Below are 51499 nucleotides of genomic sequence, written 5' to 3'. Positions count from 1 at the left end.
TAAAGTTTTACAAAAATGCAGGTAAAGCATACTTTTCCAGTGTTGCCAATTAAAGTCTTGGCCTTCTCGTAACATCTCAAACCAGCTAAACTCGATGACCTTGAGCTTCATGTCCAGGTTGTTGTGGAAGGGAACACGGAAGAAAAATAGCATCACTTTTCAGGTGTAACTTTCATGACCAGGGGAGAAGTTATACTTCAATATCACCTTCACTGGCTCTGCACGCCCACGGGGGTGTAAAGTTAGGGAGGTTACTGTACTCGAGTGCTACACTGGGAGATCGAGTCTCTTCTCAAATATTTATAGGCCGTCACTGCCACACAGCTGTTACTGCTGCTACTGCTCAAACACACACTAACTGGCCCGTGGTCAATGTGAGCCTGCCTGTCAATCACCACACTGATGCTATCGCATAATACAGCAATAAAAATACACATTACGTTCGTCACTTCAGCGAGTTTTTGTGGGACTAAGTCTGTATGAATGATGTTGGTTAGGTTAGCTGAAATTATAAGGGCTCGAACTCAGTTTGAAAGGAAGTGAATACAATGAGAATACTGTGACTTCTACAGTATGATTCGACTGTCAGAAGACTTGATGTAAGACTGCAATGAACCATATTTTCTTACACAATACAGCCTCTCATGTTAGATGACTGAAGCAGAAGTAATGAGACACTCTGTCCCTGCGCGAACTCATTTTCCTCAGGCCGCACATATCTTGGCCAAATGCTTTTCATCACTTGTATCACTTGATATCCGACACTCACGGATTAAAGCTTTAGCGTTTGAGCTGACCAACTGGTGGGTTTGTAAGAGATGACGTAAAAACAGTGGGTCTCATCCACTAACTGTGAGCACAAACATAGTCATGCATAAAACCTGTGTGCAAATAATTCAATGCAGAAATTGAGTCATCACATAAGTTTTTCTGAATTTACGAATTTTAGAACAAATTCAAGCCAGTCTTAGAGGCCTCCTGAAACATTGATAATAATGTAATACACAACATTTTTCTATATATTATATTTTTAATAATACATATATATATATATATATATATATATAATTTTTATTTTATTTATTTATTTATTTTTACAGGTGTGTATGCAGGACTTTCTGGTTTCATATTTATATATACACCTATTTTTCACCTGTAAAATTTTGCATCAAAAACTTTCTGTACAACTAAGGACACTTGTCAACATTATTAAAGAATGAGATCCCATATCTTGGTGACAATTTCAACTGTAATTGTGATTTACGACATGATGTGTCGAGGTGTACAAGCCATGCAAATCTACAAGTCAATGCTATTGATTTAAAAATAAATATTTCCTGCATTGTGTGTCTCCCTGTATATTTTGAGCTGTCAACATGTGTTTGCTGTCCCAGTGACAGATGTCATGTTTTTACAGAGCAAAGATCATGATTATGTAATGTGCGTACACGAGTATGCGAGATTACAGAGCAGAATTGAAGACATGCATATCCACACGGCGGGTTATTACTCTCAGATTAAACACATTCCAGCCTGACAGCAGTTTGGTTAAGCTTCTCCTATTGTACAGAGAGTAACAGAACAGGGGTCATGTGGAAAAACGAGGCATACAATGTGATATTCTAGAGGACTCCACTTAATCCTGCAAGGGCAAAATTGCTTGTCCTTCTGTTGAAGACCACTGGTTTTGTCCCATCATTTTAAGATCTATATTTTAGCCCATTATTTCATAATTTAATTTTTGAGCCCTCTAATTTCAGAAATAACCTCCAAATCTTCTTCAACCCTTTCAAATTAAAGGCCTGAAATGCCCTGGACTCATCACTTGATGTCTCTCACCAATCTAATGGCATCTGGGTTGCCAGATCTCCAGGACAAAGATCTTAAAATCAAATCAAAACTAATCTAAAACCAAAACTCAAAACATAAAACTTCCAAACCAAATACAAAAGATCCTAGATTATGCATTTTCATATTTCCTTTCATTTGTAGGCATCCTAAGTAAGGTAGCAGTCTCAGAAATGATGAAAGTAGAAGGCATCAATTAAAAGCTGAGCTGAAAAACCAACATCATCATTGCCAAATGTCAAATGCTCAAGCTTTGAGAAGAAAAATTAGGCCACATAATAGTCTAAAAGTAGCCTAATTCTGCAGGAAAACCGCAGACTTGGCAACATTGCCCTGCATGACCCACTAATCACATTGCATTACTCTTTCTTCAAGGATGTCCCACAAGACTCTGTATTCGGCCCTTTAATATTCTCCTTTTCCACCAAATTACTCAGTTCTCACAGCTGCATGGCTTCATTTTTATTTTATACATGGACAGCATGCAACACTACTCAAATCCAGTTTTTTTCTCTGTGATCTCTGTGATGTCAGTCTGTTTCTCAAAACATCTTGACCTGAATGACAAAAATCCACGTCACCCCTAGTCACAACCTCCTCAGATTAAACTCTCTTCACCTCACCTGAAGGTCACACAGGTCCCCCTGGATATAGAAAAACCATTGCATGATCACATTACAACCCTGTCGTTTCATGCTTCACAACTTAAAGAAAATGAGTCCCAACTCCTCGGTCAGGCTTGAGGTATTTCATGACCACATAACTTGTTGGCTTACCTAAAATTGCAACCACCATCCATGTTAAAACTACAGAACACATTATACCTTTTCTCAGGTTCTCTCACTGACTAAATGAAGTGTCTTAAAACGAAATTTAAGGGACTTCCTCTATTATTCTAAAGCGCAGTCAACAATGTAGCTACATGCTTTCTGTAATCTTAAACCATACTGCAGACCCCACAGTACTGCTGCAATCAGTTACATCTAGTTATCGAAAATAAAAAAGCCAATTTTATGTATAATATATTTTTCTGACATCTTTCTTGGCTATATATATATATATATATATATATATATATATATATATTGTAAATGTATAAATATTTGCATTTATTATTGCATTTAAATAATTTTTTGGTAAGTTCTAAGTGCATTGAAGGTCTGACAAATGAAGGTCTGAAACAAAAACACACAAACATGCAGGTAAATATATTTTGTAATATAAATTTAAAAATATTGGTTTAAATTCACAAAGTATATGTAACTGTTTAAAGTAACTGTGATTTTACAACATATATTTTGCGGCACTTCTATTGTTGTGCAATTACATTAGCATTCTTTTTGAGGTTTGGTGGTACTGTACATGATTTGTGTCCATAATAAATGCTCTTGTCAATTTATATTCCTCTCTTTTCTTCTCTGCTGATGAATTCTCTATTGGTCTTCTGCTTTTCTTTTCCATCTCTTCCGTCTCGTTCGCTGCCAATAGCTCTCCTCTCTATTTCTCTGAGTCAGTGTCTGCGTGCTCACGCTGAGTTGTAGTGGGTGAAGTGTCACACAGGCTGATGAATTGTGGGTATTACTTCCACTCCCTCGCTGTCCTCCTCCATAACTGTGCTCTAGGCAGTGTGAGTAAAGCGAAGCCTTGAGTGTGTGAGCGTGGAGTGTGTTTGCGTGCCTGTGCGTGATGTATTGTGCTCTGCAGAGCAGGGACTGATGGCTATCCTAAGTGACCTCTGTTCTTAGCGATGAGTCGACAACAGCAGCCACATTCTTAAAAATAAGGGTTGCAAAGGGGGATTTTCGCATTCATAAAAGAACCATTTTAATATTCTGAAGAAACTTTTTTTCACTATAAAGAACCTTTTGTGCAATGAAAAGGTTCTATGGATGTTAAAGGTTGCTCATGGAACCATAGATGGCAATAAATAACCTTATTTACAGTCTTTAGTTAAAGGGTGAACCTCAAGTTTATGTCTTGCTCATACAGTAATTCACACACCAAAAACAAGGTCCCATTTACTTTTTTTGACAATTATACATGTTTTCCATTTAAAATATAAATGCACAATCCTAACACAAATGTTGACAGTGGCCTCATTTACAGTTACATTACAAGTAATTCCTGCTGCGAAATCCTCTCAAGACTCATGATAGACTGATTTGGGATTTATCCTGAACTGAATTGCAGTATTTGGAAAAACTGCTTCTTAACGGACGCTGGGAAAATCAGGCTGGGGTTTTTGATAACACGTTTGCTCAGCCTCCTCTGGCGTCATTCTGAAGTCAGAGACAAGTGTTTATGTGAGAGCTGATGAACTCTGATAAAGAACAGTGGGACTAAGCCTGCTCTGTGATGATATCTGCAGCGCAGCATCACATGAACGCCTTTCAAAGGATTTAATGTCTGAGAGCGCCAGGAATGCTGAAAGTGAATGTCAGCAAAGATTACAAATAATTATTGGTACTTACATTGTGTTTGATGGATTATTAAAATGGTAGACTAACTCACCAGGTATGATAATTGGATTTTGTTAAACTGCAGTCTACCACCTTTATGATTGATGCATATAATAATATTTACTATAAGGAATTCCTTTCTTGATTAGTTCATCCAAAAATTAAATCATTATTTACTGACTTTTAAAATATGTGTGACAACTATTTGTATGAGTAACTAAATATATTGTGGTTCATATGGCCTCAAAAGGCTAAGAAGCCTGTATACGCCATGGAATTAAAAAGTAATTTTAATTGCAACTTTTTATCTCAGAATTATGACTTTTTTCCTCGCAATTCTAGGAAGAAAAATGTGAAATATAAACTTAGGTTCATGAGATATAAACTTGCAATTCTGAGAAAGAAAGTCCAAAATTTATATAAAGTTGCATATTAGACGAATAAAAAACTTAAATGAAAATTAACTTAGAATTTTAAGCTGAAGTACACTGTAAAAAGTGATAAGTTGACTTAACTTAATAATCTTAAGGCAACGGGTTTTCTAAATGTTTTTAAGAAAATGATAATTTAAAAAAATAATTTAAGAGAATTGTAAAGTTCACTTAACTTTTATTATTATTATTATTATTTACTTAATAATTTTAAGGCAACTGGTTTCCTCAATTTTTTTAAGTTAAGTCAACTTATCACTTTTTACAGTGAACTAACCCTAACTAAATAAAATGGAAATTTAAACCTATATAATAAAATGCAATAGAAAAAAAAATCAAAACTATTAAAAATTCATTACTTTTATGATGCCCTTTTTCATCTGTTCAAAAACACATTCATGGAAAACAACAACGTGAACAATCTGCTAAACATCTCCATTGAATGAACAAAATCATGTTTAGAACAGCTTGATGTTGAGTAAATGATGACAGAGTTTTCATTTTTCAGTGTGAGTTATTCCTTTAACTTCATCACTTTCTTAATGCATGTTGCTGCAGATTCATCTAGGCTAAATGGCTATTTAGGCATTGCTTTAGCAAACTCACACTCTATTAAAGTAGACCAGGCCCATCAATTCCTGATGTATAAAAATCAAGTTTCACTATCATGAACATTCTAAAAAATTGCAGAAGCAAAATGGATTGAAAACTTTAAAAGGCTTCATCACTCTTTACAATCACAGGTGAAGAGTAAAAGGTCACAAGCTGAAATGAAAGGCATTTGGTGACGATGCTGAATATTAGGAGGATAGCTGTGTTAAGACGAGATAAGACACCTCCACAAAATGCTGTTGCACTGTCAACGGAAGCCTTTCATCCGCAAGCATACCACGATCACACACTTTTTCAGGAATCCTTTATAAAAAGAAATCTGTGGGCGAGGTGAGTAAAGCTAAAGACAGGAAGCCGGCTGTGAGAGGTGTTCTTCTCATGAGAGGAATGAGTTCAATAAAACTAGCTCTCAATGAAACCGAGCAAACAGCCCTGCTTATGAGAGTGTGACTCGTTTTCCTTTCAAGATGCTAAAATTAGCCTAAATCTACACCAACAGAATGAAAAGAATTGCTCAGCAAGAAAAGAAGAACTATGTATCTTCAGGAAATGATTCATAGATAACTTTCAGCTTCAGTGCCTCCTTTATGTTTCCAATTTTCCGTGCTGTTTAAAGACTCAAAGACAAACTGACCATCAGTTTGCCAATTCGCTAGGAACATTTTAAATGTAAAATAACTCATTTCAACAATAAAAACAATAGTTTGACCACTGATGTTTTTTTTTTCCTTCTACAGAACATGAACAAATCATTTTGACTGGTTTTGTAAATGTTTTATGCCAGCTTCTGTAGCTACTTTTAATAGCAAAATTTATTCATTTTTTAAACAATTTATCTTTTGCTAAAAACTCTAAAACTATATTTGGTTTTAACTAAACATTCCTTCAAAAGTGCTAACTATGTAAAAAAGGTTTTAGATTTAAAATTGAATCATTCAAATTCACTAGAAATTCACTAGAAAACGAATCTCTCAGCTTCAGGAGAGTTCATGACAGAGTTCATATTCAGTTTGTGCAAGAATCATTGAGTTGAATATTGAGTTGAATCTATTTAATTATTTTACCCAGTTTACAAAATCAGTATTTCAGGATGACACACGTTTATATATATATATATATATATATATATATATATATATATATATGTGTGTGTGTGTGTGTGTGTGTGTGTGTGTATATCAGAAGTGTTCCCTTGGCAACTAATTTTTATTATTATTATTATTATTAAATACTAAAATTACTAAAACTACAATAAAATTAAAACTATGTAAAACTAATTAAAATGACAAAAGCACAAATGACTAAAACTTAAACTAAAATATAAAAATAAAAGTTAACAAATAAATGAATAAATATAAGAGCATAAAAACAATACTAATACATCACTGCTTGTATCCTCCAACTCTAAATGCAAAAGGCTAAGAAAGTGCTATTTGAGAGGGTCAAGAACGATATGAGGGCAAGAAAAATGATGAGAGAAATTTCATGTTGGGTAAACTACTGCTTTAAATGGATGGTACTTTTTCTCCATTCATTTCTGACAAATATTTTGGATCCTGGCTAGAAGAAGTTTAACACAGACTGATACTCACCAATCTCAGTCATTTCAATGCAATAAAACATTAAGTACAGAATTTGAACTCGAGCAAATGGTTCTCGAACTCAGTGCTATGTTGAAATGTTTTAAATATGAGAAAAATAAAGGACTGTGAAAGCAATCTCCATTCTAATGAATCATCAGCATGGGGTCTGCCGCATGTTTATGGTGAGGCGTTATCAGCGACACACTCGGGCGACTGTCTCGCTCATAAATGAAATACATTATTTCCATTGCAGACATATTGCTAATTAAGAGGCCCATCTGCAATAAGCAGGGAGAAGAAGAAAGAGCAAGAAAACGGCTGTGGTGGAAAGTCACAAGGCTGAAGACAGACAGCAAGGACTGGCGGACCAGACTCTGAATATTAATACGGCATATTACGAACCTCCATGAATACAAACTGCTTCCATCCATCATGTCAAAAACAATATGGTTCTTCCCTTCATGCTCACCCTGAGCTCCAAAGCTGGGTTTCAGCAAGACATAAGATATATTTCATATCAAACAAAAACAATATAAAACACGATTTAGAAGTTTGGGGTCAATAAGATTTTTTTTTGTTTTGTTTTGGAAAGGAACAAAAGGAAGGATGGAAAAGTGATGGTAAAATGATCAGAAGTGACAATAAAGGCATTAATAATGGAACACAAGATTTCTATTTCGAATAAATGCTGTTCTTTTGAATTTTCTAGTAATCAAAGATTCTGAGTCACAGTTTCCACAAAAATATTAAGCAGCACAACTGTTTTCAATAATAAGAAATGTTTCTTGATCAGCAAATCAGCATATTAAAATGATTTCTGAAGGATCAAATGAAACTTAAGGCATGAATAACAGTTGCTAAAAATTCAGCTTTACCATCATAAGAATAAATTACTTTTTAAAATGTATTCAAACAGAAAACACTTTTAAATTGTAATAATATTTTACAATATTACTGCTTTATTGTATATTTGATCAAATAAAGGCAGCTTTGGACTTCTTTCAACATTAAAGAAAAAAAAAATCTTACCGATCCCAAACTTCTAAACAGTAGTGTATATTTTAAGGAAGAGAAAAGTTGAGAAGAGAAAGTTGTTACTCTGTTAGCATTCCCATTCATCTCGACAGCAGCTGGTCAATGTAGTTACAGCATCTACCAGCAGAGGTTAACAGGGCCACGTTAACCAGCTAAATTTGTGTGGATTTATGGCATTTATTATACAACACATAGCAATTAAAAGGTTTAACACATTTTTACACACCATGATACAGGGCAAAACTGTTGAGCTCACTGAAATATCATGATAATTTGGTTCTAATTTAGTAGTTCACAGCAAAAAAGAAAGAAAAAAAATGTCTTAAACACTAATCAAGGAAGATGATGTTTTTTTAAATACTGATAGAAACGCATTGCAATCAACCTGAAATGCATTATTACATGTCCGGTTAAAATTACGAGAACACCTAAAACTACCACAAAAACAACTAACAAATCTTACACCAACTAGAATAATTTATAAAATAATGGAAATGCAGATAAATATACTCAGCATGTGCGTAAGTTCTGTCAGGAGGGTTTTTGATGCCAAGTAACCGTTCACAGAAATGTTTTCTTCAGTTGAATGGAACTCTTGAAGAATTGTCAGCAGTGGAAAAGTCATTCTGCGAGATCTTCATAGGAAATCTCACATCGTTGACAAGAAGACAGCTGGCCTCCGCCATGTGTCATTGTTCAGAGCAGTCCAAGAGAAAACGTTGCCTTTCGCATCCTGAGAGGGTCTTTGAACCCCTTGTCTTTTAATGGCCCAGTCAGTCAGTTAGCACTGCATGTTTCCATAGAAGAACTTTAGTAGTTTCTTTCTAGCACAAATGTTACACAAGAGCCCTGTACAAATATTCAAATTGATTACACATTTTCTTCCTTTTTGTCTGTTTTTAAAGGTACACCAAGAAATTCCATGCATTTGTGATATGCATGCTCTATGTATTTTCTTCTTATTTCCCATATGAATAGAATAGCTGAATGACCTGTTATATTTTCTAAAATGTGCTATATATGCTACTTTAAATATGTAAAGACTTATAGTTCCCATTCTGCGATATTCAACCCAAAACTCTATTTCCAGTGCTACAAATGAAGCTGTTTTTTTATAATTTTTTACAATTATTTTAATAAATTAAATTAATAAATTATTTTTTTCTTATTAATTATTTGACCAAATTACTAACAGTTAAAGTGTCCAAATTTTTTAAAAAAGTGAAATGTTTTTATTTCTAATAACAGGATGTGACTCGCTGAATTTAAACAGAAATACACCGCCATTCAAAATTTTAGGATTTGGATGATGTAATGCTGGATGCAAGGCTGGATTTACTAGATCAGAAAAATCTGTAATATTGTGAACAGTAAAACTGTAATATTGTGAATTATTACAATTTAAAATAAATGTTTTCTATTTGAATACATTTTAAAATGTAATTTATTCCTGTGATGCAAAGCTGGATTTTCAGCATCATTACTCCAGTCTTCAGTGTCGCATGATCCTTCATAAATCATTCTAATATGCTGATTTGGTGCTCAAGAAAGAGTTTTCTTATTATCAATGCTCAATATTTTTGTGGAAACTGTGATACGTTTTTTTTCTGAATTACTGGATGCATAAAAAGTTCAAACGAACAGCATTTATTTGAATTATATATTTTTTTGTAACAACAAAAAAATATTTACTGTCAATTTTTAATACATTGAATGTGTCCCTGCTGAATAAAACAAAACAAAAACATCTTAATGACCCCAAATCTTTGAATGGTAGTGTAAATCATCAGAAAAAATTTAGCAATGTAGTATATTTGTGTCATTGCATAATGTAAACGGTTTCATTTTGCTTTCACACATCTATGACGTCTATGAAAAATGACTTAGTGTACCTTTAAACATCTGGCATATTGACTACAGATTAATAGTTTCAGGTCAAATGATGCAACTCTAAAAGAAATGCTTTAATGACTTTACCAATCATTCCTTTTCTTAAATAATAACAATTATAAAACTGTCTATATGTAATCATCTGCACTGAGCATGAGTTTGAATGTTCTAACAGTCTTTACTGTCCCTGTGTGTGTCGAGGTGCCCGTGCTCTCGCCCGCTGCTCTGCCCCGGGTGTGTACCGCCATTTGGGTGCCATTCCTTTGAGTTTCTTCCTCTTCCTGTCAGACACACACCACACCTTCTCACAGTACTGCTCCACCCGTTGGAAGTTGCTGTAGCCGATCAGCTGCATAAAATCCTTGTACCAGAGCTTTGAGGAGGATGGAGCGGAGGGCAGGCTGGGGAAGGGGCAGGGCGGAGGTCTGTGCGGAGAATCGCCTTCCTCTTCCTCGCCTTTATGCAACAAACCCTCCACTTTCCCCTCATCCAACACCTCCAAAGTGACACGCACCACCGTCTGGACAAAGCCGTGCTCTGTGGACTGGCACACGTAGACCCCTGCGTCTCCCTTCGCTATTTTAAGAAGCAAGAGGCCATGGGGGGTTTGAATCACATGATCATCGCCTTTCACCTGAAGGAGAGAAACAGCATGCAAAGGACACTATCAAAATTTGTGTACTTCGCTTGATAGGCTATTCTGGCTGGTTTCTAGTCGAACGAGTCCACTTCCAAGTCTTAGTTACATAATCAGATTACTTTTTTTCAAGTAACTAATAAAGTAACGCATTACTTTTAAATTTACAACAAAATATCTGAGTTGCTTTTTCAAATAAGGTCAAAAATATAACCTTTGGGTTTTTTTGTTACCAAAAATAAATAAGCAAGCCCAGCCCAGGTGACAAAAATTAACGCAAAAGTGATGTAATGGATTACTTACCATAAAAAATTAACTAATTAATGCAAATAGTTACTTTTTATGGAGTAACCCAATATTGTAATGCATTACTTTTAAAAGTAACTTTCCACGACATTGTTAACCCACATGATTTTCGGTATAATTATGCATTATATACAGTGGGGCAAAAAAGTATTTAGTCAGCCACCAATTGTGCAAGTTCTCCCACTTAAAAAGATGAGAGAGGCCTGTAATTTTCATCATAGGTATACCTCAACTATGAGAGACAAAATGAGAAAGAAAAAAAATCCAGAAAATCACATTGTAGGATTTTTAAAGTATTTATTTGCAAATTATGGTGGAAAATAAGTATTTGGTCAATAACAAAATTTCATCTCAATACTTTGTTATATACCCTTTGTTGGCAATGACAGAGGTCAAACGTTTTCTGTAAGTCTTCACAAGGTTTTCACACACTGTTGCTGGTATTTTGGCCCATTCCTCCATGCAGATCTCCTCTAGAGCAGTAATGTTTTGGGGCTGTCGCTGGGCAACACAGACTTTCAACTTCCTCCAAAGATTTTCGATGGGGTTGAGATCTGGAGACTGGCTAGGCCACTCCAGGACCTTGAAATGCTTCTTACGAAGCCACTCCTTCGTTGCCCGGGCGGTGTGTTTGGGATCATTGTCATGCTGAAAGACCCAGCCACGCTTTCATCTTCAATGCCCTTGCTGATGGAAGGAGGTTTTCACCAAAATCTCACGATACATGGCCCCATTCATTCTTTCATTTACACGGATCAGTCGTCCTGGTCCCTTTGCAGAAAAACAGCCCCAAAGCATGATGTTTCCACCCCATGCTTCACAGTAGGTATGGTGTTCTTTGGATGCAACTCAGCATTCTTTCTCCTCTAAACACGACAAGTTGAGTTTTTACCAAAAGTTCTATTTTTGTTTCATCTGACCATATGACATTCTCCCAATCCTCTTCTGGATCATCCAAATGCTCTCTAGCAAACTTCAGACGGGCCCGGACATGTACTGGCTTAAGCAGGGGACACGCCTGGCACTGCAGGATTTGAGGCCTTTGTTACTTTGGTCCCAGCTCTCTGCAGGTCATTCACTAGGTCCCCCCGTGTGGTTCTGGGATTTTTGCTCACAGTTCTTGTGATCATTTTGACCCCACGGGGTGAGATTTTGCGTGGAGCCCCAGATCGAGGGAGATTATCAGTGGTCTTGTATGTCTTCCATTTTCTAATAATTGCTCCCACAGTTGATTTCTTCACACCAAGCTGCTTACCTATTGCAGATTCAGTCTTCCCAGCCTGGTGCAGGTCTACAATTTTGTTTCTGGTGTCCTTTGACAGCTCTTTGGTCTTGGCCATGGTGGAGTTTGGAGTTGGACTGTTTGGGGTTGTGGACAGGTGTCTTTTATACTGATAACGAGTTCAAACAGATGCCATTAATACAGGTAACGAGTGGAGGACAGAGGAGCCTCTTAAAGAAGAAGTTACAGGTCTGTGAGAGCCAGAAATCTTGCTTGTTTGTAGGTGACCAAATACTTATTTTACCGAGGAATTTACCAATTAATTCTTTTTTCTCTCATTTTGTCTCTCATAGTTGAGGTATACCTATGATGAAAATTACAGGCCTCTCTCATCTTTTTAAGTGGGAGAACTTGCACAATTGGTGGCTGACTAAATACTTTTTTGCCCCACTGTATATATGAAAATAAAATACTTTTGGGGAATCTGTTCTAATCCCTAAACACAAGTAAAATCTATTGTAATGATGCTCGGCTTAACTAATATTACTGATATGTGTGCCATTATTAAAAGTCTAATTTACCATGATGCTGCAGAGAGATGTCTTGGAGCACAGAGATGGTCAGAGTGACATAATTCTTTTCTATTTAAGATTAATTGAATCACTAGGGGTTATATTACCCATCCTCCCTGTGGTCAGAATAGTAAAATGAAGCTTTAATCTATATTTAAAAGCCATCTCTCAGCAGGGGTTCAGACCATAACTCGTGATGAAATCATTTCTGAGCCTGACCATATGAGGAGAGCTCTATATTACACACACACACACACACACACACACACACACACACACTTGTTGGTATTTGTGGTTTACGAGGACGTAATGGTTTTTGTACCGTACAAATTGTATATGCTATTGCCCTACACTAACCCTACACCTAAACCTACCCCTAATTACAATTATTTATTATTATGGAGGGGAAATTATTATTTTTTTATCAATTATCTATCATTTTTTCCTTCTATAATTATATATATTAAAAATGATAAAAGTCTGTATATTCTAGATGCATGCGTTTGTACCTCCTCCATATCCATGCCATGTTGAATGTACCATGTTACAGACGCCTGCAGTGATCGTGGTCTGCACTCCAGCAGGGTACTATTGTTCTCCACACCATATACCAGCTTTTCTGAGATGATCTGTTCTTCTGTAACACAAACATACCCACATACTGAACAGCCTAGTCTAATATATTCCTTTTAAGGTGATATTTTCAACACCGAACACAATCAACATCTTGCAACAGAATTCAAACTTGTGTCAACTGTTGACATTGTGTTTTAATTTTTATGTTCTCAAGTAAACACAGTCTTACATTCAAGAAATCCATACATTGAGTCTCATGGTGTCTAAGCACACAATCTGAATGCATCTTGTGAACAGATACTATCAGTATTCAAGGGATAGAGATTCTTTTATATTGCATTCAAAGGAGCTCAGGGGTACAGTTCTTCTACAGTTTTTTTTTCTTTCCCTTATGTGCTGTAAAAAAAAAAAAAAAAAAAAAAAGATTGACTGATTGATAGACTGAAAAAGCGCACTGACCCAAAACATTTGAATATTTTGTCACTAAATATATAAAACATTAAATATACAATATATATATATATATATATATATATATATATATAAAATTAAAATTATTTTAAAAGATTCAATCATTTAAAGTTTTGAATTTTTACTTTTTTCACATTATTAATACCTTTTAGCTTCAAATTGAACGTTTTAATGATATCAGAGCTTATATTTGAAGTAGGCTTGATTCAAGATGAAATGGAGAATAAGGAAATATTTCTGAAATAAGAAAACTGGGCCGTCACCGTCACAGGATGTCTTTCTGCTAAAGTAAAAGCACCATCTGCGCATAGAGCTTCAGAAACTCTCATTAACTGTACTTCGACCTCTTCAACTTTCACAGATCTCCTCTAATATCCACTGATCAATCTCCGGCCAGAACATACCGCTAAGCTGAAGCCCGTTGCACTGCTGAACCGCATTGCCATGGCGGACGTCTTGCCGTCTGAAGCGCCTAAAGAATAAAAGAGAAAAATGAGACATTGATATAACCCAGACACAGCCCGCAATGTCTGCCTGCAATTGTCATAATATCATCCTGACGCCCAAGGTGTGTAACAGCACAAGGAGGTGACAGAATTACAGTCAGACTCGCTCTGGTTTTTTTCCGTACTCTTTGAGTAATGACTATGACAGGCATTTGGTGCCTATTGTGCACGACTTGTCTGGCTTTGCATACAAAGTGAGCATGTGATGGGTATTAATATGGGCGAGAGGTGTTAGCATCAATCGCTAACAAGCTCAGACTGATGACCACACTGAGACAGCTGACAGGCCTTTGAGTCGGGATTAGGGAAACACTCCCACTCGGCCTTCGCTCCGATACGCTCGGCACACAAGCACACACGCGCTACCCTGCGGCTAAGTGAAACATCAAAAGAGCTCTCACAAAATTCACTCTCCAAGTTCACTGAGTGCACTAATGGAAACACTGGGTTGGAAAGCAAACAAGATTATGGTGCACATACACATTCTGACAAGCTAGAGACTGTAGACTAAAAAAAAAAAAGTTGCTTAATCAAGAAATGCATTAATAACATAATTTTGCAATGCAAGGCATGGAAATAAAACACATAATCTTTTCCAAATGTCAAGACGCCTACATTTTTTTATTATAAAAGCAATCTACAGTCTCAGTACTGTCAGTATATGCACTACCAGTCCAATACTTATATTTACAGAGCATTTGTATGCGTAGACCTGCCAAAAGTTATTTTAGTGTGTTTAAGATTAAAAGTTAAGAGGCATATGATGTAATGACTTCTACTAAAAGAGCTTTAAAAGGAAAAGATTGCCACCCTTGGAGAACATTAAAATCTACATTAACCTAAACAATTAAGAACAAATTATTTATTTGCTGTAAGCAATAAATCTATAAAATAACATTGGAATATTATTATAAATATTTATAAATAGTAGCTAATAAATGTACCTATTATTATTAACAATAACAACAATAATAATAATACTTTTAAATTCAATGGCGCTAAAAAGTATTTAAACCTTATAAATAAATAAATAAATTAATAAACAAACAAATAAATAAATACGAATATTATTGCATTACATGACAAAATCTCAAACCAGCAAATCTGCATTTATTTCATAAAAAAATGACAAAATAGTTGCATTAGGTTTCAAATAAAAGATATATTGTTCAAAATTAGCTATTTGGACACTTTCTAGTTGTGCAATTTCTACTTTTCATATTTTATGTAATGTGGGGGGAAGTCGTGGCCTAATGGTTAGAGAGTCGGACTCGTAATCCAAAGGTTGCGAGTTCGAGTCTCGGGCTGGCAGGGATTGTAGGTGGGGGGAGTGACTGTCCAGCGCTCTCTTCACCTCAATACCACGACTGAGGTGCCCTTGAGCAAGGCACCGAACCCCCAACTGCTCCCCGGGCGCCGCAGCATAAATGGCTGCCCACTGCTCCGGGTGTGTGTTCATGGTGTGTGTGTTCACTGCTGTACAGCACAAATTCCGAGTATGGGTCACCATACTTGGCTGTATGTCACTTCACTTTCACTTTCACAATTTTAAGTATAACTTAATCTGAATAATTCTAAAATAATTTTGTTATATGTATATATGTTTTATTATATATTATATATTATATTTCCTGTAAATTTGCTTTGGAACAATAGAGTGAAAAGCACCACCCAAAAAATATGACTTGACTAAATATAAGCTATACATTTACTATATATCTTTATGAAAGTGCTGGTACCTTTTTGTATACAGCCCAGCAGGGTAGTACCGAGAACATGTGAATCCGTCCCATGCACAGTAGGGGTCTCTGGCCAGGCAGCAGTCGGCGCAGGCTGAACCGTACAGCCCACACTGGTGCACACGGATCTGTGTTACACCCAGCTCAGAGCCCACGTACAGCTGTTGCTATGGAGATACAAACACTGCTGTCAACTGCTTTGTTACATGTGATGAATGCCATTATGTACAAATCACCACGTTAGCATAATGATGCAGATAAAATCATTCTACAACTATCTGTGTGCATTGTAAATAATACAATATATTACACTAATAACACAGAACAAAAGATGCTCATATTTGATTCATAATATTTACTAATGACTGCAAGAATGAATAATTAACTATGAAGCATCTGACTTGGTATAAATGCTGAATTTGCCATAGGTATCGAGATGATCACTCATGCATGAAAAGTTTACTCAATACCACCATCTCCAGGTGGGAAAACTACAGTCCTACAAGTCTTACTCGCTTGGTAGAAATGAGGATCTCTGTAATAGGAACAGGGACCTAGAATGAGAAGAAAAAAAGTGTTTAGTGTGAAGATTGTTTCCAACGGAAATGAAATGGTTTCAATATAAAGATAAAAAGTTACTCAAAGGACTTTTGATGACCTTGAAAACTTGCAATTCCTCCAGAAGAACTTCTTCAACTGTGTCGGCTTCTTTGTTGTAGATTGTGATAATTTTTAATACTACAGAATTATCTGGGTTAAAGAGAGAGATGATTATTATTTACTTATAAAATAAAATTTACTTATAAAATACATTTTATGTATTATTATTATTATTATTTTATCATTTATCATTTATTTTATATTTATCTTTTTTTTTTTTTTTTTTTGCAGAGTCTCTTATGCTCACCAAGGCTGCAATTATTTGATCAACAACAGAGTAAAGAGTGTAATATTGTGAAACATTTGTTCAATTTAAAATGTTTTCTGATTATTTAATATATTTTAAAATGTAATTCTTATAATGGCAAAGCTGAATTTTCAGCATCATTACTTCTCCATGTTTCAGTGTCACATGATCCTTCAGAAATCATTCTAATATGTGACCCTGGACCACAAAACCAGTTATAAGTAGCACAGGTATATTTGTAGCAATAGCCAACAATACATTGCATGGGTCAAAATTTTAAATTTTTCTTTTATGCCAAAAATCATTAGGATATTAAGTAAAGATCATGTTCCATGAATGTATTTTGTAAATTTCCTACTGTAAATATATTAAAACTTAATTTTTGATTAGTAATATGCATTGCTAAGAACTTCATTTGGACAACTATAAAGGCGATTTTCTCAATATTTAGATTTTTTTTGGACCCCCAGCTTCCAGATTTCCAAATAGTTGTATCTCGGCCACATATTGTCCTATCCAAACAAACCAGACATCAACGGAAAGCTTATTTATTATCAAATCTCAATTTCATCCCTTATGACTGGTTTTGTGGACCAGGGTCACATTAATGATTTCATGCTGAAGTAATATTTCTTATTATTATCTGTTCAGTATAATAATTATGTTGAACAGTTGAGCTGTTATTTTTTAATTTTTTTTTTTTTTTTGTAAAATTAAAACGCCTTTTCCTGTCACCTTTGAGAAATTGAATGCATCCTTGCTGAACAAAAGTATTATCTTCTTTCCAAAAAAAAAATAAAAAAATTATAATCTTACAAACTCCAAACGGTAGTGTATATCTTCTAAAATAATTGTCAACTTTTTAGAAATACATTAACTTATAGTTGGCCTTAAAGCTACAAAACTCCAATTTTGATTTTAGGGATTTTGTAGACTAGAAATCAAATAAAAAAATAATAATAGTTGACTTATGTTCCTTTAAAAGGCTAGGCATAAAAAATAAGCTACTGCAAATATTTAGTATGACACAAGCCACAATTGCATAAAGTCTATGACTGTGCAAATCAGGTGTAAAAGAAAATATAGGCACTAAAATTGAATACCAGTCCCTATGAAGAGAACATTGTAGTGTCCGTCCTCAGCCTCCACCCGGTCCACCGCCAGCTGTGTGAGTTTACGTCCTCCTTCAGTGTCCAGCAGAATGGGCCGCCTGTGAGCGGGCTGCACCGCCTGGAACATGAGGGGATGGGAACGCACAAAACGCAGGACCTCATCCGGATACTCCTTTGAACTGGAAAACTGGCCTCCGTTTATCTTACTGGCACACTGTGAGAGACCAAAATCGGCAAATATGAGTACAACATGAACAGAGTTCTCCAAGTCACGAAAGCCTTTCAGGTCGTTCATTTTGTTGCTCCTGATCTGCGAATAGCTCGCCCGCTTCTCGCTGCTATAACCTTTTAGAACAAGAGACTAATCAGAAATCCTGCGGTGCACGACTAAAGCTACCAAATTGCCTTTTAAAAGGTCAGCTGTCAGAGACATACTTTTTTTCATATGCTTTTCCAAAAGAATAACCGCACATGGAAACTGAAGAATTTCTGAAATGTGAACAATGGATGTACCCCGATTCTTCAATATGAGACAAGACACGACACACCAGAGAAAATGGCTGTGAATTACATGTCATTACTAACTATTGGAAACAAAGCTTACTCTTTTATCGGCTGGAGATAAATAGCCAGAGAAGGACATTAATCAGCACATATCAGATATAATTATAACTCAGACCACGGCAATTTAAACGCCTAGATTTCATAGTACCTCCGTAAGTGCTCGGTGTCAGGCATTAATGTTAAAGAATTGGCATGACACTCTCGAGGAGAATAGTGATGTGCACAGTCATGCTGAAAATAGACTCATCTGCCATGAGAGATTTTGTGCGGCTGAAGAAATAAGATCCAAAATTCAACATTCACTCAAAATTACGCCGTGTGTCAGAGGTGTAAACACAACACGCCGTGACATTTTGTACACTGGGATTTCTGATACAACAAAAAGATGACACAGAGAAAATATTACTCACCGATCCAGGTCGCGGGTAGGGGACCCTGCCATCGTACACCTTCCAGTGGTGGTCAGTTCGTTCTCGGTATGCAAAAGGCCCGTTAAACGCCGCACGGATGTCTTCCATGTTATACATGCACACTGCATATCCTTTAAAGACAGCACTGAGCGAAAAAAGAAAAAAGACAAAAAACAGATGAAGATATAAACTGAGAATATAAAAGTATGCATTGCTCTGTTCAGTTACACATGTGACCTCACTCACCTGGTGGTGCTAAACAGACCAAAGATCTCTGGATTTTTCTCATCTTTCTTCCGTAGCACGAACACATCCTCTAAAATAACACATAGATACACACAAAAAGTGTCATCATCAAATAAACCTGAATTTGTGCTACAGCATGTTGCTGGATCAATATCCTTTTTGGATACATTATTAATCAGTCAGTGCCTTCTGATTTAGAGTAAGGTTTAGGGATTGTTTAATAGGAAAGGATGTTAATCCAGGTGAATGAGAGTTTGAAATTCATTTCCTGGAGAAGATATTTCTCAACTTTTTTGGCAGCCGTGTGATTGTGAGAAGATTAATAAGACAAAACACCAAGAGGGTTCAAGTCTTAGGGAGAGCAAGAACTGATAAAAATGTGTATCTTGAATGCAATGCATGTCGCTTCATAAAATCATCTGCCAATTGCTTTAAAAAAAAAGTTTCTTTACACATCAAAGCCAAACAATACACCTGTAGTAACAAAATGATTGTATATTTGTAATTGTAAAATATAAATTTTGTAAAATATAACTGAATAACAAAAATGACAATGCCAAATAAATATATAATAGTCTCATCTTGCACTTTATATCTTTGGGGCAGATGAGGTGTTTAATAGGATGTCAGTGGAGAAACAAATGAGCTTTCATCTGAAAGTCAAAGGGCCCATCAGAGAGATCCTTCAAGATTACAAAGTTTGGTGAAGGTTAAACAGCACAGCTGATGAAATAGATTTAGATTTTCAATTCATACAGCTGGCTTATGCTGTGAGATCTATTGCAAATTCATCTAGATGGACAGATGGTTGGATGGATGGATACCTGATGAAATCTCTTTAGCAAAAGGCAAAATGTGAAGAGCAAAAACTGATTTATCAGCAGTTTTGCTCTAAGGCATATGATGAATAAAATCACTGAGCTGGAAGAAACGGCTCATCTGAGGCTAAAACTGCAGTTTTTCTTCTTTTTTGTGTGCTATTGTGACCATTTCAGTCAAGTGGCCCTACGTTGATGGATTCCAGATACTGCTCAGGACAGTGACTTCCTCTGTATATTTCCAACACAAGAGCTATAGCAAAAGTTGCATACTATCTTCTCTATAGACAGTAGTAAGCAATATTAGGGTATTGCATCACAAATATGTCAGAGCTAACCAGATGACATACTGTTTATGGTTCATTTTACAGCAGCTCAAACAGCAGAGCAAGGCACTAGCAATGCCAAGAACTGAAAACCTTCAATGCAATGTATGTCGCTTTGGATAAAAGTGTCTGCCAAATGCAAAAATGCAATTTTATTTGTATGTGTAAGTGCAAGCACATTTCATGTACAGTATGTATATGTGCAAGCTTTATGGGCTGATATCACACACAATCCCTTGCACTACAGAATAAGATGAGCCTGAGATGTTCAAAATGCTTCCAGTACACAACAAAAACACAATTTTAGACCTAGTACTGGTTATTTTCCATATCATAAGAAAGTAGAATGTCCCCTACCGAGCTCATCAAAGTGTGTGTCAATGCCGTTGGGTCCAGCCACTGAGCAGATCAAACGAGTCTTCAGGAAAGAGCTCCATCTGTTTACCAGCATCCTCTGACCACCCTGGTCATTCTGACAGCAGGGAAGAGATAAAAAGACACTTCATTTCACCTGACCAATGGGTGGTGCTGTCTTGCAGCACAAGATTTTGACAAAGACAAAAAGTAATTGGCCTGTGCTTGGCTGGTTATCTTCGGAAAATAATCCCATGCTGGTTGATGTTGTTATGGGGCACCATTATGGGAGCAAAAAAAAAACATTGTTTTTCATTGAAAACCATTCAAAAAAATGAAAATAAAAAACCTTGTGTATTTTGACTAAATAATATTTGCAAGCATTTCATTACATTATAATGTTTTGCCAGAAGTTGCTTATACTGTAGTTTCCCTGTCTGTTGCTTTTGATGTCACTGGATAGCCATAATGAAGCCACACAATCAGTGTTGACATCATTGGCATTTATGGGGGGAAAAAAAACTGTTTCCTATTAACCTTATGGGGTCCTTATAGGGGGTCCTGCATATGCTATTGAGATGAAGAGGAAAGCTACCTGTAAGTGAACACTTTCTTTAAAGGGCACCTATTATGCAAAATCCACTTTTACATGGTGTTTGGACATAAATGCGTGTTGGCAGTGTGTGAACACAACCACCCTACAATAATAAAAATCCACCCACTCCTCATTTTTTAATCCCCTTTAAACCAAGTCAGTCTCACTAGGCCTGCCGTTTTGATTCTCACGCAGTGTGACGTCACATTTCGGAGGGCGGGGCCACGGTGGCTGATTGACAGCCCTGCATTGCTATAGTTTCCGCCCTCAGCGGTTACGCTGTCCTTCATTTTCTCCGCGCTCGAGCAGCTGTAACGTCAACAATGTCTCGCAAGCAATCCTGGTGCTCTGTGTTTGGATGTAACATAAGAGTCTTCATTTTCTCCCAACTTCTGAGCTGCTGAGGACGCTGTGGATTACTTAAATTTTTCAAGGTAATGCCAGATTCATTCGGTAGCGCGGTCGCGCGGCTTGGTCGATTGATCCACGCCGATGACAGGTCAGTGCGGCGCGAGCTCTGTAACAACCAGTGATGGGAATAACGGCGTTATAAATAAACGGCGTTACTAACGGCGTTATTTTTTTCAGTAACCAGTAATCAAACGAATTACTGTTTCCCCCGTTACAACGCCATTACCGTTACTGACAATAAAATGTGGCGTTACAATATTATATTATGAGAATTACATTTTTCAGTTCATCTGAATGGATGCGCAGTGTAGCTGTATTTGACGTACCATAAACTCTAGTGTGGAGGCGCACTACTCGCAGTCGCTTTCTCTCACATACACGCACGCAAAGAAAGATACAGAGCAAGAGAGTCTTTCATAACATGCAGAATTGACGCGCTACATGTAAACGATATTCTTTGTTGTATTTTCCTGTCAAAATAACGGAGTTCCTTTGGAATTCTTCAGCTTTTAAGAACTGCCGGTTTCTCTGGTAGTGGGCGGAACTAATGCGCAAACGACAATCTCATTGGCTGGCGCTCACCTATTATCGTCCCTGTTTTGATTTCAGCAAATCAATTCGAGCAAACGCAGACAGCGTGATTAATATTCATGAACCCAGCAGCTCATTAATCCTTAGTGCGTTTTATATTGATGACAAATATGCATTCATACTTGGTTATTATAATTACTAAAGTTCTATCATATAATATTAAATTATCATAATATTATATTATAATGACTGACTGATACTAAGTGTCAGTAGATAAATAGTGTAGATTAATGTACAATGTTTTATAATAATAATTTATTATTTTTAGTGTCCATTTTATTAATTTAACATACCGGTATTTAATATTGGGGGCATCCAAAGTTATTTGACATTTGAAATTTAAAAAAAAAAGTAATGCAATAGTTACTTTCCCTGGTAATTAGTTACTTTTATAATGATGTAACTCAGTTACTAACTCAGTTACTATTTGTGAGAAGTAACTAGTAACTATAACTAATTACTTTTTTAAAGTAATGTGCCCAACACTGGTAACAACACGCTGTTTCGTTCCACTTTCAGTGCATTTGACTTCCCATATGTACGGATGAACACTGGTTCTCTCGCTCTCAGTTATGTTGCCGCTACCGGCTGTTTATTGCTGTAGATATGCAATGCAGAGAGACATATACGCGACGCCCTCTTCTGGAGATGGGGCAGGAATATGCAGCTCATTTGCATTTAAAGCCAAACACTCCAAATCAGCCCTTTTTTAGACACACCCCAAAAATGACATTATCCAGCTGTTATAATAAATGATCTGTGGGGTATTTTTGGCTGAAACTTCACAGACACATTCTGGGGACACCCAAGGCCAATATTACATCTCGTAAAAAGGGGCATAATAGGTGCCCTTTAAGCATTATAGATCATGCATTTGAACGCTAAACAAGACTAATTTGATTCAAAGATCTAACCAAGCATGTTTTTGGTTTCATACCGCACAGACTCTGGCCACTCTGGTGTAAACGGCTTTGTTTCCTCCTTCCATGTTGGCCACTCGTTCCGTGAAGAAGTAGTAGACCTTATCATCAGCAGGATCGTCATTGTCAGGGATCACTGCCGAACCCACAAACTTGGGCTCTAGGAAAAAACAATAATAAAGAGATATGGTTAGAATTACACAGAAACACACACTTGTATATACTGGTAAAAAGTATACTGGTATGTTTTTGAAAAAAGCTTCTTTTGCTCACAAAGGTTGTATTTATTTAATCAAAAGATACAGTAAAATTTTTTGGAAATATTTCTACAATTTAAAATACAAGTTTTCTATTTTAATACATTTAAAAAAAAAATCTCTCTGATGGCAAATCCAGATTTTCAGCATTATCGTTCTTGTCTCATAATCCTTCAGAAATCATTCTAATATGGGGATTTGCTGCTCAGGAAGCAATTATTATTATAGCTAAAAACACTGCTTAATATTTATGTATAAACTATCAATTTATAAATTATTATTGGTGCTCAATTATTAACAATGATTCTTATTATCAATCTTGAAAACTGTTTGTTGCTGCTTAATATTTATACACTACCACTCAAAACACATTTATTTAGCAAGGATGCATTCAACTGATCAAAAGTGACATTACAGACATTTATAATGTTACAAAGGATTTCTATCTCAAATAAATGCTGTTTATTGAACTTTCAATTCATCAAAGAATCCTAAAAAATGATCACGGTTTCCACATAAATACTAGAATGATCATTATTCCTAAGAATCATGTGACACTGAAGACTGGAGTAATGGATGCTGGAAATTCAGCTTTAACATGCAATACAAAATGTAAGATATAAATCTGTCATTTTAATGTGCAAAATGCATTTGCCTTATATAATCAAATATGAATAAACCCACTATCTTATTATACAGTGTGATCCGCATGTTGGAGGCCAATGCAGTTTTGTGCAGTGAATGTGAGTGGGATTAGATCTTCAGCGCTCCATGAGTCAGCAGCGAGAACACTTAACACCATTCAAAACATGAACAGAACTCAACCCCAGACTACTGAGTGCACACAGAAAATGTAAAAGTCTCCATGGAGTCGTGCACTACGCTCTGCATTATGCACTCGAATGTTATCGAGCAGATGACCTAAGGATGTGATGGTATTTGACCGTGGTTTATTATGTCTGAATGGATGTTAGAGAGATGGATGGTACGTGTCAAACACCTCGCTCTCGGTCTCTCTGTATGATTAATGCATCACAGCAGGGGTCGGAATCACATGTGAGAAGTGTGAGAGAATGCCATATTTTTTAACATCTGTCTGACACACTCAGGCTATCTTCAGAATGAATACAAAAGCTTAATTCATGCATCATCCAATCAGAATTTAAGTCAGCACTATCTGTTCTTAAATGCACATTCTGACAATTGTTAAAGATCATCTATGCATTCTGTCCACATATACAGTTGGATTCTGTGCATACTGCAGAAATAGCAGTAGTAGTATTGTAGTACTCCATTGTGAATATATTTTCAGTCACAGTTGGCGTGGAGCTGATGTGTTAACTGCACCTACAATGAGGCCACAAGCCTTGCTACAGTGATACGCATGGTAAAAGCATCACTCTCGCTGCTCTGGGCTGAAGGCCAGATCTCTCGTACGGCTGCAGGAGGAGATATACAGCAAAGGGAAGCATTAAACCGGCTCACAGCAGGATGCCGCAGGCCTCTCTAAACCACACACAGGATGAACTGTACATCAGTCTTGAATTCTACTTTATTGCTCTGTTTGATTCTATGTATGCACATTTGTGTGTATGATTGTTTTTTATCCAGTAGCTATATGCTGCCGTTGAAAAGTTTGGGATCAGTAAGATTTTATATTGTGAAATATTATTGCAATTTCTAATATTGCTTTCCTATTTTAATATACTTTCAAATAGAATTTATTTCTGTGACACAGCGCTGGATTTTCATTATTCAGTACTCCAGTCTTCAGTGTCACATGATCCTTCAGAAATCATTCTAATATGCTGATTTATTATCAGTGTTGTGCTGCTTAATATTTTTTTGGAACCTGTGATACTTTTTTCTTTGATTTTTTGAAGAGAAGAACAACATTTATTAAAAATAGTTTTACTATCTCTTAAGTCTTTACTATCACTTTTTATCCATTTAATACATCCTTGCTGAATAAAAGTATTAATTTCTTTAAAAAAAAAAATAGAAAATTTGCTGACCCCCACATTTTTGAATAGTAGTGTATATTGTAACACAAAAGTTCTATTTTGAATAAACACTGTTCTTTTTAACTTTTATTTATTAAAGAATCCTGAAAAAAAGAAACCACAGGTCCCAAAAAATATTAAACAGCACAAATGTTTCCAACACTGATTAAAAATCAGCTGGATCATGTGACACTGAAGACTGGAGTAATGATGCTGAAAATTCAGCTTTGCTTCACAAGAATAAATAATATTTTAAAGTATATTAAAACAGAAAACTGTTACTTTAAATTTCTATAATATTTAACAAAAATATATATGTTTTTTCTTTCTTTTTTTCCCTTTTTTTAACAAATAAAAGCCTCATAAAAAGTGCATTTCCATTTTAATTAGCTTTATTGTAAATTATGTTTATAGAGACATGTGTTGTAAATAATAAAACACATTTCAAATAAATAAATATTTAAATAACTAATCAAAAATGATTAAATAAATTAATAAATAGTACAGCACTATAGTGCATAGAAGAAGAAAAAAACATAGTAATGCAATGTAATATTTCTTTCAATGTAATCCAATTTCTAAATAATATGTTATACATATTAATAACATTAATTTCTGACAGTAGAAATTGGGTCATTATACATGAAAATATATAGCTGCATTTCAAACTTTAAAATACACATTTTTGGAGGTCCATGTTATCTAAAAAACCCTGGTGTAAATAACTACTAGCTTCACTGTTCAAATTATGTGTGGTTTGTAGATTGACAAGCTCAGTTTCAAAGCTCAGTTTTCTTTTTGGAGAAGCCAGTTGACCAAAGAAGAAGAAGAACAACAACTTCTTGAGGACAACAGGGGCCTGAAATAAGCCTGGCTTATTTGGTAAACTTGTTTTATGAAACAGGCCCCAGGAAGCATTATCTGCAACACAAAGTGCTTGTATTTTCAACAGTTTTCTCTCACCATTCAGCTGCTGTCTGTCACCCACTTCAGTCCTAATGAAACTGCGGTTGCCTAGACGATATAGAGCGGCATCATTCTCCCAATAATCAGTGTACAAGCCAACAAACAACTCCCCACCTGTCAATCAAACATGATTTAAGGAGAGAGAGGGGGGATTAAATCAGTATTATGGAATAAAATTGAGAAATGCTTATTGGATTATATTTTTTGTCGAGTGTTTATTCAGTTTCAATATATTAACTTAAAGAAAAATCTCACTTAAAACTGGTAAGTCTTAAATCAGTTCAGTAATGTTACGATTTCATATTTCACATGACATTTTCAATAGTATACATCAACAATTAATGGCAAACATTGCATTCCTAAACACTTAAACAAATGCATAACAGCTCTGGTAATGTGTTTGTCATATATTGAGATACCACTAGGTGGCACCGCAGACACTGTAAATAACTGCGTCGCTTTCACCAGTGAGTAATAAATCCTGAGGTAAGTCACGAAGTAATGATTTAAAGGGCAATATCAATTTAGCATCTAAACATTCTTTATTATGAACGATCCTGATGCTGGGCCGGCTGGGAGAGGCTAAATTAATAACCCAGCTGAAAACAGTCTGCAGCTGCAGTCAGAGAGGAAGTCATCAAATTCATCTCTCAATTTCCCTTCAATCAAATCCCTGCTGCCGTGTGAATGAGCGGGAGCTGAAGTGTGTTATGAAGAGCTTTCATGCTCGGTGGCCCCTGGCTCAAAATGCACTCGCTTCCTTTCAAAACTCAAGAACACACACATTCTGAACATCAAGATGAAAAGGAGAAGGGGAGGAAGCTACAGAAAAATAAAGACGTAAAGGGAAGAAAGATATTTGGATGTCAACAAAAGGAGGAAAAGTCTATTAAAGGATGGAGGACTGGAGGAGAGGTTATTCTGTAGAAAGATTCAGGAATGGATGAATGCTTACGGTACATAGTGGATGCTGAAGGGCTGTTGGGATGGAATGGACATCTTCCTCTGCCACTCTCTATGTGATCAGACTCCAACCTGAACTCTCCTTCCTGCTGGAACAGAAACACACATTTAACAAGCTAAATAAATACAATAATAATTATAATAATATTATATATATATATATATATATATATATATATATATATATATAATTTATGAAGATTTTTTATATAATAATGAATGAATGATAATAATAATGAATAATAATATTAAAGTTGTTCTTTGTTGAATAAAATACAATTTATCTATCAAGAACCTTTTATAAACAGTGAGTAATAAAAATATTTTTAAAAATAATAATATTTTAATAAAATACAATTTATCTATCAAGAAGTCATAAATAGTGGAGTAATAAAATTATATTTAATAATAATAATAACACCAATAATGTTGTTCACTAAATAACCTACGAATTACATACGGCAATTGTAATTGTAACAGTAGTATTAAATCAATCAATCAGCTGGTTTAACAGAAAAATTAGGTAATACATTTGTTATTCCATCAAAAATAACATTTTAATGACATTTTCACACTCAAAATATCATCTGTTATCGTCACCAGCATACGTTGTGTTTGTGTAATAACAATACTACAAATAAAAAATAAATATATACATACATTTATTGTTTATTAAGAACTTTTCATGAACACAATGCTTTTCAGACTAATAAAATTTAATTTACTAACTATTCTAAATATACTAATTTGTATATTGTATATTGTAATTTTATATTGTAAACATATATTATTGGCCTAAGTAAAACATGATTTGGATGATTTATTGATGTTTCAAGTATTAGTATAGCAATAACAATAATTGTTGTTTGTTATTTCTTTGATCATCTTTAATGATTATAATAAATTAATAATCAATCAATCAAATCAATCAGCCAGCTTATTTAACAGAATTTTTTTTTTCTAATGACAATATTCCCACTCAAAATGTCACCTGTTCATCACCAGCATAGGTTGTGTTTTTAAATGCTTGAGCATGAGATCCCCAGCATGACTTGCTGATATGCTGGTGTCCCCTCTAGGTTCCTAAAAAGCTTAACCAGTGAGAGCTGGTCAACCAGCTGCAACAGAAAGATCATGCTGGTCGAGCAGCTTCATTATTAGTTTTGCTGATGAACAGCATGGAGAGTCATGCTGGTGTAAGCTGGTATTTTCAGCAGGGTAGACAAAATAGAAATCTGACACTGCAAAGTCTGCAGTTCTTAGCATTGCAGCAAGAAAAAAAAGAAAGAAAAACAGTGAAAATAATCAATCAGCCTGCGGGCAACTAGCATCATAGAGTATAATGTATTAACACATCAGTATCAGTGTATATTACAGTAGCTTTTCATCAAATAACGCACAGCCCTTCACTGCATTCCCTGCAGTCTCAGGGGAAATATAACATCCAGGTGAAGCAATGGAGGGTAAAATGAGATTGGAGCACACACATCCAAGTCCTTCCCCACATGAAAAGCCCTTTGAAGAATCACTTTCTCTCTACCGTTACTGCAAAGCTCACTTTTACCAGAAGGTGACGGTATAAGCCGTGCAACATGTGTCACAGAACAGGCTTTCACGAGCTTGATTTATGTTCTCACACCGTGTGATCCCGGAGAAACAAACCCCAGACATGTAACACCAGTCTATCCATCATTTTCTGTCTTAGGATTGTTCTTCTACTCTTTCCGCAGGTAGACATTTTTTCCGATCATTACTTCATATGAAGCAGGAATGGAAATAAATCCTTAGCCAAACCCATAACTTCAGTTTCATTTTATGAAGCGTGCTGTTACATGGAGAATTTATTGGTATAAATCATAAAGGTTGGCTGTGGTTGACGTGCTGGTTTATGCTGAGGGGCCGTAAGTTCCTTTGCGAACGTACAAATCTTACTTAACACAGTCTTGTGATCACCAGACAGATAGCATCAGGGCTTGTGGCCAGCACACATGGTTGTGAATGTGCATCTGTTCAAGCAGATGATGTGCCTTAAGTAACATTTGTGGCATAGATGAGATGAAACAGATCGAGATTCACATGAAAATCAGCACACCTTACGGCTGATGAGTCAAAAACACACAAACTCACATGCACACCTTGTGGAAGGACACATGGTTTGGATTTGCATGAGGTTTGGTGATCGTGTTGCATATTGTCAGGAGGACTGAAATGTTAGGTGAGAGATCACCTGAAACTGACAGCCACAGAATACCAAAAATGAGTGTTGGTGGACCTCAGATGATGCTAACCCTGGAACAACATATAAAACTACCAAATTTTGCTTAATCGCAACATTTAATCGCAATCGCAACATATAATCATTGCAGTTAATAGTGCTCACCGTCTGTTTGATTACATGTAATTTGTAACTAACTGCATTATTTTTACTCTACATTTCTGCCATAGTCACCACTAATAACCTACTCCTGAATATAATGTAGCAACTTAAAATTTTCAGTAAAGCTGCTTTGCAACGATTTGTATCGTGAAAAGCGCTATACAAATAAACTTAAATTGAATTGAACTAGTGATGTGTGCAAAGGGCTGCTTCAAAACCAAGTGAACTGCAAACTGGTAGTGTAAAAAAAACCTTTTTAAACCTGTCAAAATCAGCTTTTATCAAGCCATTCTAGTCCATGTTGCTTTAAATGCTAATGAGCTCTGCTGACCCCGCCCCTCTCTTCTGTGGGGTGACGAGCAGTACTGTTTACTTTAGCTGCGAAACTGGCTAACTAGCACGTTATTAGGAAAGATGATTTGCAAAAATTCATTAAAAAAAAACTTTATATTCACTTCTTAAGTAAAAAAGTGAATATACTAATTTAGGATTAAGTAACGTTAATCCTCTGCGTCTTCAGCGGCTCAGATGTCGGGAGTTAATGACGACTGCTATATTCATTATTACATCCAACAACTAAACATTTCAATCGCTTAATCTGAGACATCTTGTCTTCCCCTGCACCGGAGTCGACACAATGGTGGCTGATGACAGCTCACTAAAGCCCCGTTCACACACTAGCAGCGACTTTTGTCAGTGCATGTCGGCAGGGGCTAGTGGGCGTTCCCACTACTGGTTGCCTTGACAGCGAATCAGGTTTCTTGCTGCTAAGTACAAACATTTTGGAGGCAAAAGACTATATAGAATCTAAATCTAAATTAAATCCGTACATACAAACAAAAATTTATGAGAAACAGAGCCTACTTTCTTCCATTGCATATGTTTATCTACGGCTGAGAGGAGAAAAATCACATGAGCTCTACCGTCTTTTTTCCTATTGGCTGTCGCCAAAAAAAAACACTGGGTGGATTTTTATCATTATAGGATGGATGTGTACACACACTTCCAACACAAATTTATGTTCAAACAACTTGTAAAGTGAATTTTGCATCCGATGACCCCTTTAAGCATAGTTCTATGAATACATAATTATTTCTGAGCTGCTACATGGTGTCTAACAGGTCTGTTCAAACTGCTCAAGCAGAAGAAAAAGTTTGTGGAAATCATTACAGCAGAAAAATTTAAGCAATGTCTTAAACGCCCAATTATATGTACTTACAAGTTATAAACCAAAGATAATAAGACAATTATAAAACAATTATAAGAAATTATACACAGTTAACAAGTAAAAATACACTGCACACACAAATACCTATCGAGCTATTTTAATTTGACTTAACTTTTTAATCATTTTTAAAATGGAAAGAAATGAATTTATATAAATGGTATTCATTTTGCCTTATCTTGCATTATATTCTCTGTGAAAAAGGAGTGTGCTTAATTGTACTAAATGTGCACTTGTAGTGGATTTCAAATCGTAAAAGTATATTTTAAAAACTGCAGATAAAGTGCACTTTATAAAAATGTCAAATTAAAAAAGCTGTACTATTAAGTGCATTTTAAATAATTGTTTTAATCTTTTGCAGTGCTTTAAAGAGGTACAATTATTTTGATTGACTAACATATTAAAGCATATGTAAAGCACTTGATTACAGTGTTAGCTGATATATTTTAAATGTGCAAAATTGCAACGTCATCAATACAGATGTATAGCTAAAATATATATTTAAATAAATGGCATACCATAAATGCTTGTCAGTACATTCGGCAGTACACTTATTTAAGGGGATCAAAAAAGAACTCTAAAGCTGAAGAAGTTCAGCTAATTGCATTTAATTTACTTTCAGCCTTCTTTGTAGCTCAAAAAGTAGAGCATGACACTAGCAGCACAAAGGTCGTGGATTTTATTCCCAGGGAAAAGAAGAACTGATAAAACATACATTGAATGCAATCAAAGTCAGTTTGGAATAAAAAAATTAAAAAAAGAAGAGAGAAAAAAAAAACATCATGCCAAATGGTAAATTTAAACTATTATATGTTACATGTTATATTATATTATATATTAGGATGCTCACTATGTTTCAGAACAGCATTTTATATGTTTATTCTGTTAAGATGTGAGCAAGGTATGATGTGGGTGTATTAGTATATAAGTATGTGTAAAGCCCATGAGAAAAAGCAGAGCTTTGGTGAAAGAGGAGACAGTGAGAGGGAACAGTGTGCTGTGATGTGTCAGGTGATGTGCGTATGGGCACAGAGGGCCGGAACGGTGCTTAGATTCCCGATATTAGAGAAGGAATGCATGCTGGGCCGTTCGCCTACGGGTACGTGTACTCGCATCTCACTCGCTCTCTCCGGTTCTGCTCTGTGTCTCTGTAGCTTTATCAGTCTTTCCTGTCATCATAGCTACATCTGCAACATGTCATCCCAGCACTCCAGGGCCGAGTGTGTGTATAATTGTGCAGGTATGTGTATCCATCTTTGTCGTCATGTGTATATCTGAATGTACAGCCCATATCTTACATGCACGGATGCATATGTGTCTCGTATGAGTCTCATTAATGTCTCCGAGTGTTTAGGGTGTAGCTGTTCCAGACTGAGGCGTGTGCTGGAGGCCTGCAGCTCAGCGCTGGAGTTATCAGGCACCCCGCTGAAGCCTGTCTCCTCTAATTAAACCCTCTCTGATCTCCTGCCTATGGCTCCCATAACGCCCGTGGCTCTCTCCTTCACCTCTGGAGGGTCAGGGAGCCAAAAGTGCTTCCTATTCCCAGCCATGAGTGCCGATCTCTGAACCTAGTTGGGATAAAAAGCGGGAACGAGGTGAGAAGGGAATTATCCATCCTGAAACCTCCCAAAGATTGAACAAATTTTTTTTTTTTTTTGAAAGAAAGCCTGTAGGCAGCCTGCCACAATCCAGATTCTCGGTTTCCTTCAAATAAACGTCTTGTCTTTGCTCTTTTCTTCTTGCCTGTTCCTTCAAATAAAGCTTGCTTCTCTATGATTAGTCACTCTGTAATTTGACTGGGGCTCTCCTGGGAGGATGGAGATGTTTGTTTTCGCCTGTCTGGATGTTTGGTTGGAGATTTTAACAGAGTGAGAATGATAAAACTTCCCGTCGCACACAGTAAAACAAACTCTGTCTGTCTCTCTGGAGACCAGGCTTTCACCACAGGCGGTTGGAGGAGTGTTAAAGTTGCTTCAGAAAGAAAGTGCAGTCAGGAGTACTTTTTGTCACTTTTACATTATTATTGTTGGGGTTTTGCCTCTTCGTTAGAGAGATAGTTGGGAGAATGACAGGAAGTTGTTGGAGAGAGAGAGAGAGAGAGAGAGAGAGAGAGAAAGAGGAAAGCAAGTGATCGAGATACGTTGCAGACTGGACTCAAACCTGCATCACCTACATAAGCAAAATGTCAGCATGTAAATGGTTAACACAAATTAGGATGAAAAAGTCTATAAATGCACCACTTATGGTATATACACTATATACCATAAGTGGTGCGTTTACAGACATAAATTTTGATCAAAGTGAAAATGTGATCAATGATTTGTACATACAGACAGATCGACTAAACATTTTTTTCACAATGACAAAATTTTAAGGTGGTTTAATCTACCTTTATACTGAATCATTAACTGCCATCAACAAATTTCAACAAACCTCCAAAAACAACAATAAGCTTATGGCCTTAAATTTTGAAAAGCAAATAAGACATTTTAATAAATTAAGGGTGTGTTGACCAGAGTTATTTTAGTATCATTTATATAATAATACAGTGTTCATTAATATTTTGGATTAGCTTTTAAAGTATATCCTCACTTTTAAATTTAATTTTAGTCAATTTGTTATGTACTTTTGTCATTTTTATTAGTTGTGGAATCATTAATTCTGTTTAGCTTTAATTTAGTTTTATTAATTTTTTTTTTTAAATTTTATTGAAAATTTTCATCTAATGTTTATGCTTTATTTCAATTAACAAAAACAATTTTGTAAGTTTTAGTTAACTGTTTTAATTAACAACCTGTAAAATTGATCTTAATATGTGCTCTAAGTTCAAATGAAGTCGTGAAATGACATGCTGGAGCTTTAGTGCTCTTATGAGAGATGCAAGCCTGATACTGATGTATTAAAATGAGCATGCTAAGCATGAAAACCTTCAACTTTTCCACACTGCAGTGCAGATGTAGGTCACAATGTTCAGTCTCTGCCTCTCTAAACCACCAGATTTTTAAAATTCCTTATAACGATAATACAATTCCATATGCTTTTAAATATGTCTTTCCTTCCGACTGCAAACGGCAAAGTTTCAGCAAGCTGAATACCAGCTACCACGTTATCAGACAGCCCTCCAAACCAAAAGAAATGCGCTCCAAAACCTCACGGTGACACACAGCATCTGGATCTTATTACAAATCAAAGATATCAGAACTCAAAACACGACCAATGTTTTAGTGTCTTGAGATGTTAAGCGCTTTAACTTGTTACCACTCTGGCTGGTTTCAATTATCGCAAGTCTCTCTGCACGACTCAAGCATGTGTGGAATACAGTGAGAGTGACAGTCACAGACTGCAGGGTAGTTTCCAGTATGGTCTCTAGTGACAAACAACAGCACAACACTGGACACAATTCATCCGTGAGTCACTACGACACATTCCTCAGAAGACAAACAGGACCTCCTCAAGACGTTTTTCTGGAATATAAGACAGAAAGAGGACAGAAGGCAACACTGGAGCTACAGTCTGCTTCCTATACAATAAAAAGCTTCAAAGATGTTGCGGTCACTGAGACATCTCTGAACTTTGTTGTCAACAACTGTGATTAACACTACGTTTTTAAAACATACCAATTCCATCATGTTTGTTCACCTTAAAACTTTTAACTTTGAAAAACAAGAGGGTTTCAGTGATATTTTTTTTTTCATGTTTTCCAATAAAAATCTAACCATCCTTGAAATAAGATGAATTTACTTTTTACTTTTTTTTTTTTTTAATTAAAAAAAAGTTAAATTAAAAAAAAAATGTTAAATTTTAACACAATTTTAAAAATGTGTTTTCTATTTTGACACATTATAAAATATAATTTATTCCAATGAAGGAAAGCTGAATTTTCAGCATCATTATTATCATCTTTTATTATCAGCTGATTTGCTGGTCAAGAAACATGTCTTATTATTTTCAATGTTGAAAACAATTGTGCTGCTTAATATTTTTTTGTGGAAACCATGGTACACTACCATTCAAATATCTTGGTTAAGTTTCCCCCTTTTTTTTAAAACTCTAAATAGATCAAAAGTTACAAGAGACATTTATAATGTACAAATTTATAATTTATATCATTAACATTATAAATATAATGTAACGTTTCAAATAAGTGCTGTTCACTGATCTTTATATCAGTTTCCACTAAAACTCTTTTCAACATTGATAATTAGAACAATTATGAATAACTTAGCAATACATTTAGATAAAAAAAGTAATTACACAATATCCCTTTTTTTTCATATACTGTATCACTATTTGATAAGATTCAAAGACGGTTATGAATTGTTTTATTTAACTTACTGCCCTGTTATGATGTTACGTATTACGTATATTATTTATAATATTTAAAATATATGAAAAAAAAACAACAACACTGATTTAAGATGATTTTGTTTGCCACAGCAGAAGACGATTTACCTCTGTTCCTTGGCCCACTCTGATGTAGGCACACACTGGGCTGAAGGCTCCAGTCCCACATGCTAACAGGTGGGTGCTGTTATAATGCTGCACCAGCTTAATGTAGTTTGCACACTCTGGCTGTGAGAGAGGGACAGAGAGAAAAATAGAGATAAAGATATAAAGAAAAGAACACTTTTAACACTTTTCAAGATAAATACTCAAGCCATGTAACAGGATATCACTGTGTCATATATACTGTACAGGATGTATAACAGATTTACCTTCTCTCTGCCCTGCATTAAACAATCCCCCACCTGCTCCTCAGAGATCGGCCAGTGAATCTAAAACAGAGAAACAAGCGCATTAGTTCTGGTCATGTTGTTCTGGCACAGAAATGTGCTTGCTGTTCTTGGCTGAACACAGTCATTGTTATATTTTTTTGACATTGTGGTTGCATAAAAAAGACTGTCCGCATTTCTGTAGTTCAAACAGTAGAGCATGTTGCTAGCAATCCCTAAAGAGTATATATTAGAACCTTATATTAGTACCTAAATGGCATATATTAGTGCCTTTTGAAAGGGTGCCGCCTCAGTAATGGCTTTTGTAATATTTTTTGTGAGACTGTGGAGTGAGTTATAACTCTTTACAAGCCTCTAATTATAATACTCCCTAAGAGCCTCTTATAAGTCCACTAAAAAATGTTCCACTTAAAAACATTTCACACCTGAAGAAATAAATAGTACTTCGGACAAATGTGTTTAAAATTATGTACAATCACATGAGATAAAGACTCATATGAGAGGCCTATAAAAAAATAAATAAATAAAAAAAAAATTACGTAACTTGATTCTTATGTAATACCATCTAATTTATCTCAGTAAAGCCGCCTATCTCCGATAAACATCATTCATTTTCAGTGGAAAACAGTAAAGCTGTGTGGATACAGATGGATGCATATAGAGAATTTCTGAATCCAATTTGAGCTTTAGTTGCATAGAAATATTTTGCAATATATATTTTTATATCCACTTTTTTATTTATTTATTTTTTTTGGCATGGATATATTCATAATTTATTATTCATTCCTCTTACCATTGCAAAAAAGTGGAGGATAATGACTGCTTCCAATCTGAAAGTTGTGTGGTGCGACTGTCATTAGGGGCCCGAAATGTGAAAATCGTAAATAAATGTCAGAGACAGTGGAATTTCTGCTTAACCCCCCTGCTATCAGACACTTTCTTTTGTACATGTACTAAAACTGACATCTGTTATATTTCTACAATGCAATCGAAAACCAAAAACATCTGCTTTTGACGTTGATGCTGCATCCACGTCAATAAGTGTAACATAGTAATAATTGCAAACTTAATACAGAATACATATATAACTCAATTATATAATGACAGTTTCAGTGCAACAACCTAAACATGAGCACAAGGATTTGTGAATGTTTGTAAATTGTAGTTGAACAGATGGTTGCCAAGACGATCTCTGGGTTCTCTTTGTATGAGTGCTGTTTTTATTTATTTAATAAGTATGTGCGTAGCTATCCTAAGATTTATTTAGCAAAAGACGCAAATTGCTTTGCGCAACATACTGTCATGAGCCAAATGAGACGATAAACTGTACCACACACACACACACACTCAGATGATAATGCCGGACAGACATGTTGCCCAAATCTTGAGAACAGCTATAAATGCATGTACCTCTTTGTGAGGGGTGGTGATGCGCTCCAGATTGAGAGAGTACAGTATGTCTTTTCCTCCGATGATCAGCCTTTCCTGAGTCTCATCCAGTAACATACTATAGTGCTGCAGACGCCCCTCTCCGGCCTGGAACACTCTCGTCCTGTTCAGCTCCCATAACTCTACAGACAGAAATTGGAAAGCATTTTAATCAAGTGATTGTTTAGAAAAATATTAGTATAACTCTGCTTATTACACATGATTTGAGGCACCATTCATGGTCAAATTTTAATTCGTAGGGTGAGGGATTTGTAGATGAAGCTGGCTGACCAATATGGTCAAGAAGTTCAGAAGTTGTCATTGTTTTCTGATGTACACTACAATCCAAGTCTTCTGAAGACATTTGATTGCTTTGTGTGAGAAAAAAAAAAAAAAGGATAAAATTGTTATTCATTTTTTATGTTTTTCTTATTCATTATTCAATTCAGAGAATTAGCAATGGCCAGTTTGTGAATGAATCTTTCAGATCTTTTCAAGACTGCATTTATTTGAGAAAAATATAGTAAAAACAGTAATAGTAAGCAATATTATTACAATTTATTAAAAAAATCTATTTGAATATAGTCTAAAATGTAATTTGTTCCTGTGATGGTAAAGCTGAATTCTCAGCATCATTACTCCAGTCTTCAGTGTCATGTGATCCATCAGAAATCATTTTAATATGCTGATTTGGTTCTTAAGAAACATTATCAATGTTGAAAATAATTGTGGTTCTTCTACCATCACTTTTGATCAATTTAACCTGTCCTTGCTGAATAAAAGTATGAATTAAACAAAAGTAAGCCTTTTTCTGAACCCGAACTTTTGAAAGGTAGTGTTCATGTATGTTGAACCGTTATAAAGCTCATGACTGCCATCTCTACTCTGTTGCATTTCTTTCCACCACAGAGTGAAGTCAGGCAGCTGGAACAGGATTAAACAGACCACATATACGACCAAAATCAGACAAAGATGCACTGCTTCACTGAATCGTGATATGAGAGAAATTGGATTATATGATTAATCAAAGTATGGGATGTTGATGACTTATGACAGATTTCCTGAGCGCGTTTGCGTGTGTGCGTTGGGTTGCTCCATGGGGAGTTGCCCTCGTAATGGTCTTGACCTTCTGATTTATTCAGCGTGTGTGAGTTGGCCCTCTAGTCATACACACCCAATGACAAAATGTGTTTTTCATTTTAAATGCTCTCTGGTTGCTTTAAGACTGAAAAATGGCAGCCTCCCAACACACACACACACACACAAAGATGCAGGCAGATCCATCGATAAGTGGATACACACACATCACTGGACGCTGGTTGAGTTCAGTGACACATGGGAAAAAAGACAGAAGTATTAAAAGGAACAATTTAGCAAAAAATGGAAAATTCTGCCATTACTTACTTACTTTAAATGTAATTTCCAAACTCGTATGACTTCCTCTTTTATTTAATGTGTATTTTTATGGAATTTCCTAACCACTTTTTTTTTCAGTTTAATGAAAGTGTTCAAGGACTGAGGCTGTCAAGCTCCAAAAGCACAAAAAGCAACATAGAAATCATTTTAAAAAGCATACACTGAAACAGACTGAGATTTAGAAAGCTATAGCTCTCTGGAAGAGAAGATCATCATTGAATAATGACTTAAATTTAACTTTTTGACCACACGGATCTCTCATATCACTTCCAGAGAATTGCTTAAGCCGTATGCACCAAATTTTTGTGTCCTTTTAGAAGCTTGAAAGCTTCAGTCCTCATTCACCATAACTGTATGAAAAAGAGAGATCAGAATTTCTCATTTTGTGTTGCAAAGAAGAATGTCTTACAGGTTTGGAATGAAAAGATAAATTTTCAATTTTGCATGAACTAATCCTTTAAAAGAGTCACTTAGAAAGTTGAAGGGCAAAAGCATGTATGGAAAGAAGATAAGCGAAGCAGACAGGCAGATAAGGGATAAAACTGGATTACTGAAATGATAGTGGGAGGGATAAACAGACATGAAGAAGGTGAAAAGGGAACGAAGACAGACATTCAGGTCAAAGACAGACATTTAAAGACTTTGATCATATTTTAGTGTCTGAGAGCAGTTCTTCTGAAAGACACTCAATGTGTCTTTAATTATGTTTATGAGTCTTGTGGTTAATAGAAATGCCTTAGGATACTCAAAAACATGAAAACAAGTAACACTCACACACACCCACAGTGTTCAAGTTCATTTGGAAGTCAATGTAATACCTCACTCTGATGTTTAACAGTGAGGTAAAAAAGTCAAGACAATACTGAAAATCTGGGATTCAAAAAAAAAAAGATTCTGAAATGAACCGTTATTTAGGAAATATTATATGACAGAAAAAGGACAACAACGATGCAGAAAACAGATGAATAAGACAAAGCAGATGAAGACTATGACGAAGTACAACAAACTACTACTACGACGGAAGAAGACAAAGATGAATAATAAAGATACGATGAATAACAAAGAATATTATTATTAAATCAGCTTAGAAAAATGCTAAATAGAAGCATTTTTACTTGTGGTCTCAAATGTTGGACCAAGTATGTGCTACATACAGTATCATATGTTTGTTATGATGTCCATAGGGTGTCGTCATGTTGAAAACCCATAAAACAATTTCTTCAAGATGTTACAAATTACAATCCCTTTTAAAGTGTCAAGCACCTTACACAACTTGTGGTGCCCATGTGTTGTATTGAAAGAACCAAGAGTGTGTTAAATAGCAAAATGAAACAAATCATTGAATGCCTTCAGGAATAATTTCCAGTTCTCTGACCATATATACAGCAAAATAACAAACAGATTGAATGAAGAATTTCACATTTCATTCACTCGGATTAATCCAAGGTCTTTGCTCTATTGATGTTTATTGGACCTGTCATTTAGTTATATTTATGTTCAGTATATGAAATCAATTCCACTACGCCTCTCTCATTCATTTTGATTATAAGCATCTTTCTCATTTTAAAACTATGGGTTTGGCCTCTTGTTCATCAAGATAAATGAAACAGATAAAGGAAAGAAAGAAAACCAGACTTAGCTCATGATTTGACTGGCCATGTGACGTTTCACATGGTTCATCCACCATAAATATTTATTTAATATACTCCATTTATCAGTAGAAACCACAATGAAAAGTCATACAGGGTCATGGTGTTTATAAAGAGACCTTATGTCTAGAACAAACAGTAAATTGCACATGTCCCAACGCAAGCCAAGGAAATAATCCTGAACTCCCTGAGGCAACGAGCATTTTAACCCCTCACCGTTATTAACGCAGTGCCCTTACAGGGCAAGGGTCGTAACATTAGGCTGTTCAGCGGAGGGGTGGGGAAGAAATCAAGCAAAAAAGACACCCATCCAACCGAAATAATAAATTACTGCACCCTTATTATACTCACTGACTGAATATGTGCAAGTGTGATACTAAATAACTATAACCACACTGTAAAAAAAAAAATTTTGAGTCAACTTAAAATTTTAAGGCAACCAGCTTCCGTTTTCTCAACTTGTCATTTCAAGTTTATACAACAAAAATTTGAGAATCTCCCACAAAAATAAGTTGAGCAAACTCAAAAATCTGCTGAAGCTGTTAAAAAAAAAAATTCTTAAGTTCGCTAAACTTTTTTTTTTTTTTTACATGTATATGTATATATGTACAGTGGGGCAAAAACGTATTTAGTCAGCCACCAATTGTGCAAGTTCTCCCACTTAAAAAGATGAGAGAGGCCTGTAATTTTCATCATAGGTATACCTCAACTATGAGAGACAAAATGAGGAAAAAAAATCCAATGGAAAATAAGTATTTGGTCAATAACAAAATTTCATCTCAATACTTTGTTATATACCCTTTGTTGGCAATGACAGAGGTCAAACGTTTTCTGTAAGTCTTCACAAGGTTTTCACACACTGTTGCTGGTATTTTGGCCCATTCCTCCATGCAGATCTCCTCTAGAGCAGTAATGTTTTGGGGCTGTCACTGGGCAACACGGACTTTCAACTTCCTCCAAAGATTTTCGATGGGGTTGAGATCTGGAGACTGGCTAGGCCACTCCAGGACCTTGAAATGCTTCTTACGAAGCCACTCCTTCGTTGCCCGGGCGGTGTGTTTGGGATCATTGTCATGCTGAAAGACCCAGCCACGTTTCATCTTCAATGCCCTTGCTGATGGAAGGAAGTTTTCACTCAAAATCTCACGATACATGGCCCCATTCATTCTTTCGTTTACACGGATCAGTCGTCCTGGTCCCTTTGCAGAAAAACAGCCCCAAAGCATGATGTTTCCACCCCCATGCTTCACAGTATGTTCTTTAGATGCAACTCAGCATTCTTTGAGTTTTTACCAAAAAGTTCTATTTTGGTTTCATCTGACCATGTGACATTCTCCCAATCCTCTTCTGGATCATCCAAATGCTCTCTAGCAAACTTCAGACGGGCCGGACATGTACTGGCTTAAGCAGGGAGACACGTCTGGCGCTGCAGGATTTGAGTCCCTGGCGGCGCAGTGTGGTACTGATGGTAGCCTTTGTTACTTTGGTCCCAGCTCTCTGCAGGTCATTCACTAGGTCCCCCCGTGTGGTTCTGGGATTTTTGCTCACAGTTCTTGTGATCATTTTGACCCCACGGGTGAGATCTTGCGTGGAGCCCCAGATCGAGGGAGATTATCAGTGGTCTTGTATGTCTTCCATTTTCTAATAATTGCTCCCACAGTTGATTTCTTCACACCAAGCTGCTTACCTATTGCAGATTCAGTCTTCCCAGCCTGGTGCAGGTCTACAATTTTGTTTCTGGTGTCCTTTGACAGCTCTTTGGTCTTGGCCATGGTGGAGTTTGGAGTTGGACTGTTTGAGGTTGTGGACAGGTGTCTTTTATACTGATAACGAGTTCAAACAGATGCCATTAATACAGGTAACGAGTGGAGGACAGAGGAGCCTCTTAAAGAAGAAGTTACAGGTCTGTGAGAGCCAGAAATCTTGCTTGTTTGTAGGTGACCAAATACTTATTTTACCGAGGAATTTACCAATTAATTCTTTAAAAATCCTACAATGTGATTTTCTGGATTTCTTTCTCTGATTTTGTCTCTCATAGTTGAGGTATACCTATGATGAAAATCACAGGCCTCTCTCATCTTTTTAAGTGGGAGAACTTGCACAATTGGTGGCTGACTAAATACTTTTTTGCCCCACTGTATATGTATATATACAAAGATGTATTTGTTTATATATAATGATAATGATGGATTTGTTTCTTACAAACACATAGCGTTTTGCTTCACAAAATGTTGGTCGCGAATGACTGATGGCTTGGAGTCATGTGGATTACTTGGATTATTGTGATGTTTTTATCAGCTGTTTGGACTCTCGTTCTGACGGCACCCATTCACTGCAGAGGATCCATTGGTGAGCAAGTGATGTAATGCTACATTTATCCATATCTGTTCCAACAAAGAAACAAACTCATCTACATCTTGTATCATTACTGAATGAATTTTTCATTTTAAACAAAACTGTTGTGCAAATGATTCAACGACTCATATACAACTCACTTGTTTTGTTCTTGAATTAATAAGTGTTTTTAAAAAATTAGTTCAAATTGATTCATACTCACCCAATTGTCGCCACCGACTGGCAAAACTATGTGGTTGCAAAATGAGTAACTGAGAAATATCCACCACTAGTATGAAAAACAAAAATAGGACTCTAGCTATGCTGACTGGAACAGAACTAATGGATAAACAATGATTTGCGTGTATATGTTATTGGCAAACAATTTATTAATTCAGACTGTAAGTGAAAGTGTTTTTTTACTATGCTTTTAAGACAGGAAGTGACTGCGTTTTATTCACAGGAAACACTGTCAATCCCATTCTCAGGCTTGTCAGCTAATAAATCCGAAAAAGCGGTTATTGAAAGGGAAATGACCCAAACTCTCTCTAATCCAAATCCCCATGTGCTGAACAGGCTGTATTTCCCCCGTAAGCCAAACTAAAGACCTGTTTCCTCTGCCCAAGTCATCTGAACCTCAGCCGGGGGGAGCAGGTCTAAGGAAGTGCCGATTCTCCCTAAAGAGGATTTTGGAGGCTGGAAGATTCCAGATTTAAGGATAGCTGATAGGCTGATTGCGGATGTGGACGTCTACTCCCTTTGCAAAGGGGCTATCGGCTATCGGAGATAGGGAAGTGCTTTCATCCTAGGAAGGAAAAGAGCTTCCTTCTTTCTTCTGTCACTCTGAGTTCCCCATCTTTTGTCTAACAGGAAAGGTAATTTTGTAGACTCCCTGATGGATGAATTTTACATAAATCATATTTATACACACTGCAGTATAAGGCGAACTTGTCTGTATGAACAGGAGTCCATTTTGTTTCGGTCAGCGAGGAGGCAAAAGCCAAAGCTAATTACTATAAAAGATCTGATTCTGAGCAGAAGACTGAGGGACTCTGTTTAAGAGAGCACAGCATATTGACTGTGTTAACCTGCTAACCCTAGTAATTATCGTAAGGGTTATCCTGTATTTGGGAATATGATCTTTGCCTTCTTCCAGACAGACTGCATGTCTGGATAAGGCTATATATCCTTCACAAGTACAGCTCTCTTTAATGGAATCAGTGCATTCAATATTTATTGTTTACTAATAAAACAAATAAGTGATAAGCAACCAAAATCAATGGGCAATCAAAACGCTGCCCTTTATAAATCAATACACATTGATTTGTAGTTTAAATTCCCTAGTTCAAAAAAAAATGTAAATTAAAATTAAAGTGGAAAATATAAACATTTTAAATATATATTTATATTTAAATATTAGCATTAACATGTATATATTTGCATGCAGAGGCATAAAAATCTAAATGTGTGCAGCCTTGAAATATTTCTTCTCTAACAAGCTCAACAGCTTGGTAAACACTTGTCTCTGCTGATCTGGAATGGTGAAGGTTTTTGGTTTAGATATGAAGCCCAGAGGGGATTGTTTCTTGTGGGCGGGCTGGAAGGGAGATGTCCCTGATCTAGGGCCCGAGTTTCGGTGTGGCCTTGCAAAGGTAGTGTGACTTGGGGCCTCAAATAACATTAAAGGGTTCTTACCATATTGTGTATTATGTACATATGATTCGCACTGACACGTGTTATTTGTACTTTGAACCTATGCTAAATTGCAGCTGTCATACTTCAATGAACCAGTACAGAGGAAGTGAAGCTGTCTAACATCAACCGGCCCTTCACTCAACAAAACACTACAGGAGACTAAAAACATGAAGAAATGTGGAGGTGAAACAAGCCAGATTCAAACTCTGATTGCCCATATAAGAACCACAGCACACCAGGTGTCTGATCATCATATTGATTCACTTGGCAGATTAACCACATTTAAATGACAACACAAAATCAAAACTGAAGCCATTACAATTCTTAATTAGTGATGCAACATTCTTGAGTTATGAAAATTGGGCTAATATTTAAAACTGAAAATGATCATTTTTTATTTACAATTTTATTTAAAATGTATGTATATATAGATTTTCAAAAAAATAAATGTTATTATTTTTTTGTTTGGTTATTTATTCATACTCCATAGATAAAAAAATAAAATAAAAAAAACTGACTTTGGCCCATAATGATGCACATTTATAACCTAAAGTGCTTTAAAATAAACAACAAAGGTCACATGTATCTGGTCTTTTAGTGCATGATTCATTAGGGTATGTTATTCCAAAAAATAAAATAAATAAAAATAAAATAAAATATATGATATATAATATAATAAAAATATGCTTATAATATTATGCAAGTTAACTTGCAAACAATGTTGACTGTATGAAAATACAGTCTGAATTTACATAAATTAATACGTAATAATACATAATACAGTATGAGATTACATAACTTTATGGATTTACATTCATTCCAATGCCAAAACATCTTAGCCAAAAAATACACATTTGGATGCATTTCACATATCAATCATATTCTTTGTATGGTGTTTGCATTAATTTACAAACATTTATCTAGCAATTTTATCAGCTAAATATGTCATGGGAAATACCTTATAATTCCATACTCCCATTTCATCTCTATGATGAAACAATGCCACTTTAAAGATAAAGCACGTTGCAAAGAGGTGTTTTGTCTGTGCTTTATAGCACGTAGGTTGAGATTAAAGCTTTTACCAAAGTGTTTAAAGCAACAGTGGCACATTGACTCCACATTTAGATGCAACGCTCAGTTAAGGGTGAAGATATGAGATGGGGAGGACTTAGATAAAGATTATTTCCATAAACATTCTCTGCGATGCTTGGGAGAAACATGAGCAAGCAGCCAAAATGGGGGTTTGCTGAATGACATAGTTTTCAGTGATGGTATGATCGAACCAAAGAAAAAAAAAAAAAAAACTGTTGGCGTCATGGAGTGTGATATCATGCTCTGTGTGATAACATGTGATAACAGCTCTGTATTGAAAAGAAGAAGAGCAGTGTGACCCATCAAACTTTGCACAGAAAAAAAATAAATAAATGGGGGTAAAAAGCCCCATCTGCTCCCCCTTTCATGGTCCAGGGTCTTTCTGACCTGTCAATCAAGTTAACAAAGACAGACAGGTATTTTGATTTCAAACATCAGTGCAGACTGAAACAACATGCTACTGTCGATTCCACAGTGACTACGAGATAAACTCCAATTACCTGCTAGAACACATGGTGTGTTGATATATAGCAAATTGTCAAGAATACAAACATAGAATGCATGTCAATCATCCAGGAGGCAGAGCTAAGCATACAGAGGTCAGGTCCTCCTGATGGAACATGCTGTGGACCACATGAGGCTTGTGGAGAGACACATGAAAATACTGCCAGATCTGGCTTGTCATATATTATTTTGTGGTGACTGATTGATTCCAATAGCATTTTGTTAGTTTTGAATTTTTCCTCATGCTACATTCAAGATTGCCAGAAAAAAAGCCATTTATAAAAACATGAACTCAACTTTGTGGAACTGGAAATTTCTAGCAAGGGAACTATGTTCAAGGAACATTTGCTGTCTATGCAGTTTACATGCACAATAAAAGAATGATTGTGCTTAACAAGGCCAAATATATCATATTATAAGCTATAGTGTCTCGGGTTAATGAAAATGATTATTGCTAATAAAGATGCCAAATTTCAACACAAGCTATGTTTCCATCCAAAGTTACGAATTAAACTTATGTGCACAATTGGAATATTGCATAAAACATTTGCGAATAAAGCACTGTTTCCATTCAGGGAGTTGAAGAGAACAAAATTGTCACTTCCCGATTAACATGCGCTAAATATCGCAAAGAAATAATACATTTGCTGCAGTAAGAGAAGGCAATAATTTGTGTATACAATAAGTTACGAACTTCAGAGCACGCTGATGAAACGCGGTCATGTTATCTTATTTTTGGAGTCTGCTGTTCGGGAACGCAGTTCTTGGAGTTAATTATATAACAAAGCACTTTGACGAGACTTTGCTCAAGCATATTAGAATGACAAAACTAGCATTTCAGATGCTATGCAATGAGATCGGTCCATTGGTTGGTCCAGTTTTACACTGTCCCATCGCAAAGTCATTTGTCTTTTTTGATGCGCATTAAGGAATTTATTCGGTAAAAGTGTTTCCATCGTAGTTTATGCACATGTTTTCTTACCGGATAAGAAATTTATCCTACTTAGTTGAGCCCATAAGATTTTTATGCGCATTTTTAGGATTTATGCTTATCTTGTCGTTCCCATCCAGCTTTTTTTTTTTATGCGATATCCCAAAATGCGCATAAAAATAGGTGGATGGAAGCATAGCTACAGACATTTCTAACTTTAATCCACTTATGGTTTGATGCATAGATGTGCTGGTTATTTAAATAATCAAAATGTAGCTAAATAATTAAAGGGGTCATCTGATGCTAAATTCACTTTACACATCCATCCTATAGTGATAAAAATCCACCCAGTGTTTTTTTTTTTTTTCTTTTTAAATCCTCTTTCTCAAATCAGGCTGTTCTGAGATTCCTGTCAGAATGACGTAGTTCTGTACAGGCCGCTCCCACGATAGTTGATTGACAAGGCCGTCTTACCTTAGACCCGCCCTGAGTGAGCTGAGAGCCGTCCGCCATTGTGTCGACTCCAGTGCAGAGGAAGACAAGAATGTCTCCTAAGCGATTGAGGTGTTTTGTTGTTGGATGTAATAATGAATATAGCAGTCGTCATTTACTCCCGACATCTGAGCTGCTGAAGACGCAGTGGATTACGTTTGTTTTTGAAGGGAATGTGCCCCCTGATCTACCTAAATGCATCTATGTTCACGTAAATCATTCGTGATCCAGCTTCATCTACAGAAGTGAGTATAAGGGTTTTTTTATGAATCTTTGCAAATCGCCTTTCCTAATAACGTGCTAGTTAGCCAGTTTCGCAGCTAAAGTAAACAGTACTGCTCATCACACTACAGAAGAGAGGGGCGGAGTTAGCAGAGCTCATTAGCATTTCAAGCGACATGGACTAAAATGGCTTGATAAAGCTGATTTTGATAGGTTTAAAAAGGTGTTTTTTACACTACCATTGAGAAATATTAACCAAAGTATGTTAGACTTTTCATTAAGACCCTTAAGAATCATATCAACTTGTGGAAAATGGGCATCCAATGACCCCTTTAAGTAAAAGACATTTTACATGTATACTTTAGCAAGTTCAAATTGTATTTTCAAATGATGTTAGTAAATATTAGCAATTATTATGCTTGTTGCTTGTGTTATGCAGTATATATAATCAGCAATAAAAAAAAACAATTATATCAGTCACTACTGCATACTAATTATTACATAAAGTGGTGGGGACAAAAAAAATCGCTAAGACAAAAAAAAAAAAAAGGAAAAAATAAATAAATACATACATAAATAAAAAGCCTATGCATCTGTTACATTAAGATCAAGAACTCTGGGACATGATATTTTCAATACACATTCAAAAAAAAAAACTGCTAAAAATCTACTAGGTGAATCAGCCTTCACAAGGTATTTTAAAATACATGTGATTATAACAAAAACGCTCTCAGCATTTTTACAGGAAACACCCATCTCTTCATATTATATTTATGAGTTTGTTCACTTTTTAACCTCCTGAAACATCTGAATGTTTCATTAAGATAGATACTCTTTCAGTTCAATGTCTTGGCATGTACAGAGATAAACACACATTTTAAGTGATATCCTTTGAAAACAAACTGAGGGGCTTTCCATGGTTTTATTCCCTATAATTTTCTCCCACCTGGAATAACCGCTCATGTTTAAGAGATGCAAAACTCTCAAAAAACACACAAGTGTTGGATACATTAGGGCCTGTCGCTCGCTCACTTCACAGAAAGAGAAGCCTTTCAACACCCAAAGCCAATGGGTTGAAAGATGCCAAAGATTTCTGTTCATAAAACATTTTTCTCATATTTAACCTTGACGGAGCCTTGGACAACATGAGAGAGAAGGAACTAAATTTACTACTTGCTGATTTAAATAACAATAAACCTTGACATTTATACATCATTATTCTTGGACTGTCAGTCGGAGTAGATTAAACCTGACTAAGTAGATCTCCTGAGTAATGTCACATCGTAATTCACTTACAGATATAAGACGATTAGCTCTACTCAAACGTCCTCTCACAAGAACTGCCACAAATGCCTCAAGAGACAAGTCTGTAGAGGATTACTGGTTACCGAAAAAAAAAAAAATTTCAAACGAAGTTCAGAAATATGAAATCACTTATCGACCCTATGGTTCTCAATCAGTAGTTTGAAAGCTTTCCAGGATGACTAAAAATGTTTAATCTTCACAAAGCGATTGTGTGTCACCTCTAAAATGAATGCCAAATGGACACATAGCGAGGGAATGAATACAAAGAGCATTAGCTGAAGGACAGAGAACATCCAAATGAAAACCATCAACTGCCTTCACTGGAGTACAATATATCTAAGATAAGAGGATGTCACATGGAGCGCCATCCTTGAATGTTTGATGAAATTCCAGGCCATTGTTTTATTGAAAATAGTCGTTCTGGTTTTTTGATGTGGGGAAACGAGCTGACTGATGGATACAATGTAAATTGCCTGACCTTGGAGATCTTTCACTGACCAGAGAACAATGTGCATTCATTGAAGCTACTGTAAGTCAAGGAAACCCTTGTTCTCGGGGGCCATTTGCTGTCCAGAGCTGATTATACTGACTGTGAAGTTTATTAAAACCCAGGATTTCTTCCTTCCCGTCCTGCTGTCTCTGAAGAACCCGTCTCCATGACGACCCTTCAGATGCCCCGTTTGAAAGGAAATTATGGGTTTATTGGGTAAACAGACCTTTTGGAACTGTCAGGAGAAATACTGAGAAAGACACAGCGAGAGGTAGGAAGAAGCAAGAACAGACCAAAGCAGGAACAAACTCTTCCAAGAACATCATTAATTATGCAATGACCTGCGGGCCAGCTAAACAGATGCAGTGCTATCTGGATACAATGAGTGAGTAATGAAACAGCAGGAGGTTTGCTTGTATAAGTCCTTTTCCTTTCATGTGCTACGGACTCAAAGCAAAACTTGCCTTTGGAGTGACAAATAGGTGACTATTACACCTGATAATTTAAGACTATTTGGAAAATGTCTCTTCTTTTCAATACAATAGAAGTCAATAGGGTCTAATGTTGTTTGAACCACAGAATATCTTCTAATTATTCTATATTCTTCAGAAGGAAGTCAGTCATACAAGGCTCAATGAAAGTGGGTAAATGGCAGAATTTTCTTTTTTTTTGGGGGGGGTGAATTATGCCTTTAAATGTGGTCAGCGTCCATTCCAGACCACCTCCAAATAGTTTCAGTAATTCGATCACAATCCAATCAGGGAAAATACGTGTGAATGACAGACGTAAAGTTGGCTGGAATGATTGGATCATGCCAATTTATAACACAAGGACAGCACACAGAAATGGGTAGATGAAAACCATTAAAACCTTCATATGAAATCATTTGTAATGGTAAAATATTACATTTAAAAATGTCATTTTACTCTAAATGTTACAAAAACAAACGTCTTCCGTTTGGGAATAAAATTCCCCCATTCACCAAAAAAGAAAATAACCCTGGGCATACTCATTTAAAGTCATCTGAGCATAGATGAGCCTTCTTGTCTACACTGAAGTAGGTTTAAAATTACAGCAGAGACTTGAGAAACACATTGGTGATTATGACCTGAGCCTAAACGCAACATGAGCTGTCTAATGGGCTGTTATACTGTCAATTTAAAACAGAATATAAAAATTAAACACAGACCTTCGTCTTCCTCGCTAAGAGCCAAAAGCTCTGTAAAACAAATCCCATTAATATGAATACATATAAATTAAATAACAATACTATTTAATAAATTATAAATTTACTGGTTTAATTGTTTAAGACAGTTGTCCATTTTAACAGTGGAGGAAAGTGGTAATCAGTATGCTTAACCTATATAAAGTCATTTGGAAGAGCTGTATTGGGATGTCCATACTGGTCTAAAATTATGGCCAATAATTACAGTTTCAGCTTCAATTTGACTGAACTTCATGCTCAAGCATTGCACAAACACCCACACACACCTGTTGCCTTACCTTTGTGAGACAGTCGTAATCTTGGATACACAGTCTTTGCCGATTGAGTTGCAGAGCAGATCCATAGTGTCATGCAAAGCATGAAGGTCCACACACCCCATGCCATCCTCACGCAGTCCTCTTGAATGTCTCACACTGGCCCTTTACGATCCACCACGAGCAGCCTCCATCCGTTGAATGACTGAATTGCCGGTTGCAGAAGAAAATTAGTTTGCTGTCATCAGAGCAGTGCGCTGAAACTCACTTAATTGACGCTTAGGTTGTGTTTTGAGATGCTTCTGTGGATACCAGTGTGAAGAAAGTGTCTAAACTGTGCGCAAAGCTGTGACTCAACCCTGGCTGACTGTTCCTGTCACTCTTACCACAGGCGATGCATTCCTCTAACTCATAAAAATGTGTGAGTGCGAGCGTGTGTCAAACAACAAGCACACTGATCTTGGAGAGCTTCCACCTCCTCTAATGAGAAGAAGCCTCCTTTCTTTCCTCTCTCTCTCTCTCTCTCTCTCCGGCTCTGTGAAATACTGCCCTTCCACGTGCCAGCCCTCTCTCCTCCTGACTGCTTCAACTCCCCTGCCGCACACATGGACAACGGCCAAACACTCCCATCCACCCCACCCTTCTCTTAAACTCTCTCCTTCTGTCTATCTCGCTCTCTTAGTTCCACCCTTGCGTTCTCCTCCGTTTATGATGTACTTCTGTTGTTTTCATCTCAGGGACCGTGTTTACATGCAACTGAAAAGTATGATTAATATTGTAATTTGGTCATATTGTCG

General features: G+C 36.1%; 1 protein-coding gene across 2 annotated transcripts; it reads right to left on the bottom strand.

Annotated features, from left to right (window-relative positions):
• Positions 1 to 8089: 8089 nt before the first annotated feature.
• On the bottom strand, positions 8090 to 51174 carry sema3e (sema domain, immunoglobulin domain (Ig), short basic domain, secreted, (semaphorin) 3E). Of its 2 annotated transcripts, none has more exons than XM_058752164.1 (17): positions 50727 to 51174; positions 37076 to 37236; positions 35648 to 35707; positions 35385 to 35504; positions 27323 to 27419; positions 26365 to 26481; positions 23159 to 23301; positions 20628 to 20742; positions 19127 to 19196; positions 18881 to 19025; positions 17898 to 18120; positions 16546 to 16637; positions 16400 to 16441; positions 15888 to 16054; positions 14047 to 14114; positions 13105 to 13232; positions 8090 to 10492 (listed from the first exon to the last, which is right to left on the bottom strand). In XM_058752164.1, exons 1-17 carry the CDS (start codon positions 50830 to 50832, stop codon positions 10037 to 10039), a joined length of 2310 nt encoding a protein of 769 aa, XP_058608147.1. In that variant the 5' UTR covers positions 50833 to 51174; the 3' UTR covers positions 8090 to 10036. The 2 variants fall into 2 exon arrangements, with proteins under 2 accessions (XP_058608147.1, XP_058608148.1); XM_058752165.1 differs by having other exon boundaries at positions 27323 to 27416.
• Between the last annotated feature and the right edge of the window lie 325 nt (positions 51175 to 51499).

This window comes from Onychostoma macrolepis, chromosome 18, assembly GCF_012432095.1.
Source record: "Onychostoma macrolepis isolate SWU-2019 chromosome 18, ASM1243209v1, whole genome shotgun sequence".
Classification (NCBI taxonomy): Eukaryota; Metazoa; Chordata; class Actinopteri; order Cypriniformes; family Cyprinidae; genus Onychostoma; species Onychostoma macrolepis.
This window is presented reverse-complemented; position numbering and strand designations above follow the sequence as displayed.

Bases quoted from the DNA above. Each gene is read 5' to 3' on its own strand.
- sema3e (XM_058752164.1), bottom strand. From the start codon at position 50,832: ATGGCATGGGGTGTGTGGACCTTCATGCTTTGCATGACACTATGGATC. The intron at 35,708-37,075 runs GTACATGCATTT...TCTCTGTTTTAG, and splicing joins TCACCACCCCTCACAAAGAG to ATTCACTGGCCGATCTCTGA. The intron at 35,505-35,647 runs GTAAATCTGTTA...CCTCTCTCACAG, and splicing joins TAATGCAGGGCAGAGAGAAG to CCAGAGTGTGCAAACTACAT.